We start from the raw sequence: 72,089 nt of genomic DNA on the forward strand, positions 1-72,089 counted from the left end.
CTGACCAAGAAGGGTAAAAGAATAGCAAAGAAACAGCACTAACAAAGTTTAGACCCATAAATTTTGAAGGTCTAGCTACCATATTATTACCCACAAGGGTAAAGGAACAGTACCACTGCTGGATAATTGGAAAGTCCCTGTGTGTCAACCTCTGTGCTTCGTGGCAAGGTAGTCTAGCAAACATGCCCAACCTTTACTCACATTCGAGAAAACACTCCCAATAAGATTGCTTGCTCCAAAATCGAAGAGGCACCGTCCTCCGAATCTCGAGAGCCAGACTCCCAACATGACTACTTTCTTAAAAATCGAAGAGAGGGTAAAGGAACAGTACCATTGCTGGATAATTGGAAAGTCCCTGTGTGTCAACCTCTGTGCTTCGTGGCAAGGTAGACTAGCAAACATGCCCAACCTTTACTCACATTCGAGAAAACACTCCCAACAAGATTGCTTGCTCCAAAATCGAAGAGGCTCCGCCCTCCGAATCTCGAGAGCCAGACTCCCAACATGATTACTTTCTCAAAAATCGAAGAGACACTGCTCCCCGAATCTCGAGAGCCAGACCCCCAGCATGATTGCTTTCTCAAAAATCGATGAGGCATCGTTCTCCGAATCAATCGAAGAGGCGCTCGCTTTCTCAAAAGCTGGGCTGCTCAGAGACCACGAGGGCCGATCTCAGAAATCGAAGAGGCACCTACTTTTCTAGCCTTGTCAGCACCTGTCACACGCACACTCAGCTTTGCAGAAATTATGGGCATTCTGTCGAAGACTTCTGGTGAAGTAGAAAGCACATGAATCTTACTGTTCAATCACCCACTTCCCACACGCAACAATAGCTCATGGGTACCACAAATAACTTTGCCAAAGTTGAGCACGTGAAGCTTGCAGCTCCCACTACATCGCTCTGACCAAGAAAGGTAAAAGAATAGCAAAGAAACAGCACTAACAAAAGTTTAGACACATAAATTTTGAAGGTCTAGCTACCATATTATTACCCACAACTGTAAAGGAACAGTACCACTGCTGGATAATTGGAAAGTCCCTGTGTGTCAACCTCTGTGCTTCGTGGCAAGGTAGACTAGCAAACATGCCCAACCTTTACTCACATTCGAGAAAACACTCCCAATAAGATTGCTTGCTCCAAAATCGAAGAGGCACCGTCCTCCGAATCTCGAGAGCCAGACTCCCAACATGACTACTTTCTCAAAATCGAAGAGAGGGTAAAGGAACAGTACCATTGCTGGATAATTGGAAAGTCCCTGTGTGTCAACCTTTGTGCTTCGTGGCAAGGTAGACTAGCAAACATGCTCAACCTTTACTCACATTCGAGACAACACTCCCAACAAGATTGCTTGCTCCAAAATCGAAGAGGCACCGCCCTCCGAATCTCGAGAGCCAGACTCCCAACATGATTACTTCCTCAAAAATCGAAGAGACACTGCTCTCCGAATCTCGAGAGTCATACCCCCAGCATGATTGCTTTCTCAAAAATCGAAGAGGCATTGTTCTCCGAATCTCGAGAGCCAGATACCACAGACCACTTTTTCAAAGTGCTCTGACAGAGTTAAAACATGTGAAACTGGTAGCTCCCACTACCGTGCTATGACCAAGCAGGGTAAAGGAATAGCATTACTACTTGTTGTTAGGGAGACTCCTATATATGTCGACCTCCATCCCCAACGGACATGCAGACCTGCAAAAATGCTCAACCCTTCATCATATCTGAGAGGGCACTCCCAACGAAGCCTTTCGAAATATTCAGCTTTCTTTCCCCCCGATAATACCTCTGCAAACAAGCTATACTAGAGCAAGAATATCTCATATCATCAGGGTTAAAAGCAAGAGTATCCCATATCATGCTTTTTCCCTGTCTTTTCTTTTGGCCTTGTTTTTACCTGCAAGACAAGGAGAAAGAGAGCAATCAGTCAGCACTTGGAATCAAGCTTCCAGCCAGGAACTGACTTCCTGGAACCCCTTACCTGATTACTTACCTGGCATTGCTCTCGAGTACTCATCTTCAACATCTTATGTTTCCAGGGAAGATTCCGCATCTGCTTGAGGAACAGATAGGGCAAGTGCGAAGGATACAAGGAAGCATGTGGAGACAAGCGTAACAGCACACGTGCCGATACATTCATTACTCTGTCAAAAGCAAAAGTATCCCATATCAGCAGGGTGGAACGTACTCTAGATTTGATGGACTTGTTTTGACCCTCAAATTCTTCAGTCGGCCTTATACTCTGGAGGAAACCAGAAAACCCTCCAGCTCAGTTCAAGAATAAGCCTGTGGAAAGTTACTTCTTCAAAAGCAAAAGTATCTCATATCATCTCTTCTCATTTTTCTTCTCTTTATCCTTCATGCTGCTGCAAGATGGGGAGAAGGTGAACAATCAGTCGGAGCTCTGATTGCTTACCTTGTCTGTCACCTCTTTCAGCAGACCCCCTAGCTCGGCGACTTCGGGGACTCCTACTACATGGTTTGTATCGCGCTTGACCAAGCCTGAAACTACAAGTAAGCTTCAAGTGAAATTGATACATTACCTTGTGCATCTCCACCAGTTAAAGATACCACCCCTGGATGGAGGAAGAGTACTTCCAGAGAAGATGCCACATCTACCTATGAGACAGATAAGGCAAGTCAAGACGACACCACACTCCGATACTTAGAAGTTTCGTGATTACGAGATCATTCTCCCACAATATTTCCTAATGTCATTTGTACTAAATCATTCACTTGTACTCACTAAATGAGAGCTTGAACCTATGTACTTGTGTAAACCCTTCACAATTAATGAGAACTCTTCTATTCCGTGGACGTAGCCAATCTGGGTGAACCACGTACATCTTGTGTTTGCTTTCCTATCTCTATCCATTTATATACTTATCCATACTAATGACCGGCGCAATCTAGCGAAGATCACAAAAAACGATCGTTTTCGCTACCTAGGATCTATCTTGCAAGAGAACGGAGAATTAGATGGAGATCCCAACCATAGAATACGAGCTGGATGGAAATAGTGCATCCGGCGTGTTGTGTGACCGTCGTAGGCCACTGAAGCTCAAGGGAAAATTTTATAGGACGGCAATAAGGCTAGCGATGTTGTATGGCACAGAATGTTGGGTGGTGAAGCATCAACACGTACACAAAATGGGTGTAGCGGAGATGAGGATGCTTCGTGGGATGTGTGGGAACACGAGAAAGGATAAGATTGGGAATGAGGATATCCGAGGTAAAGTAGGAGTAGCCGAAATTGTAGGAAATATGAGAGAAAATCGGCTCCGGTGATTTTGAACATGTGCAAAGAAGGCCGACTGACGCTCCGGTTCGAAGATGTGACTACGGGACAGAGGTTCAGGGCCGAAGGGGTAGAGGAAGACCTAGGACAACTTTGGAAGAGACTCTAAGAAAAGACTTAGAGTACTTGGATCTAACGGAGGACATGACACAAAACCGAGCGCAATGGCGTTCTAGGATTCATATAGCCGACCCCACTTAGTGGGAAAAGGCTTTGTTGTTGTTGTTGTTGTTGTTGTTGGTTGTGGATTTAGGCCATTTGGGCCCTCAGTCAACACATTTGGTCCATTTTCCAAGCCCAAGTCAGTTCCCCCAGGCGACGAGAATTCAAGAGATAATTGCGAGTGATGGGCCTAGTCGTCCCGACCCAGGGCGAAATAGCATACAACTGGTTATTCCAAATATGGTGTACACTGTTGTGAATGAGGTGAACAGCAACAAAAGAGGATCAAAGCGGGAGTTTATGGAGATTGGTCCTTATTCACACAAGAAAACAAAGCAGGCATGAGACATTTTACCTCAGAGGACAAGCGGCTTGGAGAAGGGACAATCCAGTTCCATAACAGATGCGTCACAGGCAGTCCCCTTAAACTTGCAGGAACGACTTGAAGTCACTTCGGAGCAGGAGGACTTTATTCTGATTGTAGGAACGAACGGCGAAGGTTCGCAGGGTGGTGGCGGCTGGCCCTCAACAGCCGCAGAAGTACCATGATACACTTACTTGGAACTGCCGTGGTCTCGGGTCGGACACGGTAGTTCGGGCCCTTTATGGGCTAATCAGAAAACACAGACCCGCTATGATCTTTCTCTCTGAAACCAAAATGAAAGATCATAGAGTTGATGGCGTTCGTAGGCGTTTGGGGTTTTCGAAGGGCTTTCATGTCTCACCAATCGGGAGAGCTGGGGGGTTAAGTATGTGGTGGGACGAATCGGTAGATGTGGAAGTGGGGTTCTCTTCTAAGTACAGTATTGATGCTCGGTTTAAGCTTGTGGACTCTGAGGGTTGGACGCGTGTTACGTGGGTGTATGGTACTTCATATCGGGCTGAGAAGGAAGCTTTCTGGGGGTGGATGCATACCTGGTTTAAACCATCCAACATTCCCTGGCTTTGCGGTGGGGACTTCAATGAGATACTCTGGGATTATGAGAAATCGGGGGGGGCGGATCTGAACTATAATAGGCCGTGGTTTCTGGAGGAGTTCCTTAACTCTTCGGAGTTAATGGATATGGAATTTAAGGGACCTCCGTTTACTTGGAGAGGTATGAGAAATGGGCAGCTCGTGGAGGAGAGATTGGATCGTGTTCTGTCAAACAAGCTGTGGCAGGAGTGTTGGCCAAACTCCTTGGTCATTCACGAACCTGTTATTGGGTCAGATCACTGCCCCCTCATTATTCAGAGTCAGCCTCATGGTCATAAACCGAAGAAAGTGTTTCGATTTGAAGCGTTCTGGGCAAAGGAGGAGAAATGTAAAGAGATTGTGGAAAGTTGTTGGAGGCGCCAGTATTCAGGAGACGGTATTGCGAGATGGCAAAAGAAGATGCACCAATGCAGGTCCCAACTATCCTGCTGGAGTAGAAATGCCTTCAAGTCGAGAGGTATCGAGCTCGATTGTCTCCTAAATCAGTTGGGGGATCTTCAATATAATTGGAATCAAAACTTTGAGCAAATTCAGGAGTTAACAGTGAGCATTGGAAGACTATGGGAGATTGAGGAAAGCTATTGGCTTCAACGATCAAGGGTGAAGTGGCTTCAGGAAGGTGATGCGAATACTGCTTTCTTTCATCAATCCACTTTGCAACGCAGGAGAAGAAATTGTGTAGTCAAACTCCAGGATGGGAGGCAAGGATGGGTGGAAAACCAGGATTCTATTCGCCATACCTTCGAGGATCATTATATCAATCTTTTCACCTCCTCGGGTCTAAGAGATTGGGGACAGTCTCTGCACTGCATCCAACATATGGTGAGTGATCAGATGAATGAGGAGCTGACCAGGCCGGTCGGTGTGGAGGAAATTAAACTAGCTGCCTTCCAAATGGGTGGCCTTAAAGCCCCTGGTCCTAACGGGTTCCAGGGTATTTTCTATCAAACATTCTGGAATACTCTTCTTGATGATGTTAACTGTATTGTGCAGGATTACATGCAGGGGGCCTGCTCCCCAAAACGTCTCAATTCTACTTATATTGTGCTCGTCCCGAAAGTTAAGAATCCTGTTTCTGTGGGGCAATTTCGACCCATCAGCTTATGTAATTACTCCTACAAGATTGTCTCTAAAGTCCTTGCGAATCGTCTCAAACCTATCCTTCCGGATTTGATTTCTCCTATGCAGAGTGCTTTCGTTTCTGGGAGACAAATTCAGGATAACATTGGCATTGCTCATGAGATGTTCCATTTTCTGCATTTGAGGAAAGCGAAATATAAGTTTGAAATGGGGATTAAGCTTGATATGCACAAAGCGTATGATCGAGTTGAATGGGATTTCTTGGAGGCGGTGATGGAAAGGATGGGTTTCTGTTCTCTTTGGAGGAACTTAGTGATGGGGTGTGTAAAAACTGTTGACTTTGCGGTGATTCTTAATGGTCAACCAGGGAGGAAGTTTACTCCATCACGGGGTATCCGTCAGGGTGATCCTTTATCTCCGTACCTATTCATCCTTGTTAGTGATGTTTTCTCCAGACTTCTCCAAATGGCGGTTGACAGGCGGCAACTCATTGGCATCTCTCTGCATGCCGGATGTCCGATTATTTCCCATTTGTTTTTCGCGGATGACACCCTTCTTTTCCTCAAGGCTGATCAACAGAATTGTAGTACTCTGAATAGGCTTATTAGCAACTACTGTTTGGCGTCTGGTTAACAGGTGAATGTTCAGAAATCCTGTATGTTCTTTGGTGCAAATGTTCCCAATAGCCTCTCTGCTGAGCTTTGCACTGTGATGGGAATGCCATCTGCGGAGAACCCCGGACTGTATCTTGGCCTTCCTTCATCCTGGGGCCGTTCAAAAAAACAAAGCCTGGCTTTTGTTAAAGGGAGGATTTTGGAGAAAATTCAAGACTGGAAGCAGAATACGCTCTCACAAGCCGGAAAAGAAGTGATGATTAAGGCTGTGCTTCAAGCCATCCCCGCTTACCCTATGAATTTTTTTAAATTTCCGGCAACTTTATGTTCAGAGATGGATTCTTTAATTGCTGCTTTCTGGTGGGGTCAGAAAGGTGGGGAAAAGAGAATTCATTGGGTCTCCAAGGATTTGTTGGGACTCCCTAAGCAAGCAGGGGGGATGGGCTTTAGAGGTTTTAAGGAATTCAATGATGCTCTACTTGCTAAGCAATGTTGGCGTCTTATTCAGGATCCCGATTCATTGTGGGCAAAAATCCTCAAGGCTAGATATTTCCCTAACGGTTCTTTTCTTGATGCTATTCGTGGGGGAAGGGCGTCCTGGGGCTGGTCCAGTTTACTTGTTGGTCGCGAAGTTCTCTTGCAGGGAGCCCATTGGCAAATAATGAATGGTAGAACGACCCGTGTGTGGATGGACATGTGGATTCCCTCTATCCCTGAGGGACATCCATTGCCGATTTCAGCGGTTCCGGTGTCCAGGAATCTGAGAGTGGGTACTCTCATCAGTGACTCTTCGGGTACTTGGGACCTGGACTTCCTTCAGCCTTTCATTTCTCCTGAGGACTTTTCCGCAATCCTGGATACTTGTATTGGTGACCCATTATTGGAGGATCGGCTTGTTTGGCCGGGTACTAGAAATGGGATTTATACTGTGAAGTCAGGATATCACTGGAAGAAAGCTTGCTCGATGCCCTTTACTGGTCGCGGCACCTCCTCCTCCTACTTAATTCATTCTAAGGTTTGGAAAGCTATATGGAAATTGGCGACTCCTCCTAAGATTCGTAATTTTATGTGGAGGGCGTTACATCGTGCCCTTGCTACCATGGATGTGCTGTTTATCCGTCGCTGCTCCCCTTCCCCACTTTGCCCTATTTGCCATGCTCAAGAGGAATCTGTGGAACACTTGTTCTTTTTGTGCCCGTGGGTTGAGCCCATTTGGTTTGGTGGCAGCTTAAGCTATAGGGTGAACAGGGAAAGCTTTTCTTCTTTGGCTGCTTGGCTGGCTTCTTTCTTCGAGGCCCAGTTGGGGTCTAAGGATGAAATAATGCGGCTCCTGTCCTATGCAGCGTTTACTTGCTGGCATATTTGGAAGGCCAGGTGTGCTCTTATTTTCAATCAAAAGAAACCATCACCTCAGCAGCTCATTTTGGCTATTTCAAACTCTGTTGGATCTTTTTTGGAGGCCTCTTGTGCGCCTATGGGTCTTGTCCGGTCCTCTCCTCCTGTTTCTCCCTCTTTGGATCGTTGGTCCCCTCCGTATGCCCCTTTCTGGAAAGTGAATGTGGATGCCAGTTGGACAATGTTATCAAAAAGGGGGTTTGCTGGAGTGGTTATTCGGGACCATGAGGGCTGCTTTGTGGCGGCTCGGAGGATGGAAATTTTGGCAGCTAATGCTGAAGCGGCGGAGGCTTATGCAATTCTCTGTGGTTGTGAAGTGGCTGTTTCGTTGGGATTGCCTCAGGTAATTTTGGAATCGGATTCGAAGGAGAATATTTCTATTCTGGAGAAGGCGACTTCTTCTGGCAGTTGGGAGGCTTTTCCCATTCGGGCAAAGATTCGTCGGATTGCGGAATCCTTCCAATGTTGCCGCTGGTCTTGGGTTAAGAGATCGGCCAACATGACGGCGCACTGTTTGGCGTCGAGAAGAAATACGGAGATGTGCGGTCTAACCTGGATTAACACTCCTCCATCTTCGTTGGTGCATGTTTTGAACAAAGATGGGCTTCCTTGCCCCCCTTAACATTCCTTTTTGGTTCCCTGCAGTGGAGGAGGCGACGTCTAGCTCTTGGGGCAGCGTCTGTTGGTGTTTGTACCCTCCTCCTCTGCTTTGTGTCTGTTGTTTCCTTTGTTGCTCCTCTGTGTGGGCTTCCTGTTCTCTTTGGCTTTGGCCCTGGTTTTGAATGAAATCAGTTTCTTCAAAAAAAAAAAAAAAAAAAAAAAAAAAAAAGAAGTAGAAAGTTGACGTTACTAGACTAGAGGAACTTGTATCACCAAAAGCAGAAAGACAAGTTATTTCTACTTCAAAATGAAGCTACTTTACTGAAATTTTCATGGTATTTGTAATTCTAATGCACGTATGAAGCTTTCCAATGCTTGCTTTCTCATCATTTAGATCTGGTTTGCATTTTTGAACTTATGGTTACTTTTGATTCTATTTCTCCTATGTATTAGGATTCTTTGGGTCTTCGTTTAATTACCGTTAATAATAGAGGTAACTTGCTGACTAATACTTAGGTTTTGTATTCTACGAATCGTTGCTTCTTCCATGATTTCTTCTGTAGACCAACATATTACTTTTCAAACCATCTCCAACCCTTGGGCTAAAAGCCAAATTTTTTAGCTCGGAAAATTTGGCTTTTAGCCCAGAAACATCTTTTCTGCTTCAACCCTTCTGGCCTAAAATTTTAGCCAGGAATTATTAAAGAATGAACTTAGGTTAATTTTTTTCTTAAATCAAATTTTTTTTTTAAAAATAAATATGTAGACTATTGTAAATTAATTTTATGAACATTTTAATCTAAAAAAATTTAAATTCCGATAAATATTGAAAAATCATTAAATTTTTCACAAAGTGTGGAATAATAAGTACAATAATTATTGAAGACATCTAGATTAAATAGAAACAATAATTAATAAGACATAAATTTAATAAAGTACATAAACCACATAATAAACAACATAAACTTAATACAAACAACAATTAATAAACTTAATTAATAAAACACATAATTCATACACTACATAAACTTAACGATCATATCCACCATCTTCACTTGGTGATAGACTTCGTTGAAATGTTGGGATATAGGGTTTAGAGGATTCATCATCTTGAAACATACTCCTTGAGGTAGACTTTCGCATAATTTCCTTTTGCTTATCACGTAAGAACTTCGTCCTCTCTGGAGTGTATTTACTGAGGTCCTTCATCATGAATTCAATTTCAAACCTATTTTCCTTCATATCCGAGATTTCCTTCATTTGCAAACGCATTTGGGCTGCTTCTTCTTGGCGAGCGCTATGAGTTTCGTGCAATTTTGCAATTCCGGTAGCAAAGTCTCCACTCGTCGAATCTTGGGACTTCCCTTTTCTCTTTGCTTCCTTTTACTTATCTCTTCCTGGGGGCCTTGGTAAAGAAGGAGATGGGGTCATTTCATCGACACCTTCATTTCTCGATGCAGCTTCACGTTGAAATAATCTTCCCCATTGTTGGTCTGCATCAGTTGCCCACCTCGGACAATCCTTGAGGACGTCCCAAGCATGTTGGGACTTAAAAACTTGATTTTTTGGTGTTACTCTTGTCCTGTAAATTTCCATTGCTTTGTCACCCTATGCAAAAAATACATAAAAATAATTAGTTGCAAAATAATATTATGTACATGACAAATAAAATATCAAGAAAAAAACTCACAATTTCTATGGCGCTCCTTCCACTAGGCATGTCAACCATGACTCTCTCCAAGCTTCCCTTTCATAAAGTGCATGCTTTGTTGATAGTCTTCCACCGATCATAAACACCACCACCGTCCCGCCCTCCGCCGTTGCAGTTTTCTTGAAACTTTGCAATGATTTTATTCCACAAAACCTTTTTATTTTGATTTGTGCCAACTACACCATCTTCGCTAACAGAAACCCATGCCAAGCATAAAGCAACATCTTCCTCACAGGTCCAATTACGACCTCTAACATGCTCTCTTGCCATGTTGAACAATTTGGAAATGGAAAGAAATGGTAGAAAGATAAATTGGAAGAATTATACGAGAAAATTGAGTTTTGTGTGGATGTTTGAACAAATACATAGGTATTTATAGAGTTTTTTGGTGAATTTTGAGTTAAATAACTTTTTTTAATTATTTTAGCCGTTGGATTTAAATTTGGGCCGTTAGATCTTTTTTTTTACTGTTAGATTTGATTATATTCAATCTCAACCGTTGGATTCAATGTATTTTAAAATAACATATTTTTTAAAAATGAAATTTGAATCTGGACCGTTGGATTAACCAACGGTCCTTAAATGCTGGTCGTTCGATTTTGAAAAGAGTCGTTGGGCTCGGGTGAGTGGCCGACAAGGCCCTGACGCTGGGCCCCCTTCCTGTCGGGCTTCGGTTGCAACTTGCCCGAGTGGGGCGCGTGCGCGAGTTGGCGGGCCGAGAGTGGCCCAAAACGGGGCGAGTCCACACGTTTGGGGGGGGGGGGATTTGGCCCAACTTTAGCATTCCCCTTTTAGCCCAATATTTTAGCTTGGGTTGGGGGTGTTTGGGGGAATTTTGGGCTAAAAATTTGGTTTTTAGCCCAGGTTTGGAGTTGGCCTCAGGCTTTTTTTTTTTTTTTTTTTTTTTTTTTTTTTTTTTTTTGTGGTGTCCTTTCTCATTTCATTATTGTTTATGCGGTTACTACTTCTAGTCGTCGTCGCGACTTGTGGTGTGATCTTTTGGAAAAGTTCGCTCTCATACTACTATACCCTAGATGACAATTGGTGATTTTAATGCTATCCTTTGAGCTCATATGTGAAGATTTTTATAAGAAGAAATTAGATTCACATTCTTCTTTTTACTACTCCATTGATTAAAATCCTATTTATTTTCAATTTTTTATCAAGGTCCTTGGGATAACATCATTAATTATTTGAATAATAACATATTTTTATTTTTAAATATATTCCTTTAGTGTTAAAAATGTTACAATTATTATATTTATATTTATGGTTAATTTTCTATCATATATTTTTATTTTTAGTTTGTACCTATTTTTAATTTGTACCAAATTTTTTTTTCATTTTTAATTTGTACCCATATATTAGTTTCTTTTTGTGCCCATATTTTTTAAAGTTTTATTTGTGTTTGTACCCATATGTATACTGTCACGTGACATTGTATATTTAATCAATGATAGAAAAATTACATACGGTATATTTATGTTTTATGCCTAAACTTTGTATCATATATTTATATTTTTAGTTTGTACCCACTTTTAATTTGCAACATTTTTTTAAATTTGTAGTATTTTCTTTTTAGTTTTATTTTGTACCCATGTATTAATTTCTTTTAGCGCATATATTTTTTCAAAAATTCATTTGTACTCATATTTTTTAATCTTTTATTTGCAGCCTAATTTATTTATAATGTACCCATTCTTCTTTATTAATGTACCACTTTGTTATATGTGGAATGTACCAATTTTTTTTAACACTAAGGATACATTCTTTTGCCATTTATTATTTCTTATTTTTACATAGTTTTTATCCATTTATTCAATCAAATGTTTGAAATTTTTTATTGTAACCGTTTCTAATAGTATTATAATGAGGTATTTTAAATTTATAGGATTATAAATCTCATAAAATATCAAACAATTAATGTCAAAACTATAACAATATAAACATTAATTGTAATATAATGAGGTGTACAAGGTCAAGGGACTTTGATCAAACTTTGAATACTATTAAGATTTTAGTCAAAGAATGTTAAGGATTAAGGACCGCATCCAAAATATCCCTTTTCATAATACTACTGAGCTATGAGATTTTACTCATATGGACACTTTTGGTTCTTTGTATACTTGCACTAATAATTGGGATGTTCGTGGTCACATATAAATGCGTCTTGAAAATTTTAAGCAGCCACAAAATTGGAAAGCATATTAGGCGGGATTAGGTGAGACTAGATGGAGCTATGCAGGTTTGGACGGGGTTGGAAAGGGCTAGGCTGGCAAATGTTATAACGCCAGAATTTAAATTTTGTTGTTGTTGTAGAGTTGGGGTTACGCGAGAAAGAAGATGACCCGAGCTAGTCCCAACCATCTTTTTAATCCCACAGTTTCCTTTAAAAATTTTCCACTGTTTCATAGCTGCACGCTCTCTTTTGCCATGGTCCCCACCATTTCCATTTTTACTACTTCTATTTCTTTCCTCTCTGAACGCAACATCAATTTTTATTTATTATTATTTTTTGTAATGTTTTATTATTCTTTTTAATTTTAAGACTATACTATAAAATCCATAATATATTCTTATGTACCTAAAACTCTAATATTGCATATGTATATATACCTTTTTCTTTTCTTTAAATAACATATTATTTAATGTTTAAATTTAACTAATTTATATACTATATAATTAATTTACTCAAATCTACCTAGTTTTGCTAGGCGTCCACATAGGTTCCCGTCTAGGCGCTAGGTCCCAACCCACCATTTGACTAGCGCGCTTAGCATCTTTTAGAATCTTACTAGTTATTCTGCTTTGCTAAGAGTTGTCTCAGATCACAATTGTCTTGTTTTTTCGGCCTTTGATGCTATACCTGGGGGACGCCGACCTTTTTTATTTCAGTCCATGTGACCTTTACATTCTGGTTTCACTGATGTGAGGACTAAGGGCTGGCAATCAAGTATTGCTCACGGGTGTCCTATGTTTATTTTGTCGCACAAGCTTAAAATTCTTAAGCGTTGTCTTCAATATTGGAATCCTAATGTATTTTGTCATATCCATAGAAATGTCACTATTGCTACGGAAAAACTTAAATATTGTCTATTCTAATTGAACTCTCAAAAGAGATTTGTAAGGAAGTTGTGGCCAAGATGGTTGTCCTTGATTCTCGAGTTATGGCTTATTAAAGGTGATCGTAACATACTTTTTTCCATGCTTATGCGTGATGTAGGAATTCTTCTTCTAGAATACTACTCTTTTAGATGGTGATAGTGTGTTCTCTTATCTTGTTGCGATTACTGATCATGTGGTAAACTTTTATCGTTCCTTATATAATTCTCCCTTCACTCCGAGTGGAATTGAGGATGTTTATGGTGTTACTATAGTTGGTGAAGATGAAAATTATACTATTTCTTGTTTGACTTCAGTTGATGAAATTAGAAATGCTCTTTTTTTCATGGATCATTTCCCAGACCTAATGGTTTTTCTGGTTCCTTCTATTAGTCATGTTGGGATATCGTTGAATTGGCTAATATTACTTTTGTACAAGATTTCTTTAAGCAGATGGTTATATCTAAATGCTAATTGTAACTTTGTGGGGCTTATCCGTAAATTCGAGGTGCCTGCCACTATCACTTAGTACGACCACTTGTAGTTGCAAACTTTCTGTTCAAGATAAGCTCTTAGCCGAGGTTTAAATTTGCTTTACTCTACTAGGCGGATTACTTCTATCTCAACTTTGCAGGGTTGTTGCCCTCCCACTCATGTGTTAAGCGCTGATGACCTATTTATTTTCTCTTGTGGGAATGTTCGATCCTTTTGGTCTTTGCGGGATTTCTTTGACAAGTATGGTCGTGCTTTTGGACAATTTATTAATGCACATAAGAGCACTTTTTATCTTGGGTTCACCTCTTCTCATCATATGACTTTTGACTCGAGACATTTTGGGCTTCATTTGGGTGTTGCTCCCTTCACGTATCTTAGTGTCCTAATTTTTCATGGTAAGCCAAGGAGAATTCACTTTTAATCTTTGGTTGATAAGACTAAAGCCCGTCTCTTGGGTCGGAAAGAAAAACTTCTTTCTATTGCTGGACGAGTTTAATTAGTGTAGTCAGTTTATTAAAGTTTAGTTTTGCATAATTTCTCAGTATATTAGTGGTTGGCTTGCCTTTTGAAGCATCTCTTTTGCTTTACGAAACTTTATTTGGCCTGGAGATTTGGAGCTCGTTTGGATATACTTTTTAAATAACTGAAAGCGCTTTTGGTGAAAATGTTTTTGGAATCAATCCTTAGTAAAAATACAAGTAAATCTGTGAAAAACACTTAAAGTGCTTACTGGAAAAAGCACACAATTGGTGCTTCTTGCAAAAAGCACTTCAAGTGCTTTTGGAATCCAAAAACATTTTCTCTAAAAGTGCTAACTTGACGGCTTTGCTCAATTTTGGCTAGGGTTACTTGGCAATCTTCTTCTTCGTGAGGTTCTTTTGCCTGCCAAAATTTTCCTCTCGCGCCTTGCAAAACAAGATGTCTATCTGCAATCATCTGTGCAGTGTGGTTTGAAGGTGCTTTACTTGTTCTAAATATCAATAGTCGTTGGATTATTGGAGATGGAAGGCCAATTTGTTTTTAGTTTGATAAATGGGTGAACAAGTTGATTATTAGCCCTTCATTATTGGTAATTTCTTTTACAATTCTTCATCGGGTTTCAAAGGTTTCAAAGGTTATTCAAGCTCAGAGTCGGTCATTATAGATTTTTCAAGCTCATGAAATTTTCCATCATCTTGTACCCTTGACAACGACCGATGACAAATTGATTTGGGAAGCCATTTCTTTTTGGGAGTTTTTCCTTATCTTTTGATTATGATCTAATTTGAACGAGACATAGTGATTGTGCTTGGGCAAAAGTTATTTAGTAGTATTTCATTCTGTCTAGACTATATTTGACTCGGCGTTTTTTTCATGATAAACTTCCTAGTGAGGTTACAATGCAACGACCTGATACTTCCTCGGCATCCATTTGTTGTCTTTGTCATGTTTATGAGGAATGTACTGCTCATCTTTTTTTTCCAGCTGCCAGTTTTCTAAGCAACTTTGCAAGTGGTTAGCGTATTAATTTGGTACATCTTTGCTTGTTTCAAATTCTTTGGCAATTTTTTGGGATGGTTTTGTGCGTAATCGCTTTTCCCTTCAGTTGATCAATCTTTGAGTCTTTGCGAATTTTTTTACTATTTCGGCTATTTAGAAAGCTTGAAATAAGTTTAATTTTAGGTTCATTCAATCTATTTCCATCGTCTTTGCATGTCCATTATTTCAAACCTTGTCCACTGCGCGAGGTTTATTACAAGATACTCTCAAGTTTTAGATACTCGTATCATTTCTTCTTAGGGATTCAACATATTTTTCCCAAGGCCTCTACTATTTTTCCCTTGTTATGTTCTCCTCCTTGGTATCCTTGGATTAAACTTAATACATATGGTTTATCGAAAGAAAATCTTGATCTTGCTGCTTTTGGGGCGTTTTAGAGATTGTCGTGGTCAGTTTCTTGGTGGTTTTTGTCATGGTATTGGTCATCACAATTCTTTCTTTTGCTGCACTTTATACAATTATTATTAGTGTAAAATTTGCTTATCAAAGGGGTTGGCGTGTCTTTGTTGGGAAAGTGACTCTTCTAGTGTTGCTTATATTCTAGGTTTAGATGATTTGATCCTCCTTGACTTCTTCGCACCCGTTTACTTTTTTGGCCCGCATTCGTGAGATGAATTTTTGTTGTTCACACATCCTTCGAGAGGGAAATGTTGTTGCAAATAACTTTGCTAACATAGGCCTATCTTTTCCTAATTTAGTTTGGCATGATTCTCCTAAGTTGGTAATTCATGTTGCTTTGTTTTCTAACTTTGCTGGCATGCCTGGCTTCCGCTTCTCAAATTAATGTGTATCACAACTTCAGGTGACAAATTGCTTAGCTAATTATGGAGTTGATCATCCAGTGATTTATCAACAGTTTCCCTTGGCTCGGTTTGGGATTGTAGTTCGAGGATTTTTTTTTTCTTTCTTCATCCGGTTTCCTTTTTTCGATGATGTATTGTTCTTTTCTTCGCAGGTTTTGGCTTCGTCCCCTAGCTTGTATTTATTATTTTTTTCACTCTTTTTTTTATTTAATAAAATTTCAGAAATAGTGGACAAAGGGTTTTTCTATAGGGGAGTTAACCCTTTCTAATAGCTCTAAGCGGAAAGGAAGTAGCCAAATTTTGTAGTTGATAGCTAATTCCTGAGGTCTTGGTTCTTTTTTTACTATCGTGTGCGGGTTTGGAGAGTAAAGCTACCTTGGTAAACCAATGACCAAGTCTTATGTGTAGCTTGATCATCTAATTCATTATTATCCTTCCCTTAACAAAAAAACTAAAAACTTAATAGGTCATTCAAATTGTCGGCTGAGAGCTAATTTTCATACTAAAAACTTAATAGGTCATTCAAATTGTCTGCTGAGAGCTAATTTTCATATACGAAAGATGGAAGCTACTCCTAAATGATAGTTATACAATGAAATGCCCCTGTGAGGCTTCCCAGCTCCCAGAAGGGATGGATAACCGTGGCTTGCCACCAATTGTCTTTCTTTAAAAACAAAAAGTTACACAAAAATACTGGGGTGTTTTGATATAGGCACCTCAGTTTTGAAATTATTAGATTTAACAGTCATAGCTTTTAGATTTTTGATCAAACATTCTTATCTAATTTTTAATAACAAAAATTACATATATTTGGTTTACCAATCAAATGACAAATTAATATCACCTAAATCCTAAAATCTAGGAGATATATTATCCCATAATTCATTTCAAACGACACTTTTCATTACTCAAATAAAAAATATCATTAAAATTCTAAAAATACAACTAGCATCCTATTAAACATAACGTACCAATTATGGACATGATATATGAATGCATATATGTATTAAACATAACGTACCGATAGCTTGGTACATAATTGGTACATTACATAATCTTAGTTTTGGTACGTATTAATATTTTGGTACATTACAGATTACTAATTTTGATATGTTATATGATTCTTGTTTTAGTATGTACCATGGGTACAATGCGTTAACCTAACTTTGGTACGTACATGGTACGTTATTATGACCCTTAAAAAAGAATCACATAACATATCAAAATTAGTAATCTGTAATGTACCAATATATTAATACGTACAAAAAATAAGATTATATAATGTACCAATTATGTACCAAGTTATTGGTACGTTATGTTTAATACATATGTACATTCATATATCATGTCCATAATTGGTATGTTATGTTTAATAGGATGTTAGTTATATTTTTAGAATTTTAATGATCTTTTTTATTTGAGTAATGAAAAGTGTCGTTTGAAATGAATTATGGGATAATATATCTCCTAGATTTTAAGATTTAGGTGATATTAATTTGTCATTTGATTTGTAAACCAAATATATGTAATTTTTGTTATTAAAAATTAGATAAGAATGTTTAATCAAAAGTCTAAAAGTTATGAATGTTAAAGCTAAGAATTTTAAAACTGAGGCGTCTGTATCAAAACACCCCTCGAATTATTGGTAGTTGTTGTTGTATATACAGTAGTGATATGCATCATACCAAAAAAGGGCAAAAACATATAGATAATTTAGAGAAGTTTCAGCCAATTTCTTCGTAAAAAAGCATATGTGTTATATTCTTTTTCCTTAGGAATATAGATGTTACTAGCAAGAGTGCCCGCGCGGTGCTGCGGGTTTTGAAACTATATAAAACATGTAGAAAGTTGGAAATATAAATTATAAGTCATAGTGCTTATATAAATCTATTTACAACCCTATCTAGCATAAGAAAAAATAAATAGTGTTGAACTTATTTAATCTAATGGGTTTGTTTCTTCACTTTGTTCCTCCTTTCTTCTGGTAGTGTGTTTTCATTTATCTGTTAGAAATTGGAAAAATAGAAGTTAATGTGAACAAATGATAGTTGGATTTGTTGAAGGATCCTCTTGCTAAAGATCAGAACAATAAAAGGACTTACAGAAAGTTAAATAAAATGACTTACGTAGTTGAAAACTGTTGGCAGACCAGGTACTGCATAGACGAAAACATTAGGCATTATTAACTAAGCATGTAAAGTTTATGTCAAATTTTATATTATGTGTGTTTTGAATTATGTATGATAATGATGAGATAACAAAACATATGTGTGGTTTGAGCTATATATGGCCTTAAACCTTAAATACTGAATGAATCCAAGTTTTACAAATTATTCTTATTCAAACCAATCAATTGAATTATGCTTAAACAAGTTTGGTCTACAGTTTTTAAAAAGTGAAAAAAAATTTAAACTGTTTAAAAAGTGAAATATAAACCCTCATTTTGCAGAATTATTAACTTTGAAAAACGAATGCATAAATGGTCAGATGGTGTTTTAGAGAAAAGTTTCTCTATCTTGATAAATGGTCAGGTTTGTTCCTCCATTGATCTATATTATGCCAAAAATGTTTCACTAAATGCGTTTATTTAAAAAGAAAATCAACCGCACCGGGGAAAAACTAAATAAAAAAAAAAGTCACACCATGGTAAACCATAATTTGTAAATTGAGGAAAAAAAATGTGAAATTATAACATGTGACAATAAGATCAGCTAGCAAAACAAAAAAGTTGATTTCAGCTTTTTATGGCATAATGTTAACATATGATAACGATAATAAATATAAAAATTTAGAATGAACATACCAATTGGCGAAATATAGGCGAATCATCAAACTTTCCAAAATGCATGTGTAGAAGGATACAGATATCGCCTTCACCTTCATCTTGAATTTTAGTGAAACATAGTGCCTAACAATTGTGGCATAAATTAATTTTAAATTTTCCATCACTTGTAAATTGTAATTAAATAAAGTGAATGCACAATAATCATATCCCAATCATAGAATTAAGAATTTTCAAATGTCATAATATTTAACAACTACTATGCATAGTTCTTAAAAAAAGAGAGTATAAAACTAACATGTAATTACAGCAGCTATGAGTATAAATTAATGAACATTTCCTTTAAAGACATAGTGCGGTATAAATTCTGTCACATAACATCACTTGGGAATGGGATTTAGTTTAGAGGCTAACCTTCCCATATCAAATCCATTCATACTGATCACCTGATGTTAAGAAAGTTTGACATTAAGAGTATATAATTCCATCAATTTAAGAAAGTTGGAATTCAATCATGTTAAATTCATAATTTTTTAACATGCATTTCCATCATAATAACCACCACATCATCATATTTTCACAACCATTAAATCAAAAGACATATTATAGATTAATTACTCAATTCACCTTAACCATCAAATCCAACAAAAAAATCTTGATGTAACAAAGATAAAATAAAACAGGAAATTTAAAATTTCTAAAGCATATATGTCTCACAGGTCATAATGAAGAACCAATAGGAATCAAGATATTATGTGTATCCACAAAATTATTCCAACTTCAAATCTCATTGGCCTATATTAAGATGATAATCCTAAAAACTCCCCTTGCCATGCTTTTTTGAAAAGTGATGAATTTGGTTTTGCAATGATATGTGGATTCTTGGGATATTTGAAATTAATTGGATCAGGCCTTTTCAGTTATGTTGGTTCGTTTTTGGTTTTCAAAACTTCTCTATATGTATGTATGTACGCATAGTAGAATGCAAAAAGCATAACTATAGTTATTTAAAACCAACTCAATTTTTTGATATGATTACTAAAATTTGAAGCTTGGAAAAGAGAACCAACCTAACTCCAGAGGCATCAAATGTTTCCTTGGGAAATTGACTTACCTAACAGGAAAGTTCTAAGTTAAGGAGGTCTGGAAGGAGTAGATGGGTTACATTTAGAGATGTATAAGACGAACCTTTACAGAGCACCTATTAATCACTTTTAAAATTACAGAGCACATATTAATCACTTCCAAAATGAGAAACACAAAATCTGAAACAGCACCTAAATCATATTAGGGTTGAGAATCTTTAATTTATTAGAATTAGGGATCCATTAATACAACTATGTCACACTCTAGTACTAATTTTTTTATTTGGCTCATCAACCGCAGACAGACTCATTGTATAGAAATATGTCTAAGACATAAATGAAAGGATCATAAACATGTTTGACAATGCTGATAAGCAAAGGGATCTTGCTGCCAAAATATAAAAGGTTGTTTAGACTTTTGCCAGATTGGAATCCTTCCAGAATTAATCTGAACCTCAACATTCGAGAGGTACAAAAGATGCGTCAACTTCAACTAATAAATAATATTGAATTTAAGAGAGAAATAGTATTGAGATTAAGAGAGACAAAGAGAAGAGAGAGAGGGGCAACAAATGAGTCTATTGAATTTGAAGAAATCTGAACTCAAAGTCTCCAACTTGAATACCTTCATCTCTAAATTTCTTCAAAGAAATTAGGACATATGTAAATCAAAATCGAATATAAATTTAAGTTCGAAATCGAACTCAATTGGAATCAGATCGAAAGAAAATCTAATAAACAATAGCGATTTGAGAAATCTAAATTTGAGAAATATAAGCACACACCTGAAGAAGTTATACCCTGTCTGAAAGTTCTTTGTGCAAATAGAAACTTGAAACTGCAAAGCAAAGAAAACCACGGCTTAAGAATGAAACATCACTCAAAATTTATATTAAAAAAACTTAAACATATAAAAAGTTAAAAACTACCTATGGTGAAGAGTGCTAGCCCAATCCTCGATCCCTAAAACCAATCAGTAGATGAAAACCAAAGAAAAAATAACTGCAAACTAAGCAATAAACATAGGAAGCATCAAAACAAAGTAAATTTTGATTCTTTCATTAAAAAAAACAAAACTCTTGACAAATCAAACCTACAAAGAATTGATATTTGGATCCTCAAAACCCTAACTGATAATCAACAATTAGATAGCTAACTGAACAAAGTTGTTACACACATAGCAATTAAAAGAAGAACCTCTACACATGTATTATACTTGATCCCCATCTAAAATCATTAAACCCAGATAGTAAAATAATCAGAATTCGCTAGAAAAATCATAACCATTATCATATATGCGAAAAAGCAATAAAATTGAAATCCAAAATTAAAAAAATCGAAAAACCCTAGCTCGTAAATTCAAATTTTCATCTGGATAACATGCAATTCTAATAAAAATTAAAACTCTCCATCTGGGTTCCTTTGAATTCTACCCAACAATAATGAAATGCGAAATTAGGCATACCTATTAGCTGCTAAACCGCTTAGATTGTGGCTGTCGGTGTTGTCGGAAGGCTAAAGCTTTTCTGGGTTTAGAGGAGAGAAGACCTTTGAGACCAAGGAGATTCATATGAGATTTAAGTTTAAAACGAAAATAAGTTGTGAGATTGGGAGATGAGGCTAGGAGGGAGATGGGGAGAGCAGGAGGCAGGTAGAGAAAAAGTGGGTCGATAGTCTGAAACGGTGGGAAGCATCCAGAGAAAAGGAGGGTCGAGAGACTGAAACGGTGTGGGAAGGAAGAATCCAGAAATGAAGTAAAATACCAAAGACTAAAACAGGGCTAAAGACGGAATCACACTGTATATAATGATCACAGAAACAAAGAAGGGGCAAAAACAGAAGAACACTGGCGAATGAACAATAAAAAGGACACAAAGGGAATTAACCACAAAGTTAGGCGTTTAATATATATATAATTTGATATTATCTGGAAGTCAGGAGATGTAACCCTAAATTAACCAAAGAAAATGGTATTGAAGGTTCAGCCCTATGTGACTCATGCATTTTTGCGTACGAAAATGCATGTGTGGGTCATGTAAATAAGAGAACGAAGACCATATAATAATTTTTCAATTTAAAGTCAAGAGCTCACATTTTATCCTGACAATGTAGATTTTGGATAAACCTTTTTATTTACCAAAAAGGATTTTAAACCTGAATTTCTAGAGTATTCTTACCTATCACCGTAACGACTCTCACCACTGAGCTAAGTCTAATTTCTTAATTAAGTTTGAGTATAATTCGTTTAATATTGTTTTGATTTGCCCTCATGATTGATTAATTTAAGGGAAGAACGAACTAGTCGATTGATAGAGAAATGCTTTATTGTATGTGTATTGGTTTGGACAACAGTAAATCCCAACAATAATACAAGTACAGTAGATAGAGATTGGCGGATTACCATTTACCAAGTACCAAAAAAACGGAGTAGGATTATCTCCTCTCTTTTTTCCCTCACCTTCCCTCTCTTTCTATTTGAATGATCACGGTTAAGCCACGTTAACATCTTATATTAATGTTTTTATAATAAAAAAAATAAAATAGAGAATGTGAGATAAGGGAAGAGAATCCTGCTCCCAAAAAAACAACGAGATCTTTATTTACGGGCCCAGGACTAAAACCTTAATCATTTGTATGAAACCCTATAAACCTAATGCCATGCCTATAACCTAGAAGAGCTCCAAAATACAGGGAACCTCAAACTCAGGGCCGGCCCAGGCCCAGTGCAGGTAGGGCGACCGTCCAGGGTCCAAAAAAATTGGGGGCACCAAAATTATTCGGATGATATATTTAAATATGTTTTTATAAGAGTATAACTTTAAAAAAGGTTGGTTTAATGATAAAGGAATTTAACTAGAAGTGATGGTTTTGTAATTTGAAATTAATGAGAAGGTCTTGGGTTCAAGACACCACATGTGCTTATTTACTTTCCAATTTTTACAATTTTTTTTTTCATAAGAGTATAAATTTATAAAATTTGGTTAAATACTCAAGAAGTTTAATTAAAAGCAATGATTTTGTTGTTTAAAATTAACGAGAGGTCCTAAGTGAGAAATGCTATGTGCGTGTTTATTCTTTTCAATTTTAACTAATTTTTATTTGGTTGTTAATTTATTTTTAGTTACTAACTAGTAGCTATATGGGTTGCTATTTTTAAATATTCGTTCCAATTCAAGTCTAATATTCAACAAACAGTAATGCGTAGACCAAATTTTTAGAACAAATTTACAAATCATATGACGTGTCATCATAAGGTTTAATTTAGTACCCGTTCATTACTTATACATATCAATTAAAGACTCGAAAACATTATTATGTTTTTAGTCCCATATTGACAAGGTTAGTAAATAAGAAAAAAATCTCATGATTTATACAAAAACACTTTAAAAGTTCAGATGGAAAACAAAACTCATTTATCTACTTGTAAGCCAGGAGTTTTTTGGTTTCCTTCTCTTGATACAAAATAAATTAGTCTTTCTGTGTTTCAAAATTATTGAGTTTGAAATATTTTTCTAAATATAATTTTATCGATGTCTTTTATGTGAAAATAAATAATTTTTTTATGTGTAGTTAAGGGATATTTTTTAGCGTCGTCCCGGGCCTCAAAAATCTCTAGACCGGCCCTGCTCAAACTCAAAGAGTTTCCACTTGCACTACCATGTCCACCACAACACATGATGGTCTTCCGCCACTTCACACCCACAAATCCTCTCGTCGAACCACCGCGAACCGTGTATTTGTGGTGGTTCACTTTAGTGCCATCTTAGCCCTGCTCTATCGCCATACACTCTCCCTCCTTCACTCCACAACCCTCACCTCTTTCTTCATCACCCTCACCTTCCTCATCTCGGACACTCTTCTAGCTTTCATGTACACCACTACACAATCTGTTCGCATGAAACCAATTTATCGCACCGAATTCCCTGAAAACCTCAAAAGGGTTGTTCAAGAACCTGATTTTCCAGCTCTGGACGTGTTCATATGCACAGCTGATCCCTATAAGGAGCCACCAATGAACGTGGTGAACACGGCCTTATCGGTCATGGCTTATGATTATCCAACCGAGAAGGTGTCGGTGTATGTTTCAGACGATGGCGGCTCAGCTCTGACTCTCTTTGCTTTCATGGAGGCTGCCAAATTTGCAAGCCACTGGCTACCTTTCTGCAGGAACAACAACATAGTGGGACGCTGCCCGGAAGCTTATTTTGAAACGGATCATTCTCGGTCTCCTGAAGCTGAGAAGATAAAGGTAAAAAAATTCTAGTGATATATATCAATTTTCCGAAACTATTAGCTAAAAGTATGTCCAGCTACATTTCATACATACATACACACACACACATATATATATATATATATGACAATATTCTTTTAAGCTATAATGTTTAATTTTTAATCATCCCTAGACCATATATGGTGTCAGGGAAGATAACTTTGGATGGGACTGTATAAATTTCATTTAGCTACTTATCCAAACATAGCATAGGTAACTATTTGAAGAAGAGTCGAATAACTTTCTCTAAATTAAAGGGAGTGCTTCGAAAGCTATAGAAACCCAACACATTACGTACACACACACACACACACACACACACACACACATATATATATATATATATATATATATATATATATATATTCAGTAGGATAGCGACGAGGGGTGATATATATGTATAAGGTATATAGGGACAAAGACAAAAGAAGGGGTAATATATTTATGTGAGCTATACAGAAAATAAAACACGCATCAACTAATACGGAAGGAACGACTTGTTTGTCACCTTCTTTGTTCCCTATCCTTTTTCATATATAAACAACCAACACTGTTATACACGGGCAATGTAAAGTTCAAGATTACTTAGCCTTTTCTTGTATATTATGGCCACTTACATGTCTTATGTTTTATATTGATTTGTCATTTATATTTTAATTATAAATTCAAGTGAGAAAATAGGACAGGTGAGTACACATTTCAATACTTTTTCTTTTCCGGTTTGTGTAAATGGGTTAACTTTATGAATCGAAATTATCAATCCCACCACATTAAGAGCTAATTAATTAAGTAATTACATGTTCTTCTGAATCATGGCACAAGATTATGTACCAAGGCATGAAAGTGAAGGTAAACAATGTAATAGAGAGAGGCAAAGTCGACCAGGAATATCTAAATGGAGAACGGGAAATTCAAGCTTTTAGCAAATGGATGGATGGATTTGCACGGCAAGATCATCCCGCTGTCATTCAGGTATTTTTCTCGTTCAAGTGATATTGCACTTTATCCTCGTGATTAGAACATGCACTATTGTTGATAATTGCAAGTGTACAATATCGTCCAAGTAATATAGTGATAAGTAAAGTGTCGTTCAAACAAGGATCGGATTAACCTAAATTTACTATTGAGATTGACTTCAAACTAAACTTAAATAAAAGAAGGATTACGTTGACAAATTCAAATATGCAAAGAAACGAAACGAAAGTAAAAATAACAATTGATCGAACACGAAGTAAAAGTGAATGAAGTATAAAAGATTAATATATGGAAGCACTAGCACATCATGTTCCTCATTCTCAATCCCATCTAATCCCATTATTCATATTAACATCAAATTATTCCCATGTTGCTAGCAATTATCTCTTGATTCGTCAATATTTCCTGTTAGAATATACCAACCGTGTTTCTAACTATCTACCCATGTTATGTCTAGCCACAAATATAGATAACTGAAACCCTCTACGCGCAATGGATAATTACACGATACTACGCAAATCATAAACAATATGTCTACTCAATTATGTAATTCATGATAATTGTTATGAGAAGCAATCTATTAAACTCAACCTGTCAGTCACAATTTAGTTCTTCACACAAATAATAGCCAGTTATTTGATAACAACAAAGCACAATAACAATCACTCAACATGGAAAACAACTGAGATTAATATAAAATAACGAGAATTATATGTTCATGATAAGAGTACACCCTAGTCCTAGCAAAAGGACTTAGTTCATGATCAAACTAATGACAAACATGGATGAATTCGATGACATAAAAGAAACCCAAAACTCCAATTTTGTATTCGTGTGCGTGTATGCCCTGAAAATTTGTAACCTTCTCTCCTTGCGGCACACCCCAATTCGGCTCTCAATCCTCCTTTTTATATTTTCCACTAGTCTGCCTTTCTTTAAAATCCTCCACCTCTTCTTTTATTTCTACCTCAGCTTCCTTGGACTATCTTTCATAAGTCCATTCCATTGGGCCAACTAATTAAAGCTTTGACCGGTCCAACTCTCTTATTTTTCCAGCCGAAAATAATACCATGGTCTAACTTGGCAATCATCAAGTTTTCTTGTATTTAGGCGTTTAATCCCATCTCTTGTTTTCGAAACTGTAGTTCCTACAATACATACACAAAGTGCATTAAACTCAACAATTTAATACATGATCATGACTACATAATAGACAAAAAGGGTACAAAATATGTGTAGAATATCATCCTAACAAAACATAAAACAAAAATAAGAAATTGACTAAAACAAGTCTAACTAAGCCCACTTTCCCTGGCGAAACAATTTCACTGAGCATGTGCAACAAGCCTTTAAACCCATAGGTGTCCCTAGTCGGAGGAGTCGTGTCTTCTAAGGGTTTACCAGTTACGCTACCCACAAACGCTTTACTGAAAAGCAAAGGTGTTACAGTTATCACTTCCATCAATTAATGAAAACCAATGCATGCCAATCACACTTCCAAAACTAAAGTTATGCCCTTATAAGTCAATGCATCACGATGGAAAGTATGTAGCCAACATCCCAAGCACTCGGGCTTAAAAACAACCAGACTTGGCGTGTGTAGAAATTCGCCTCGACTCTAAGCCTCACTAGATATCACTCAATTTTCTCACATAACCTAAGCTTTCACTCTTAACAAGCATATGTGATGATTTTATGCAAAAGGAATCAATATATAATCACATATGATCAACATTGAAAAACAGCAATTTCTGAAAATAGATCTCATGAAAGAAATCGAATACTAAGAACATAGGTATCAACCTTCACCAAATAAGCTAGACTTCCTTATAAATCCGTTAGGTCTTTGAAATGGTTGTAATGTAAGGCTAGGCATTTGGGCTAAGAAAGAAAGGATAAGGAAAAACAAGAACTTGAGAAACACCAAGACTTCTTTGTATGTACGTAGAGAGAAAGATACAGAGGAATAAGAAAGAGGGTATCGCGCAGGGAAAAAGGAAGAAGAGGGAAGTGAGGGGAAGAAGGAGGGGGGGGTTAAAATATAGAATTTTGCGCGACATAGTCTTTGTCTCGCGAGGCTAAACAATCATCGTGCAAGTTTTTTAAAATTTCCTAGAAAAAAAAAACGCCTTAATTGAAATTTCAGACACTTGCGCGACAAATAAATATATTTCGTTGTGCAAATACACTTTGTGGGACGAAATATATGTATTCTTCGTGCAATATTCCCGTGTAAATTTAAAATAACTGTTAAATCGTGATTTTTTGTTTATAACCGTCGAAAATTTTTATCCCGTTACTTGATCTCTGAATGTTTGTTTTCTGCGATTTTTGGCATATGCGATCTAGAACCATATACAAACAAGTTTGATAGTTGGATCGTTGGAATTAGTTTCGTACAATACGTATCCCATAAAAAAGATAGATTCACTAACACTTAGGGTTTATTTATACTTTCATTAAGTATAACATAAGATTTTGTGGTATCCATTAGTGTAAATAATTGAAATTGAAGATCGAATTCATTCATTGTATTCATATAGGGTCAAAGAGTGTAGCTGTAAAAAAATCATCAAAATCGGAGTTAAAATAACCGTTAAATCGTGATTTTTCGTTTCTAACCATCAAAAAGTTTTGTACCGTTACTTGATCTCTGAATGTTTGTTTTCTGCAATTTTTGGCTATGCGATCTTGAACCATATACAAACAACTTTGATGGTTGGATCGTTGAAATTAGTTTCGTACAATGCGTATCCCATCAAAAAGATAGATTCACTAACACTTCGAGTTTATTTATACTTTCATTAAGTATAACATATGATTTTGTGGTATCCATTAGTTTAGTATATTTAAATTTATTTATTTTGTACGTATAACACTGAAGAAGTTGAATGGTATGTATATTTAAGCCGATCCAATGGTCACCAATTTTTTAAATTTAATTTAATATATATATATATATATATATATATATATATATATATATATATATATAATTTTTAGGGGTATAAAATTGTTAAATTAATATATATAATTATTATAATAATTTCTTTTAGGGTTATAAAATTATTAAATTAATATTTTGCTTGTCGTGTCGGGTTATCAGGTCATGTTAGGAATTGCCAGGCCTGGCTTGCGTGACCAAAAATTGTTATGTGTCATGCAATTATGTTTTTAAATGGTTTTTTTAAATTTTTTTATTTTGTTTACAATTTATTATAAAATACAAACATACCAAATTTATTTACAAAGTAATTCACATATAAAATAGGAATCATTCATACCATTTTTTCCATGACTCTATATAATGCTTTAACCATTTCATGTGTTTTACAAAAAAAAGTTACAAATATATTGCCTTAATCTTCATCCGAACTATAATAACTTTCACTTTCGTCACTATCATCATTTTCAGTGTCCCATTCCTTATCATCGATAGGTATGTCACCATCGTCGTTTGTGAGCACTGGACCATCGTATCATGGAATATTATCGAGGTCAATTGTTATTGATTGAATCGGTATTTCGATTGAAGATACTCATTCTATCTGAAATGGTTCTTGGATAAGATTAGTATATCGGAGATTTTCTGCACCACTTTCCATCGAAGATTCAAAACGTTGGTCTGCAACATTGTCGATGTCGTCGTCAATACGGTCTTGTTCTAGTATAGCATACACGTTCCTATGATCCATCTTTTGAACAACTTTCCAACCCCTCTTGGCTTTAGGATCATCTAGATACACAATTTGTTTTGCCATGGTTGCTAAGATGTAAGGGTCGTCACCGTACCAAGTTTTGGTAGTGTTCACTGATAGTAATCCATGATCTCTTTTCACACTTCCATGCATATTTGGGTTTGTATCAAACCATCGACACTTAAATAGGATCACTTGGCACCGGTCTTTGTAAAGCAATTGCACGACACTTGTTAGTTTACCATATAATTCAATGTCTGTACTTTCGCCTCCCTCGGGGACATGAACACCACTGTTTTGCGTACACAACTTGTCATCTCGTGCACGCGCTAAGAAATTGACGCCGTTGACATGGCAACCCGAGTACAATTCAACACGAATTGGTTCGAACGCCAAGTTATATAACTCTTCAGTGTACGTGGGGGAATTCGATGTTTTCAGTTGATTCACTTAATATTAGACAACATTTAAATTTTTTAGTTTAAGCAACTTAATGAAGGAAATTTTGTGAAAAACATGTTCATTTAAGCAACATCTATAGCATGCAATTAACAAATTAAAGGCGGAATCATGCTTGTATGCACTTAAAAACAAAACATTAACCATGAAATTCAAAGCCTAGTAGTTGGGTGAACCAAGACTCAACTCAAAACAAAGTGAGTTGAGAAATTATACCTTTGTAGATTCCTCTTTGCATAAGCAAAGGCTAATCACCCAAAGAGAGGGCCTTCATTCCTTGCATCTTAGATCTATGGATTTGGATGGATGAAATGGTTCTCCAAGTTCCCAACATTGAGAACCTCTAAGTCTCTTCACCAAGGTTAGATTGGAGAAGAAATGAGTGACCTTGGAGTAGTAGGATTGCTAGCTAAACCCTCCAAGGAGGCCGGCCACTTTAGAGAGAAATGAGAGCTTATGTTCTCATCCTTTCCCCAAAAGAAAACCCTAAATGAATTTTGGCTATAAAATCATATTTATACCTTAATTCATTGGAGTGGCAAACTTGTGAATAAGTCCAAAACTCACTCCATCTCTAAATGGCCGGCCTTAGGGTATTATTGGGCTAATTGGGCCTTTGTGAATCATTATTCATTAAGTTGTCATACAACTTAAGTCAATGAGCTTGACGTTCGAAGCCCATTGGGCCTTAAGGTCCAAAACTATCCCGAGGTCTTTAACGAATCTCCACCTTACACGGTGTATGATCCATTAGGTTCCTTTTAGCGAAGCAGTGGGTGATTAAAACCATTTCAAATCGATTGTGAATTGAAACTTACTTTCAATTCTCCCTTTAGTGATTATACACGTTTAGGGCTTCCACAAACCATGAGTGACACCTAGCAGTATGTCATGGTTACCCAAGCTAATCAGAAGAGGTGGAGAACCTACTCAGTTTAGGATTACAATGCAATACGGTCTTTCTCTAATACAATACTCTTGATCACATTGTTTAGATTGATAGTTTATTCATGTCTACTATCCAATGTGATTCATTTACTTATATGATTACCTTGAATGTGATTTGGAATGACTTCCTAAATCTCATTCATACTCTGGCCAGAGATTATTAATCATATCATAGAGTATTCTCCCTCAAACAGTTTAAAGGTTAGAGATCCCTTGTTGCACATTCACTTGCCTCCATGGCTAAGTGGCTTAACCCCAACTATGCCGTGGACACCCGCGAATGGAGTGACTTTGACATAATCAAAGATCAAGGACCTAACCACAAGACAACTATGATGCCTCAAATCAAAGGACTACTTTGCATTATCCCAACCATGAGTTCTCATGTGACATGAGTATGAGAACTCTTCGTTGATCGTGTTCAGTGGACTCATTCGCTATTAAGCACCTACATGCTTGTCTTGGTGTCAATCACACCAATGACTCGATACCAGTCACTCTCCATGAGAGAAGACACAGCACGTACTGATCTTAACGGACTGTCAATGCCCAATTGGCAATCCTATGTTCAGGAACGTTTAAGATATGTATATGAAAGAGAATGGTCTCATAACTCTAACTTGTTTAAATTACATTCTCCTAATTACATATTCCTTGGACTTATCATTTAAGCATATAACATTTATATGAGACGGCTTAAAACAATAATCTTTGCCCTTGATATTAAACTAGATTAGTTTAACATGTGAAATGTCCGTAAAGTATCATCACATGATTGGTTTTAGGGCACATTTCCAACAATCTCCCACTTGCACTAGAGCCAATCAGCTTAGTCATTAGTGATGATATCTCTTCTTTAGTCATTTCAAAAATGGCTAAGTAGCAGGCCTAGACAATGGATATCTATATGTTATCCATAGAAGTAACCTTGAGAATAACGACGTCACCATTATACATGATTCTCAATCATGTGGTTCAGTCTCTCATTTGAGTTCGGATCGTGATGAGACCTTTATTCCCTGGCTTGAGCTATCGCCCCATTAGTGTCGTAGTGTCGGTACACTAGAGACACTTTCTGGTTGGAACCGAATAGAGAGTTCATAAATGAACTTTCCCATCCAAACAACATTGTTGTAAGCTTCTATATGGCAATATATTTTGCATTCATAATGGAACACACTAAAGTCATTACTTTTAATGTTTCCATCCAAATATCTCTTTAGTCATAATAAAGAGGTATCTGATTATCTCTTCATTCATAATGAAGAAACATCCAATGATGGATTAGATTCATAATCTAATACATTTACGCTTCCTTTACGTTACTCTAATTCTTCCTCATTCTTTGAGGAATCTATCCTTTAGTATTTCTTAAATACTTAAGAACTCACTTGACAGTTGCCATGGTTCTGATCCTGGGCTTGCATGGATATTGTCTTGTACCGATCTAGGTACAATTCATATCAATGTTTTTCATACAATATGAAATATGTAAATCACCTTTCTGCGTATGCATAAAGGATTCTATTTATGCATTATGTTTCTTTAGGAGTCAAAATGGTACGTTTGAGAAGAGCTACCTCCTAGTCTTACTAGAGTTGTTCTTCTGATTGAAGTTTATCATCATATGAGAAACTTTCTAGCATATTTTGTCTATCATTAGGGATTGATATAATCCAATTATATCTTGAAATCTATTATTGTAGATTTCCATCCCATGTATATAGACTATGTCTCCCATATCCATTCTATCGTTATAGAATGTTTAAAGTCATAACTTTAACGAAGAAGTATTATTTTCATTTCCAAAATTAATATATCATATATATATATATATATATATATATATATATATATATTCAATTTTAGGAATATGATTAACTCCCACTAATCTTTTGTAAACTTAGTAAACAAAAGATTAATTTACATCTTTATGAGAAATCAATTGATTTGATCTTTCTCTCATAAGATGCTTATAACTCCCACTAGCTTGCTAAGATCCATGATTGTTGGATCTCTACAACTTACATGTCTTGTGATTCATAGTTTTAGACATATATTATCAAGACTATCTTAATAATGGTTTCGGAAACCCATATTATGTCCAAACATTGAATCACCATTTAGTTGTAGCTAGCAATCTTCGAATTAATTGAAACTAAGACTACGTCAAAGATGGTTTCTTCAAAGTCAACCATTCTCTTTGATTGTAGTCACCTTAAGCTACCAATTAGCTATAAAGGTTTCATTATTTCGGGTCAAATGGTACTTTACCATTTCCTTGAGTATAAGTCGTATATACACTCAATGTAGTCATAAGGATTTTCATTCTTATTTCTTTCGAATTAAAAGGTGTAACTCTATGACATAGTCATAAAGTTCAAACCATTCAACTGAGATGGTTTATAAATCCTTCTCGACTACCTTGGAGCTTGTGGTGTAGGAACTAGGATGTTATATTTGTTGATTATCATCTTGTCTCTCAAAGAACCCATTCTTTGAGTTCTATCTCTTGTTCATTTGCGCTATATTAGGCAAATCCTAGTGTAGGATTACAATGAACTACCCAACAAACAACATTTGTTAGTTGGTTTATAGAAGTGATATCCAAATGTTAATTTAAGGATACCCACAAGATAATTTTAAACAAATATTGCTTATTAGCACACAACCCCAAATCTTAACATGATTAAGATTTGTCTTTCTTTCCAACTACATCCTATGGAGTCATGAAAATTTTTGAAAATCTTCTAATTGACAATTATATTGTCTTAGAAGTATATATCCTATATATGGGTAATTGATAATATCCAACGAACTAAATCTTATTCAAGTTCGTTCTTCTCTTAATGGAGAAATCCATTATCTTATGATACTTCTTTCCTTGATATCTTTCAAGAAAACTGTTCTAAAGTGTTATCTTTCCTTGGATCAAATCTAAGGAGGCAAATACTTTAGACGTCTTACTCATCAACTTACATTTCTTGAATTCTTTGAAACCTTTTGCAAAGTATTTGGACTTATGTTTATTCAAAATAAACTATAGTCCAACCGAGAGCGATCTTCGGTGAATGTCATACAACATGAGTAGTATTATGTTGTGGACAAGTGCCACTAACATCTAAGTGGATTAACCTCAACAACTTTGTGATTCTTTCTTCTTTCCAAAAGAATAAAGATTCGAACATTTCGCCTCTATACAATTTTAATAAGAAGGTATTGGATCCGGATCTAACGATCCAAAGCATCCATCTATGACCAACTCGTATTTTATGTTTTTGAGGTATCACAACTCAGTTGAGATTAGTCACTACCTTGCAACCTTTTGGGTTTTAAGCATCGTTATATTCTAAATAGTTAACACTACCATATCATCTCTACTATAGAGACAATCAATTAGATTACAATAATCTAATCATTCCTTAATAAAGAACAATGTTTTGTCAAACAAAACATTCATCCATCCCTTATAGTGATGGAATTAAGTTCCTTAAAATTAGAATGTAAAGACAATCTTTGGTTTTTCCAATTTCTTTGGTAGTTCATATGGGGAAGTAAGTACCATCTACTTTCGCAGAGATTTACATTTGATTCACGTTCCAAATGTGAAGTACTTTCTTTTCTCTCATTAATCTTCTACTTTTTATTAGCCACACTTTTACAACGATTGTAAAACATAGTTACTAATACGGAATCAAGCATTCAAGTAGAAGAACCAACTGTTTTGAACTTTTCAAGAACAATTTACAACACCTTCGAAAGGTGTGTTCTTGACACTTGCAAGACATTTCTTGCAAATACCCTTTCCAATGTCCATCCTTTCATAAAGAAAGTTTGTTCCCTTGGAGTTTATTTCGCTTTCTTCATTTGACTTCTCCTTTTGACTACAATAGTCATGGTCCCTAAACTCCCACTATCTCTCTTGAAACTTATTTCAATTGTGTTATACACATCAAATGATTTGGAAAGTGTGTGGTTATTGTTCACTATATAGTTTACAATAAACTTAGTGAACCATTTGGATAGGGACACAAAGGTGAAGTCCTTGCCTAGTTTCCGTTTCTAGAAGTGGTTTAACACTTCAACACTCAATGATTCAAAATCATCATAAGTCCATGTTGATGGACTATTTTTGTCAACCAACCATTATGTTCTAAACATAATTACAAACTTTCAAGAGTTGTTCAAGGCAACTCTCATTTCTTCATACAACAATTTGTAAGTGAAGAATCATGGCACATAAAGTGTCCATGCCCTTGTGCTTTCTTCTCAAGTTCTTTGTTCATTTAACAAAGAAACAAGCACTAGTGTTTGCATTAGCTAAGGGTTGTTCAAAGCAACTCTTATTTCTTCATACAACGATTTGTAAGTGAAGAACTATGACATTAAAAGTGTTGTCCTCTTTATGATAGACTTATCTAACATGTTCTTCCAATGATACATTATCAATAGGAAGAGTGTAAGGATTAGACTACTTATGTACATATACAATCCATTTAAGACAATCTTTGGGATTGTGGTACCAAGTCCGGAAACTAAAGCATTTGGCTTTTCTTTGTCAAGTTTTGGATAGCGTTTGCAAATATATTGGTAAATAAATACATAACGAATATAAATTGATTGATTTTAAGCCATTTGATCCAGGTCTTTAAATCAAATAGCACCACCCACTATTTTTGGCAAATTCCATATCCCTCATCGGAATTCGAGAGTTTTGGAGGAAACTCTTAGTACGGTATGGGAGACTCATCATTACCAAGCCCACTTCAGAATTATATCATTTTGGTTAGCAACAATAATGATGAGAGGATAACTCTTAGCCATTTACAACTTTTGTAATTACCCATCTGTTTTGGCCTCTAGAGAATGATTGCCTCAGAATTATATCATTTTGGCACCATTGCACTTAGTTAAGTCATTCCCACCATGCAAGTTCGGGTAGGGGTTCAAGAACAACCTCACAATGATATAATGTTGGCTATTCTCGTTGCCTACCTTTCACAACATCAAATATGCATATAGACTCCTCCTGAGTGTAAGCACGCACTTTGTACGCCCCCATGATAGGGTGAAGCCGGTGTACGAGTCACAAACCATCGGAGCCTACCACGGTGGAAGGCCACGAAAGAGTGTTCAAAGCACTCTCACGCTTCTCAACTTAATAATGGTTTGGTTGAGGGTTTTTAGGTCTCATCACATATAAATATTCATTTTAATCTTTATTAAAACAATTTTGGCCCTATTACAACTATTGGTCCATTTGATTGAATTTAGTTGTATATAATACTCCCACTATGCTTATAAAATGGTTTTTAAAGCAAGAGTATATGATACTATTAACATAAACTTTACATTCATTTGATGGACTATATAGTTGCCTTAGGGTCTTAGGATGACTATGAACCTTTGTTTAGATTCAACACGAGCCTAGTGTTGAATCTCGGTCTAGGGATGGTGATTGATTTTAGTTACGCGTTTAATCACATTAAGGCGTGTTGTCTTAGGGGCGTTGGACCCTCTACTCCATTTTCATGCATATCAAATAATACAAGAAAGGAGTACTTCAAAGTAAAGATGAGCTTATGCTCTTTACAACATTTGAATAAAACAAATTACTTTAAAGTAAAGAAGAGCTTATGCTCTTTTACAACATTTGATCAAATCAAATTACAACCAAAATCTAATTTACACATTCCCATGGTTCAAACAAATTTGAAACGGCCTTTCACATAGCTCAATTATCGTAGGCTTAGGTTCATAATCACCTTTTAATTAATTAACACTTTAACTAATTAAATTGAATGCAACATTTTCATTTGGTTTTTGTATCCATTGAATTGATTTAAATGGAGCTAAATGAAATGAAAATCCAATTCTCATTTAAAGAGACAAAACCATTTTGTTCTCAACCTAATTTGGGCTAAAATGCAATAACCTCAACTTTTTGGGTTATGTTGCAAAACTTAAACTTTTGAGCTCATTTTGTAAAAAAACAAAAGTCCACTACTTCATGTAATTACAACTAGAACCCAAAAATTTCAACAAATTCAAAAACTTCATTAAAGGAACAAAACAATTTGTCCTTTAATGATTTTGGGCCTTTACGTAAATACGTAAACTTTTGGGTCAAACTACAAATTACACAAAAGTACCAAAACTTTATGTAATTGCATAAAAGCCCCCAAAACACCCCACTTGTAGGGTGGCAGGTTTTGGAGAGAAGGGAGTGATGTGTGTGTTGATTTGTAGTTTTAGACATAAAGTCATGCAAGTGGTGTGTGTGAAAGGGAATTAATCCTTACACACCCACCAATATTTCTTACACCTTTCTAAATAAATATCTAACACAATTAAACATTTGAAAAGCACAAAACAAAAACTTTATGAAATAAATCAAAACTTTGAATCAAAACACCAAACTTTTTGTTCTTGGCAAAAATGTCAAGAACAATGAAGAACACTCATGAAAAACTTATAAAATTTCCATGAACATTTTTCACCCAAAAACATCCCAAAACCATTCAAACTTAAGGGAAATAACATATAACCAAACTAGGGTACATAGGGGTTCCAAAAGTCACTTGAAAACACTTTTAACAAGTCAAGCATGAACCAAAAAATCCATCCTTTGGATTTGGCCGAATTTTCCCAAAAACATGGCACCAAATTTTAGCTCCAATATTCATGCTCATATGAACTACATCTACAACATTTGAGATGGCAAATTTTCCAACAAAATTTACATTCAAAGAAACAAAAATAAAGCTTGTAACATATTACAACATTTAAATCAAAGACTATGAACTACAAAACCCCAAAGGATTCACCAACTACTAGACCTAGGCTCTGATACCACTTGAAGGAAATTTTGTGAAAAACATGTTCATTTAAGCAACATATATAGCATGCAATTAACAAATTAAAGGCGGAATCATGCTTGTATGCACTTAAAAACAAAACATTAACCATGAAATTCAAAGCCTAGTAGTTGGGTGAACCAAGACTCAACTCAAAACAAAGTGAGTTGAGAAATTATACCTTTGTAGATTCCTCTTTGCATAAGCAAAGGCTAATCACCCAAAGAGAGGGCCTTCATTCCTTGCATCTTAGATCTATGGATTTGGATGGATGAAATGGTTCTCCAAGTTCCCAAAATTGAGAACCTCTAAGTCTCTTCACCAAGGTTAGATTGGAGAAGAAATGAGTGACCTTGGAGTAGTAGGATTGCTAGCTAAACCCTCCAAGGAGGCCAGCCACTTTAGAGAGAAAGGAGAGCTTATGTTCTCATCCTTTCCCCAAAAGAAAACCCTAAATGAATTTTGGCTATAAAGTCATATTTATACCTTAATTAATTGGAGTGGCAAACTTGTGAATAAGTCCAAAACTCACTCCATCTCTAAATGGCCGGCCTTAGGGTATTATTGGGCTAATTGGGCCTTTGTGAATCATTATTCATTAAGTTGTCATACAACTTAAGTCAATGGGCTTGACGTTTGAAGCCCATTGGGCCTTAAGGTCCAAAACTATCCCGAGGTCTTTAACGAACTTATTCGTTTGATTAATTAACATATTAATTAATCCTTGCCATAAATAATTAAACCATTTAATTATTCTTACTCATCTCCATTGTTTCTTCAATCTCCACCTTACACGGTGTACGATTCATTAGGTTCCTTTTAGCGAGGCAGTGGGCGATTAAAACCATTTCAAATCGATTGTGAATTGAAACTTACTTTCAATTCTCCCTTTAGTGATTATACACGTTTAGGGCTTCCACAAACCATGAGTAACACCTAGCAGTATGTCATGGTTACCCAAGCTAATCAGAAGAGGTGGAGAACCTATTCAGTTTAGGATTACAATGCAATACGGTCTTTCTCTAATACAATACTCTTGATCACATTGTTTGGATTGATAGTTTATTCATGTCTACTATCCAATGTGATTTGGAATGACTTCCTAAATCTCATTTATACTCTGGCCAGAGATTCTTAATCATATCATTGAGTATTCTCCCTCAAACGGTTTGAAGGTTAGACATCCCTTGTTGCACATTCACTTGCCTCCATGGCTAACTGGCTTAACCCCAACTATGCCGTGGACACCCGCGAATGGAGTGACTTTGACATAATCAAAGATCAAGGACCTAACCACAAGACAACTATGATGCCTCAGGTCAAATGACTACTTTGCATTATCCCAACCATGAGTTCTCATGTGACATGAGTATGAGAACTCTTCGTTGATCGTGTTCAGTGGACTCATTCGCTATTGAGCACCTACATGCTTGTCTTGGTTTCAATCACACCAATGACTTAAGACCAGTCACTCTCCATGAGAGAAGACACAACATGTACTAATATTAACGGACTGTCAATTCCCAATTGGCAATCCTATGATCAGGAACGTTTAGGATATGTATACGAAAGAGAATAGTCTCATAAATCTAACTTGTTTAAATTACATTCTCCTAATTACGTATTCCTTGGACTTATCGTTTAAGCATATAACATTTATATGAGACAGCTTAAAACAATAAGCTTTGCCCTTGATATTAAACTAGATTAGTTTAACATGTGAAATGTCCGTAAAGTATCATCACATGATTGGTTTTAGGGAACATTTCCAACACTTAATTGGTACAATATATATGTCCAATACAAAACACTTCAAACTTACATATTCGACAAACCACTGCGGAAACAATTCATGGTGTTTCTTGGCATACAAATGTGAAGGATGTGCCTGCTTCGTCATATTTTCATGCTCGTGTAGGTATGACAGTGTCTCATCACAATTGTTGAGTACGAACCAATATGCTACCTCCATGCCCTTCTTGGAAAACGACTCGCCATAAATCGGATCTCCGAATGGTCAAGCGATTTAGGCAAAAACTGAACGTTTCTCCTTTCTCACACCCCCATCATTATTGCGAGGAGGATGATTGAAAGTTGTCTCAACATCCTTTAAATACATTCCACAAAATGTAAGCGCCTCATATGCCACCCAAGCTTGTATAATGGATCATTCGAGCTTCACTTTGTTTTGTATACTTTTCTTCAAGTCTCTGAGAAGCCTGCCAAAAGAAAATGATATGATACACATATTACTAATTGTAATATATTAATATTGATTAATAAAAAAATGAGGAATATATACCTTTCTATTGAATACATCCATCAAAAGTTGATTGGTCCAGCAAGCAATGCCTCATTTGGTAAGTGAACCATCACGTGTATCATAGTTGTGAAGAAAGCTAGAGGAAATATCATCTCAAACTTGTATCGAACTTGCACAATGTCATGGCGCAACTGATTAATGTCCGTTTTTTCGCAACGTTCTTGACGTCAATTACGAAGAAAACTGGACAACAACATGATTGGTTTCATTGCATCGACTGGTCCCACAAGAAGTATGCATTATAGAACAACTTGGCAGTCATGAATCTTTAGGCCAGCTAATTTACCCCTGTCAACGTTCACACAACGCGTGATATTTGAAACATACCCATTGGGAAACTTTACAGACGATAAAAACTTTAAAAATTCTTTCTTGTCATTCGGTTTCATTGAAAAAAATGCAAGATCCCTTATGGCTTTATCATTGTCCCTATTCATCCATAAACCCCATCGTATTCCCATTCGTTCCAAATCAAGATGAGCTTTGATCGTGTCTTTTGTCTTGCCCTCAATATCTAGGATTGTGTCGACCAATGTGTCAAATACATTTTCTCAACATGCATAACATCGAGGTTGTGTCTCAATTTTAGTTTGGACCAATACGGGAGCTCAAAAAACATAGACTTGTGCATTCAGTTCATATGTGTAGAAGGTCTTGTCCTACTGACATTGGTCCTGAAAGGAGCAAAATCTAAACGGTTAAGTTGTTCCAAAATATGAGCACCGAACCATTCTCTGGGTCCGAGGCGATGTTTTTTCTCCCCGTGAAACTCTTTATCCTTCTCTCGCCACTCGTGGTCACAAGGCAACCATCTTCGATGACCAAGGTAACAAACTTTTCTGACATGCCAACTAGATGTTACGTTTTCCTTGCATACATGACATGCCATATAACCCCTAGTGCTCCACCTAGAAACCATTGCATATGTGAGGAAATCGTTCACAGTCCACATGACTGCAGCCCGCAAAGTGAACATCATGCCAGTACATTTATTGTATGTGCACACACCGTGTGTCCATAAATCTTTTAGCTCATCCACCAACGGTTGTAATTATACATCGATTGACCTACTAGGATCCTCAGTTATCAATAAAGTCATCATTATGTATTCTTTTTTCATACATTTCAATGGCGGCAAATTATAGGGAAATACGAAAATCGGCCAAGTATTGTGGTGTTGGTTTAAAACCTCAAACGGATTAAATCCGTCAGTGGCAAATCCTAATCTAATGTTACGAGAATCAGCAACAAACTTGGGGAACATTCAATCAAACTCTTTCCATGCCTCCCCATTTGCAGGATGCCGCATCACATGGTCGTCTACTCGTTTTTCCTTATGACATCTCATGTCTGTGGTAGTATGCGTCAACATATACAATCACTGCAACCTAGGTTTCAGGGGCTGATAACGCATAACTTTTTATGGGATCTTAGTCGTTCTATTATGAGATGTCATTTTGAACCTTGACTCATTGCATACAAGGCATTTATCCAATGCTTTATTCTCTTTGTAGAATAAATTACAATTTTTTTTTGCAAGCATGAATTTTTCATAACCCAATCCAGCACCATTCAACACCTTTTGCACCTGTCTATGGTCTTTCAGCAAAAAATTGTCATTCGAAAGCATTTTCTTGAAAGCCCCTAAAAAGTAATCGAAACACTGGTTCGACATATGATACTTTATTGTTCTCTGCATTAGTTCCACAATGACCGTGAGAACGGAAAAGCTCTTGCACCCTGGGTATAACTCTTGGTTGGCATTTTTTAATAGTTTTTCATATTGTTCGAACTTTGCACTGTCCATTGGTGTAGGCACATCATTTTTCCCTTCCTGATTGGTGTTTGTTGATGCAAATGGAAAAGCATCATTTATAATATCCATGACTTGTTCATTAGGATCTATAATAGGTTCAACATTATCCACTCTTGGGGCGTTTGAAGACGAAGCATTGTCTAATTGTTCCCCATGATGGTTCCAAGTATTATATGTTTCAATCACTCCATTCCTTACTAAATGAAATTGAACATCTTCAATTGTCTCCCTTAACGTGTTGTTACACCTCCTACAAGGACACCAGATTCTAGTTGCACCCGGGTTGTGTATACGTGCAAAGTCAATAAAATCCTCGATTCTATCCAAGTATTCGCATGCGCATCTATTCGGGTTCTGTATCCATGTCCTGTCCATAATTCCTAGAACCACAATAACAATACAACAATCACAACAACTTCATACAAAATGATAATGTCACCTTATACCTCTGGTAAAGGCCCTATCCCATTCGGGAATGCATAGTCATGTCATGTAAGTTATGGCTACATCAGATTAGATTTCGACGTGGATGAATTTTGGCAGCATCTTGATACAGTTCTTTAGGTGTACAACCCGAAGAACGTACAGAGATGACACCGAAATCTCCACATTCGAAACCTAATCCTTTAACCATAAACTATGCGTCATAACTGTGCATTCACAAATTGTCCAAATAATGGGACAATTCAAGAATTAATTGGACCGCAGTCATGCTTTTGCATCCATGCGCGAAATCCAACTAATCCTCGAATGGGAAACTAAGTTTTACTAAAAATAAAAAACAAGTAAGAAGTTAATTTCAATTAACTCCGTACATCACAACACATATTTGTACATCACATACAAATTTAACAACATAATATAAATATAATTTCACAACACAATATAAACAATACAAACTAAGTTCAACATAATTTAATTAGCTTTATATGTTTAAAAAATAAAACGAAGAAAATACCTTCTCAATTGTTCTCTACCAATCGCTAATCACACACAATATCCCTATAGACAATGAAATTAACGACAAAAAACGCTTACCAAACACACCGAGATAGCTCGATCAACCAAAAGAAGAAAATGGAGGGAGTATTAGATGATGAAATTGAGAGAAAATGATGAAATTGACGGATGACGGATGACGGATTGAGCAAAATCGAAAGGATAAGTGCAGAGGCACAATTTGCAATTTTTTTTGCAGTTTACCTTTACACATGGCTAAATCCAGATTAAAAAGTTTACTTTTGGACGAACAATTTTGCACGCAAACACCATTGCGCAACGAAAAAAGAAGTATTCGTCACGCAAGTTTACCATTTATTTATTTTATGTCCTTTACTTTACAATTTATTCTTTTCAACACATTGCGTGGCGAATGAATGTATCGTCGCGCAATGCATATTTTTTAATTTTTTTTCTATTTTTGTTATTTGTATATATTGTAAAATTTTATTTTATTATAAATAAAAAACTCAAACCTAATTAAACATTAAATTAATTAACAAAACTAATTTACTATCCCAAATAAAAATTGTAATTAATGCAAATATTAATAATCATCCATATAACATATATTTATTTATTAAATTAAATATAAAGTCCACAATTCCTATTTAAAAAAAAAAAACCACCCTCATCAACTTTAATGTAACCACTGCCGAAAACTCTGCTTGAAAAGCCCATCCACATAAATCCGTTGCTTCTCATCGGTTTTATCAACATTCCAATGAACCTACATTAATGCCACTAACAACAAATTAGAAATTTAAAAAATATTACGTTTTAACAAAAATAATTGTTCATTATTTACCAAACCAACCGATAACTCTCCCAACATGGACTTCTTCAACTACTCAGGAACTTTTTTCCAAGACTCAACTCGACAGAACAATCCCTCCGCACCAAATTCACAATGTCATACTTAAATTCGGCGCACGCCTCATCCAAATTTTTGCCTTCAAAGTACGGCACTTGCTTCCGTCGATACCTCTCTATTTGCACTACAAGTTTTTTTTTGCCAGAACCTTTTCCAGAATTGGCTATCATTTTTGAAAACTAGGGCTTTAAAACTGTGTCTATATAGCACTAGGACACCTTTGCGCAACGAAAATATTCGTCGCACAAATTATAAGTTCGTCACGCAAAATGCGTCATCAATGCACAGTTAATTGGAAAGTTTGAACACATGATGACCGTGCTTTGTGCGACAAATACATGTATTCGTCGCGTAAAGATTCCTTATGCGACGAAGTTATTGTCGCTCAGAATATTGCGCGACGAATAATATATTAAATATTTTTAGAATAAATATTTAAGGTATTAAATAGGTATTATATTTAATACCTTAAATATTTATTCTAAAAATAATTAATACTTTAAATATTTATTCTATAAATAATTAATACCTGAAATATTATTCTATAAATCATTAATGCCTTAAGTATTTAGTCTATATATAATTAATTACTTAATCCATACAATTATTTGTCTAAAGTAAAGACAACAGCTAGAACATAATTTGTCTAAAGTAAAGACAACAGCTAGAAGCTCTTTCTCGATAGTGGCATAATTCAGGTGTGCGTCATTGAGAGTTTGACTAGCATAATAAATCACATGCAGGAGCTTGTCTTTCCGCTGACCCAACACTGCTCCAATAACATAGTCACTTGCATCACACATAATTTCAAAAGGTAAATCCCAATTCGATGCAACTATCACAGGAGCTGTCGTAAGCTTTATTTTCAACACATTGAACGCCTCAAGACATGATGAATCAGATACAAACTTGGCGTCTTTAAGGAGCAAGTTACACAACGATTTTGTAATTTTTGATAAATCCTTAATAAAACGACGATAAAAACTAGCATGACCAAGGAAACTTCGAACTCCTTTGATGGAAGTGGGTGACGGTAACTTCGAAATTGTCTCAATTTTCGCCTTGTCTACCTCGATGCCTTTGACTGAAACTTTATGATCCAAAACAATCCCTTCTTGCACCATAAAGTGACATTTTTCCCAATTTAAAACTAAATTGGTTCCTTCACATCTTTGTAAAACCAAGGACAAATTATCTAGACAAGAATCAAACAATGAGCCAAAAATTGAGAAGTTATCCATGAATACCTCAATACAACATTCCACCATGTCATAAAAAATACTTATCATGCACCTTTGAAAAGTAGTAGGTGCGTTACATAACCCAAATGGCATACGTCTATATGCAAAAGTACCGAAATGGAATGTGAATGTCATCTTTTCTTAGTCTTTTGGTGCAACCAGAATATGATAATAACCATAATACCCATCTAAAAAACAATAATAGGCATATCCAGCAAGTCTATCCAACGTCAAATCAATGAACGGAAAAGGAAAGTGATATTTTCGAGTCTCGTTATTCAATTTCCTATAATCCGTGCATACTTTCCATCTTGTTGTTGTCCTCGTCGGAATTAACTCATTCTTGCCATTCTTCACCACTGTAAGTCCACCTTTTTTTGGTACCAAATGCAAAACACTCACCCATTTACTATCTGAAATTGGATATATTATTCTAGCGTCTAATAACTTCAAAATCTCAGCTCAAACCACCTCCTTCATATTTGGATTTAATCTGCATTGATGCTCCACTGAAGGCTTGTAATTGTCTTCCAATAAGATCCGATGCATACAAACGGACGGACTAATTCTTTTGATGTCAGCAATATTCCACCCAATTGCCATTTATGCCTTCTTAACACTCTCAATAGTTTTTCTTCTTCAACTTCACTCAAATTTGCAGAAATTATAATAGGTAAAGTCTCAGAAGCTCCCACGAAAGCATACTTTAAATGTGATGGCAATGGTTTCAAATTAAACCTAGGTGCAGCTGCTATGATACTTGTCTGCAATTTTGAAGGTGTAGGTCCAAGGTCTTCGAACTCCAACCGTCCACTCTTTGCAACCGATTTAAAAGCATCCAAGTAAAGAGCACATTCCGCTAAAAGTTGATTTTCATCCTCTAAAGTAGCAACATGAACTAGTGCAGCTTCCATAGGATCACTAGGCTTCTCAACTCTGAATTTTTCTGAAACTGCGGTATCAACTAGATCAACATAAAAACAATCTTCTGCTTCTCTTGGAAAACTTTTAGCCTCGAACACTTTGAATGTTACTTTCTCTTCCCCAATTCTCAATGTCAAAACCCCTTGTTCCACATTAATTAAAGTCATTGCTGTGATAAGAAAGGGCCAACCCAAAATCGACAGAGTTTCATAATCTTCTTCCATATCCAACACCAGGAAATCTGCTGGAAAAATTAGCTTGTCAACCTTCACTAACACATCTTCGATAATTCCTTCTGGATATGCAATTGATCTATCCACCATCTGCAAAGAAACAGTAATGGGTTTAATTTCACCTATTCCAATGTTCTTAGCAATAGATAAATGTAATAAATTAATACTAGAACCCAAATCACATAACGTTTTTTCAAATAAATTAGTGCCAATTATGCATGGAATTTTGAAACTCCCTATATCGTTTTCCTTGAGCTGAAGCTTTCTTTGAAGGATTGCACTGCATTCTTCTGTCAACTGAATCTTCTCATTATCACCAAATTTTCTTTTCTTTGAGATGATATCCTTCATGAATTTGGCATAGTTCGGCATCTGCTCCAGAGCATTGGCAAATGGAATATTAATCTCCAATTTCTTAAACATCTCTAAGAATTTTAAATACTTCTCATCTAACTTATTCTTCTTGAGCTGTTGAGGAAAATGAATAGGGGGCACATATGGCTTCACGGTAGGGACAAAAGGCTTAGGGAGTGGCATGGCTGCAATGACTGATTGTGGTAAAGCTTTTGAAATGGTTCCCGATATGGCTAGCGGTTGTACAACATCTGACAGTGGCTGCTCCTCTTGTGCATCGGTTTCTTCCTTTTCCTCCTCATTGGTTTTTCTCAAAATCAGCTGCAATATTCACCTGTTTCCCTATTCGAAGAATTATTTCTTTAGCTTGCTCATGGTTTCTTGGATTAACTTCAGTTTAGCTTGGAAAATCACCTTTTTCTCTAACCGCCAATGAATGAACTAACTGCCCCATTTGAACCTCCAATTTTTTTATCGAATCCACCTGGTTCTGAAGAGTTGTCTCAGTTTTGCTCATAAATTGATTTGTATTGATAGAAAGAGTATTCACGTTACCAACAAGCTGAGCGATGACATCTTCCAAATTATTCTTCCTCTCTTGAGGTTGAAAACCTGATGATGGCTTTTGCACATTCTGATTGTTAACCCATGAGAGATTTGGATGGTTTCTCCATCCTTGATTATAAGTGTTGGAGTACGGATCGTTATCAGGACGTCTATAAGCATTCACCATATTCGCTTGCTCTTGAACAATTTCTGGAAAATCAACACTTGAACTGGTGCTTTCCTATTCATAGAAAGCAAAGTATCCAATTTACTAGCAATTGCATCGACTTGTGCCTTTGAAGCAAAATCCGTAGAATTATTAATCTAAAAAACTCTTGCACGTCTTCCTCTTGCTTCATATTGTTGCATTTTGGGTGCTAGAGTATCAAAAAGTGCTTGACATTCGACTGGCGTCTTGTTCTTAATTGATTCCCCTGCATAGTTGTTCACTGTAGCTTTGCTCGAAACTGTTAATCCCTTATAAAATATCCGCATAAGAACTAGAGTAAGCAAACCATGATGCGGACACTGAATTAACAAACTATTGAATCTATCCCATACCTCAGAAAACGTCTCATTTGCCTGTTAAGTGAACTACATGATATTATTTCTAAGGGTATCGGTCTTTTGAGTCGAAAAGAATTTCTCCAAAAATTTATTTTGAATATCTTTCCAACTTGTCAAGGTTCTAGGCCTTATAGAATTCAACCAAGTCTTCGCTTTGTCTTTCATAGTGTTCGGAAAGACTTTCATCCTGAGATGTTCCTCAATGACTCATTCTACCAATGTCATGTTTGACACCATATTGAAGATATTTCTAATATGTGCCAATGGATCTTCAGTGCTCATGCCATGAGAAGAAGGCATCATATTGAAGTGGATAGTCTTCAATTCATAATTCCTTGTAGCTGCACAAAGAGCTATGCTTGACAATGATTCCGGAATGGTTGGAATATCAAGATCTCCCATCGTCTCTTTCTGAACTAACGCCATCATGCTCTCTTGCTGTGATAATTGCAAGTATACAATATTGCCCATGTAATATAGTGATAAGTAGAGTGTCGTTCAAATAAGGATCGGATTAACCTAAATTTACTATTGTGATTGACTTCAAACTAAACTTAAGGATTACGTTGACAAATTCAAATATGCAAAGAAACGAAACGAAACGAAAGTAAAAATAACAATTAATTGAACATGAAGTAAAAGTGAATGAATTATAAAAGATTAATATATGGAAGCACTAGGACATCAGGTTCCTCATTCTTAATCCCATCTAATCCCGTTATTCATATTACCATCAAATTATTCCCATGTTGCTAGCAATATATCCCTTTATTTGTCAATATTTCCTGTCAAAATATACTAACCATGTTTCTAACTATCTACCCATGTTATGTCTAGCCACAAATATAGATAACTGAAACCCTTTACACTCAATGGATAATTACACGATACTACACAAATCATAACCAGTAAGTCTACTCAATTATGTAATTCATGGTAATTGTTAAGAGAAGCAATCTACTAAACTCAACCTGTCAGTTACAATTTAGTTCTTCACACAAATAATGGCCAGTTATTTGATAACAACAAAGCACAATAACAATCACTCAACATGGAAAACAACTGAGATTAATATAAAATAACGAGAATTATATGTTCATGATAAGAGTACACCTTAGTCCTAGCAAGAGGACTTACTTCATGATCAAACTAATGACAAACATGGACGAATTCGATGACATAAAAGAAACCCAAAACTCCAATTTTGTATTCATTTGGGTGTATGCCCTGAAAATTTGCAACCTTCTCTCATTGCGGCACACCCTGATTCGGCTCTCAATCCTCCCTTGCTTTTTTCTTGCGGCGCTAGGTTCTTCCCCTCCCCCTTTTTATATTTTCCACTAGTCTGCCTTTCTTTAAAATCCCCCACCACTTTTTTTGTTTCTGCCGCAGCTTTCTTGGACTATCTTGCATAAGTCCATTCCATTGGGCCAACTAATTAAAGCTTTGACCGGTCCAACTCTTTTATTTTTTCAACAGAAAATAATACCAAGGTCTAACTTGGCAATCACCAGGTTTTCTTGTATTTAGGCATTTAATCCCATCTCTTGTTCTCAAAACCGTAGTTTCTACAATACATACACAAAGTGCATTAAACTCAACAATTTAATACATGATCATGACTACATAAAAGACAAAAAGGGTACAAAATATGTGTAAAATATCATCCTAACATGCACGATCATAAGATAGCTGTTTTTAACTGAAACTTATCACGCAATTAACAATCTTGCAAGCAACCATTTATGCTGCTAACATAAAAAGTTAGATACAGAAGTGCATAACTTATGATGTCAAATCTAATTTATGTCTCTAGAGAAAAAAGCAGGACATCACCCCACCATACCTAAGGGCTGGTTTGGTATTGCTGTGCTTTGAAAAAGAAACTGTTTTTGTTGTGCTGTGAGAATAAACTCATTTTTGCTGCTTCACGTTTCATTTTTTTTTCACCCAAAACTGTGAAAATAAGTTGTTTTTAAGTGTTTACCAAACACATTTTTTAGCTCAGTTTTTTTTTTGTACTCACTTTTTATAAAATCACCTCAGTACCAAATCAATACTTAATGCCCTTTTAAGCTCAAAACCCTAGCTAGTTTTCTCATTAACCATCTTTTTATTAATTAATTTTCTACATTAATAAACAAATTAAGTACTTTGTTTATCTTTTGGTGTTGTGTTACAAAGCTACGAGTTTTAGCTACCATGACCAATGCTCCAATAGCTTGAACCCTATACTGTGATATGTACTCCAATAATCCCGATATGCCACTTCGCTCTCTATGTTACCTATAAGACCCTAAGCTTCTATCCAAAGTAGGGTATGTCCAATTCCCTCAATGTTTTCAAGGAATCAACAAGACTGACATATATGCAAGTGAGTTCAGGCATCTGTTCATTATTTACCCATGGGGACTCGATGGGCTATTAGGACCAAATTATGTAGGAACCGGATGCTTTTTCTCCCGACGAGCATTCTTCGGAGGGCCGTATTATGTAAATAAGCTAATTAGCGCTACGTATCTTCTAATCAGGGAACCATTGTTCACACTTCAAAAAAATCATCCTACGTTCCTTGTAGTTAGCTCGATCATTCAACAGTGCAACATGACCCTTTAGGAACGTGATTAACAACTCCCATTTTTCTTACAAGTCAATGACATTATGACAGTGTAATTTGAAACCTGATAGATGAAATTGGTTAAATTGTGTAGATGGGAGTAAGATATGGCTTACTAGTGGAATACTACTTCACAGATTATATCCTGCTTTGCGAAGGATAAAATGCCATAATTTGCAATCCAGAGAAGGCTGCATTTTTAGGGGATGCCCCGATCAACCTTTTTGATACGTTGAATCAAAGCAAGAGATGGGCCTTAGGCCTTCTTAAGGTAGCGTTCTCTAAATATAGTCCAGTCACATACGGTGTTCGGTGTGGCTTGTTTGCAGAGGTATTATCGGGAGGAAAAGAAGCTGAGTATTTCGAGAGACTCTGCTGAGAGTGCCCTCTCAGATGTGAGGACAAGTTGAGCATTTTTTTTATTTGCAGGTCTGCCTGGCTGTGGAGGATGGAGGTCAACATATATAGGAGTCTCCCTAACAACAAGTAGTAGTGTTATTCCTTTACCCTACTTGGTCATAACAATGTAGTGGGAGCTGCAAGCTTCACGTGTTTTAACTTTGTCAAAGCACTTTGAAAAAGTGGTATGTGGTATCTGGAAAGCTGATGTTGCGTGTGAAGATTGCAGACAAGCTTTATCCAAGGAAATCTGGCTCTCGAAGTTCGGAGAGCGGTGCCTCTTTGGTTTTCGAACAAGCAATCTTGTCGGGATCTAGCTCTCGAGATTCAGAGAACAGTGCCTCTTCGATTTTTGAGAAAGCAATGATGTTGGGAATCTGACTCTTGAGATTCAGATAGCAGTGCCTCTTCGATTTTTAGAAAGTAATCCTGTTGGGAGTCTAGCTCTCGAGATTCGGAGGGCGGTGCCTCTTCGATTTTTGAGCACGTAATCCTGTTGGGAGTTTGGCTCTCGAGATTCGGAGAGCGGTGCCTCTTCGATTTTTGAGAAAGCAATCCTGTTGGAAATCTGACTCTTGAGATTCGGAGGGCGGTGCCTCTTCGATTTTTGAGCACGTAATCCTGTTGGGAGTCTAGCTCTCGAGATTCGGAAAGCGGTGCCTCTTCGATTTTTGAGCAAGCAATCTTGTTGGGAGTGTTTTCTCGAATGTGAGTAAAGGTTGGGGATTTTTTCCAGTCTGCCTTGCCACGGAGCACAGAGTTTGACACACATTGGGACTTTCTAGTTATCAAGCAGTGGTGCTGTTCCTCTACCCTTGTGGGTAATAGTAGGGTAGCTTTAGAGTTGAAGCTTTTGTTGGGTACCATGAATTGATTTTGTTTCACATTATCTTGATCAAGATAGTGTGAAGCTTTTAAGAATTTGTAGTTGTCCTCCATTGGTGAAGCTTTTGTGGTGAAGCTTTGTTGGGTACCATGAATTGATTTTGCTTCACACTATCTTGATAAAGATAGTGTGAAGCTTTTGAGAATTTGTAGTTGTCCTCTATTGATGAAGCTTTGTTGAATTTCCCAATTTTTTATTTTTTTTTATTTTTTTTATTTTTTTTGGGAAACTAGAAATTTGAAAATGTAGGAGAGACAACATATATAAATTTTGCTTCCACACTGTTGAGCAAGAGATTGTGATGCAAGTCACACCTTGTAGTAGTCGACGGTTTGGATGAACCATATAAATTGAATTTGCTTCGAACAGTCTTGAATTTGCTTCGAAGGTTTGAGAATTGTAGTTGCCCTCCATTAATGAAGCTTTTGTTGGCACCATAAATTGGTTTTGCTTCACACTGTCTTGATCAAGAGTGTGTGAAGCTTTTGAGAATTGTGGTTGAACTCATTTGATGAAGCTTTTGTTGGCACCATAAATTGGTTTTGCTTCACACTATCTTGATCAAGAGTGTGTGAAGCTTTTGAGAATTGTGGTTGCCCTCCATTGATGAAGCTCTTGTTGGCACCATAAATTGGTTTTTCTTCACACTGTCTTGATCAAGAGTGTGTGAAGCTTTTGAGAATTGTGGTTGAACTCCTTTGATGAAGCTCTTGTTGTCACCATAAATTGGTTTTGCTTTACACTATCTTGATCAAGAGTGTGTGAAGCTTTTAAGAATTGTGGTTACCCTCCATTGATGAAACTCTTGTTGGCACTATAAATTGGTTTTGCTTCACACTGTCTTGATCAAAAGTGTGTGAAGCTTTTGAGAATTGTGGTTGCCCTCCATTGATGACGCTCTTGTTGGCACCATAAATTGGTTTTGCTTCACACTGTCTTGATCAAGAGTGTGTGAAGCTTTTGAGAATTGTGGTTGCCCTCCATTGATGAAGCTCTTGTTGGCACCATAAATTGGCTTTGCTTCACACTGTCTTGACCAAGAGTGTGTGAAGCTTTTGAGAATTTTGGTTGAACTCCTTTGATGAAGCACTTGTTGGCACCATAAATTGGTTTTGCTTCACACTGTCTTGATCAAGAGTGTGTGAAGCTTTTGAGAATTGTGGTTGCCCTCCATTGATGAAGCTCTTGTTGGCACCATAAATTGGTTTTGCTTCACACTGTCTTGATCAAGAGTATGTGAAGCTTTTGAGAATTATGGTTGAACTTCTTTGATGAAGCTCTTGTTGGCACCATAAATTGGTTTTGCTTCACACTATCTTGATCAAGAGTGTGTAAAGCTTTCTACGAGTTGTAGTGTTTGCATTGTTACAGAGGGGAAATGTCTGAAGCAGATGCAAGAGGGCTGAATAGCTTGATCTTTGTATGCCATGCACTGAAGTTGTTGTTGGCTTGCAATAAGACTTTGTTGGTGACTATAACTCTTGTTGGGCATAAGTGCTCCCCTAGTTGAGTTGTCAATCTTGAGGGTTTTTGATTATTTGTGAATGCTAGGAGTTCACATGTACAAGTTGTACCACTCGTCTTCTGGTAGGTGGAATGAATGGTGAGTTGCTTTCATCACTTGGTTGGTGGTACGAAGATGAGTTCATTCTTCACCTGGTTGGTGGTATGAGTGGAAAGTTAGCAAATGATATTAGAGTACGGGTTGTACATTTCATCACCTGGTTGGTGGCATGAAGAAGAGTACGGGTTGTACATTTTATTACCTGGTTGGTGGCACGAAGATGAGTTCCTTCTTCACCTGGTTGGTGGCATGAGTGGCAAGTTGCCAAATGATATTAGAGTACGGGTTGTACATTTCATCACCTGGTTGGTGGCATGAAGGAGAGTACGGGTTGTACATTTCATCACCTGGTTGGTGATATGAAGATGAGTTCCTTCTTCACCTGGTTGGTGGTATGAGTGGCAAGTTGCCAAATGATATTAAAGTATGGGTTGTACATTTAATCACCTGGTTGGTGGTATGAAGGAGAGTATGGGTTGTACATTCATCACCTGGTTGGTGGCATGAAGGGGAGTACGGATTGTACATTTCATCACCTGGTTGGTGGCATGAAGATGAGTTCCTTCTTCACCTGGTTGGTGGTATGAATGGCAAGTTACCAAATGATATTAGAGTAAGGGTTGTACATTTCATCACCTGGTTGGTGGCATGAATGAGAGTTCGGGTTATACATTCATTACCTGGTTGGTGGCATGAATGAAAGTACGGGTTATACATTTCATCACCTGGTTGGTGAGAATAAAGGCAAGGTGTCGAGGCACATTGTAGCAAGTGTCGAAGACACAAAGTATATTGAACCCTTTCAAAACACTATTGGCTTATGTATGGATGTGTTGGAATGTATGATGTTTATGTATGAATGTGTTAGAATGTATAATGTTTATATATGAATGTGTTGGAATGTATGATGTTTATGTTGATTGATATGAGTGATGCTTATAAATGTTTTGCTATGCATGAAGGGATCCATGCTTTTGATATGTGAACCATGTTGGTTGTAACACTTAGTATCACATACTTTGTGTCAAAGTATGCATATTAAAACTCTGAGTTGGAGTCTAAGGGTAGGTCAGCGTAGACCAAGTGTTCCAGTGCTAGGAACGCAAAAGACTCAGAAGAAGTTTTCTGAATTCCCTCTTCTTTAAATATTTGCCGAATGGCTTGTGTGACAAAAGATCTCAAGCGGTTGAGAGTCAAAACATTTGTAATGTGTATGCCTTCTTATAATAGCATTTCCTTCAGTACCTAGTCTTCCACTTTGAAAGAGTGAGGCTTGGCCCCATAGTCATAATAGTCGACGGTACGTTCACCCCTGGTTGTCTTGATACGAACTTTTATCCCTCTTGTTGTAATGGGCTTGCTGAGAGTAAAAATCCTTCCTCTTACCAAGAGACAAATACGTTTGGTGACTTAGCGAGTAGCTAAATGAGGCAGGAGATGATGCAATGGGTGTTTGAATGGCCAAGATCTCCTCACTTGGTAGAACTTGACTTCCACTTCCCACTTGTTGATAGGGGTTAACCATATGGGGGTTCCCTTGGTATGTCCTTACTTCGGCAGAGGCATGGTTGTAAGCATGTGCCATCATCTCAGAGTAAGTCTTCCAAATGTTGGCATTGATCATGTACTTGAAGAAACAATCACGTAGGCCTGCCGTGAAGGCCTTGAAGATAGTCTTGTCATCTGCCTCAGCGCAGCGAGAATACTCATGGCTGAAGCGACCGGCATACTCTCATAGTGACTCGTCCGGCTTCTGGCGAATAGTGTACAAGTCATCTGTAGAATGCAAGCGATCGGTCTGGAAGATGTGTTGAGAAACAAACAGTTTCCTTAGTTCCTCAAATGAGTCTACTATCTCAGGTGGAAGACGGCAATACCAGTTTAAAGCTCCGCCAGAGAGGGTGGAGGGGAAGAGAATACATCGCTCTTCGTCGGTGTGCATATGATATGCCATGGTGGACTTAAAGAGGTTAACGTGTTCAATTGGGTTCTCCCTTCTAGTATATAGTTGTAAACCAAGCTTTTGTTTTGTCTTCGTTTGAAGGAGATGTCGAGGATCCTCCTTGTGAGAGGGTCATGCCTGGGTTGGTTCCAGTCAGGTATCTCGGCTTGACGTTCGGCCTTCAACTTGTTTACTTCTTTAAGGAGCTGTAGGACAAGGGGGTCTTGAGTGGAGCCATGTACTAATGAAATTTTCTTTCGTAAGTCTTCATCGCCTCTTGGAAGTAGGAAAGTTTGAGCAAGGGCATGTGGTTTTTTCTTGGACTCGCCGTACTGACTTCTAGGGCAAGTCTATTGGAATACCTCAGAGTCCCATGTACCTTCATGTTCCTCTAGGACCTGTTGTTCCTTCCCTAGATTGGCAGCGGGCCTGGGTCGTGGGAGGGGACTGAGTCTTTCAGAAACCATTGGGTCATTGATCTTCGAGCATATGTGGAGGGGATTATCTCGACGTTGCTTTAGGAAGTCTCGGCAGTCACGATAAACGGCTTTCGATCCTTCCAACCCTTCTGCAAGGAGGTATCTTCTTCCACTTCTCCTACTTCGGGTCGAAGCATCTGGGTTTAAAGAAATCTCATGTTGATCAATGTTTTGATGATTAGCTCGCTCCTCATCAGGGATACCCATGTCAAAGGGAGGTGACCCTCCGTGTTGGGGGGTACCCAGATGATGGTTGATGTCCATAGGGGCAACGAGCTTGCGTGTTTGAGTACACCTAGTTTCGTGGAGCGTCTCAAAGAGCTTCTCATACTGCTCCTGGAAGACCTCATTCTTCATTGTTATCTTGTTGTTCTGAGCTTCTAGCTCATCGACTTTAGCTTGAAGAGCAACCCTTTTTCCTTCTTTCTTTCGTTGCTTCGCATTAGGTGCAAGAGGGGTGTCATTCTGTGTGTTGTGGCTTCCTTCGCTCCCTATGTTGGAGAGGGATGCCTGGTTAAAAGAGAGTGTACAAATGGTGGAAACCAACTTGGCAAAGCTAAAGAGAGTAGGTATAAGTGTCGTTCCCATATACGGCGTCAAATGTTGATGCACAAAATCAGTGGGGACTTTGGTACAGCAAAAAATGTTAAGTTTGTGACCTTCGCTAGATTGCTTTGGTCACTAGTGTGGATAAGTATGTAAATGGATAGGGACAGGGAAGCAAACACAAGATGTACGTGGTTCACCTAGATTGGCTACGTTCACGGAGTAGAGGAGTTCTCATTAATTGTGAAGGGTTTACACAAGTACATAGGTTCAAGCTCTCCTTTAGTGAGTACTAGTGAATGATTTAGTACAAATGACATTAAGAAATATTGTGAGAGAATGAACTCTATTTATAGAAGAGAGTTTCTAGTTTCATTCTGACATTGACACGTGTCGTGTTGTGATTGGCTTTTGATGTTGACACGTGTCGCGCTATGATTAGCTTCTTATGTTGACACGTGTCGCGCTGTGATTGGCCTCCTGGTTGGAGGGAAACTCTTCTAGGTCCTTGACGGTATAACATTAACCGGTGCTCAGTAGTTTCGGGATTGGTCAAGTATGGTACAAACAAACTACATTAAAACTTTAGAATTTCACCAAATGGATGCAAAAAATGGACTCGGGACGTTGGAATTAGCCTTAGGGGGTTTTGAGAAAATTCTGAAAAAGTCAACACAAGTAATATTCCAAGAATATTCTCAGAATATTCTGAGCCCATTTTGGAACTAGGCTGGGTTGGAATATCAACCCAAAGGTTTGGGCCGGTTGGGCTAAAGATTTGGGCCAAAGGTTTTGGATCGGGTTTTGGGCCTAAGGCCTTTTTTTTTCTTCCTTTCTTCTTCTTTGAGCGATTGCCGGAATCTGGAAAAATGATGGCTGAGATAAACCCTAACTCCAAATAACACACACTTTACCAAACCTAGTCATGTTATATACCAAAACAAAGATCAGGGAACAAGGATTCGAATAGTACCATTGGTTTCCTCGGCCGTGGTCTGATTTCACCGAAAAATGGCTCGAAAGTCGTCGCTTTCTCACCGAAAAAACTAGGTTTGTATTCTATGGGTGTTACTTGCAATAATAGTCACCAAATTTCTTGTGTAAGCTCAAAATTAAGTTGGAGATCAGAAATTAAAACAATAGGGACCTTACCGAGTCGAGAATGGGAGGAATCGCTGAATTTTTCTCTAGTGTTCATGTGTAGCTCACACAGAGGGAGAGAAAGCGTGACGAAGTTTTCAATGAAGGGAATGAGAGGTTCAGGTTGATGGTGATGGTTGTTGGTGGCCGTGAAGCTAGTCGGAACAATGAAGGCTTGCCAGTCTCGGTGTTATTATCTGCAGAGGAAGATGGCTGAGGGAATTGAGAAAGAGATATAATGAGGTGGCAGAACAAGAGAGAGTGAGTGAAGAGAGGGAGATCAGGGAATGTAAGGAGAAAAGAGACACATGGTAGCAAGAGAGTGGTCCCAAAAGTTTGAAAAAAAAAAAAAAAAAAGTCTACCACTATCACTCAGTACGACCACTTGCAGTTGCAAACTTTCTGTTCAAGAAAAGCTCTTAGCCGAGGTTTAAATTTGCTTTACTCTACTAGGTGGATTACTTCTATCTCAACTCCACAGGGTTGTTGCCCTCCCACTCATGTGTTATGCGCTGATGACCTATTTATTTTCTCTTGTGGGAGTGTTCGATCTTTTCGGTCTTTGCAGGATTTCCTTGTCAAGTATGGTCATGCTTTTGGACAATTTATTGATGCACATAAGAGCACTTTTTATCTTGGGTTCAGCTCTTCTCATCATATGACTTTTGTCTCGAGACATTTTGGGATTTGTTTAGGTGTTGCTCCCTTCATGTATCTTGGTGTCCTAATTTTTCGTGGTAAGCAAAGGAGAATTTACTTTTAATCTTTGGTTGATAAGGCTAAAGCCCGTTTCTTGGGTTGGAAAGGAAAACTTCTTTCTATGGTTGGATGAGTTCAATTAGTGCAGTCAGTTTATTAAAGTTTAGTTTTGCAAAGTTTCTTAGTATTTTAGTGGTCGGCTTGCCTTTTAAAGCATCTCTCCTCTTTACGATACTTTATTTGGTCTAGAGACTTGGCTTCTCGTAAATTGGTAATTATTAAATGGAATATGGTGTGTGGGCCTAAAATTGAAGGTGGTTTCGTGATTTAACTACTTTGAACTTAATGGTTTTGCTCAATTTTGGATGGGGTTACTTTACAATCTTCTTCCTTGAGAGGTTCTTTTGCCCGCCAAAATTTTCCTCTCACGCCTTACAAAATAAGATATCTATTTGTAGTCATCTGTGTAGCGTGGTTTGAAGGTGCTGTACTTGTTCTAAATATCAATAGTAGTTGGATTATTGGAGATGGAAGACTAGTTTGTCTTTAGTTTGATAAATGGATGAACAAGTTGATTATTAGCTCTTCATTATATCTAGTCATTTTTTTACAATTCTTCCCGAGTTGGTCATTATAGATTTTTCAAGCTCATGAAATTTTTCATCATCTTGTACCCTTGACAACGACTGATGACAAATTGATTTGGGAAGCCATCTCTTTCTGGGAGTTTTTCCTTCTCTTCTGATTTTGATCTAATTAGAATGAGACATAAAGATTGTGCTTGGGCAAAAGTTATTTAGCAGTCTTTCATTCTATCTCGACTATCTATTTTGACTTGGCCTTTTTTTTCATGACAAACTTCCTAGTGATGTTACAATGCAACGACTTGATACTTCTTCGGCATCCATTTGTTGTCTTTGTCATGTTTATGAGGAATGTACTGCTCATCTTTTTTTTTTTTTTTCCAGCTGCCAGTTTTCTAAGCAACTTGGGAAGTGGTTAGCATATTAATTTGGTACATCTTTGCTTGTTTCAAATTCTTTGGCTATTTTTTCGGCATGCTTTTGTGCGTAACCACTTTTCCCATCAGTTGCACAACCTTTGAGTCTTTGCAAGTTTTTTTTACTATTTCGGCTATTTAGAAAGCTTGAAATAAGTTTAATTTTAGGGTCATTCAATATATTTCCATCGTCTTTGCATGTCCCTTATTTCTGACCTCGTCCACAACGGGAGGTTTATTACAAGATACTCTCAAGGTTTAGATACTTGTATCATTTCTTCTTAGGGATTCAATATATTTCTCTCAAGGCCCCTACTATTTTTCCCGTGTTATGGTCTCATCCTTGGTATCCTTGGATTAAACTTAATACATATGGTTTGTCGAAAGAAAATCCTAATCTTGCTGCTTGTGGGGCATTTGAGGGATTGTCATGGCTAGTTTCTTGGTAGTTTTTGTCATGGTATTGGTCATCACAATTCTTTCTTTTGCTGCACTTTATAAAATTATTATTAGTGTAAAATTTGCTTTTCAGAGGGGTTGGCGTGTCTTTGGTTGGAAAGTGACTCTTCTAGTGTTGCTTATATTCTCGGTTTGGATGATTTGGTCCTCCTTGATTTCTTCGCATGCAATAATTTACTTTTTTGGCCCGCATTCGTTATATGATTTTTTGTTGTTCACACATCTTTCAAGAGGGGAATGTTGTTGCAAATAACTTTGCTAACATGGGCCTGTCTTTTCCTAATTTGGTTTGGAATGATTCTCCTAAGTTGGTAATTCATGCTGCTTCGTTTTCAGACTTTGCTGGGTTGCCTGGCTTCCGCTTCTCAAATTAATATGTATCACAACTTCAGGTGACAAATTGCTTAGCTAATTATGGAGTTGACCATCCAGTGATTTATCAACAGTTTCCCTTGGCTCGGTTTGGGATTGTAGTTTGAGAAATTTTTTTCTTTCTTCATCTAGTTTTCCTTTTTTGATGTTGTATTGTTCGTGGATTTTGGCTTCGTTCCCTCGCTTGTATTTATTTTTTTTCGCTTTTTTTTATTTAATAAAATTTCAGAAATAGTGGACATAGGGGTTTTTCTATAGGGGAGTTAACCCTTTCTAATTGCTCTAAGCGAAAGGGAACTAGACTAATTTTGTAGTTGATAGCTAATTCCTAAGGTCTTGGTTCTTTTTTTAATATCGTGTGTGGGTTTGGAGAGTAAAGCTACCCTGGTAAACCAATGACCAAGTCTTATGCGTAGCTTGATCATCTAATTCATTATTATCCTTCCCTTAACAAAAAAAACTAAAAACTTAATAGGTTATTCAAATTGTCGGTAGAGATCTAATTTTCGTAAGATGGAAGCGACTCCAAAATGATAGTTATACAATGAAATATCTCAGTGAGTCTTCGCGGTCCCGGAAGGGTTGGATAACCGTGGTTTGCTACTAGTTGTCCCCCTTAAAAAAATAAAAAAAATAAAAAAAATAAAAAAAGTTATACAAAAATACTCAAATATTCCTCTTTCAAAACAACTCTTCACTTTCCCTCAGATTAGATATTTTATATTTAACTAATCATTTGAAGGTAAAACTACCAAAATACAACGTAGCGTCAAAAAACGACATCACGTCCTCTTGTTTTTGTGTTTGTACCGTGTGCTGAGGATGGCCAATTTTTAAAACGACAGATATGCTCACACTGCTATCACAGTTCAATTTCTATGGCCTTAAATTGAGCAATGTCCTATTGTTCACGCCTCCATCAAATCGGGCTGCCCGCCATTTGTCTCGTTCAATAATTGACAAAAAGTGATTTTGGCACACTAGTTCATCCAGACTTCTCGATTGATTAAAACAAAAGAGTACTAAATATTAGAAATTAAGCGAATGCGTAAAAGAAGAAAGACGATGTGCCGAAATTATTTTTAATAATAATTGAGGGAGGACTGCCAAGTGGGAGCAGGACCAATCTGCCACACACATGTATATATTCAGAGATCATTAGACCTTATCTTATATAGCCACCGTACAAAACAAGAATTAAATTATTTGTTCATGTGGGTCTAAATTTGGTAAACGACGTTTCATGGTCATTTTTGTTTATGTTGTTTCACATGATGCGTCGTTAAATAAGCAAATTGAAAGGTCTAGATGAAACAAAACAAAAAAAACAAGGCAAAGCAAGGAATTCCGATCTTGAATATCAAGTAACCGATTTTTTACGAACGCTCACCGAGTGCCAAAGGCTGTTTTGCCTTTGAATCAGCGGGATACCCCTTCTCTCTTGAAATTTTGATTATAAGATGAAGTGTCAATTTAGTCTCTGAACTATCATCTCAATGAAAATTAGGTCTCTAAATTATTTTTTTCTGTAAAATAAATCCCTAATTTCATTAAAAATTGCTAATTGCATCCCTACTATTATATTTAAAACTATTCTATCTAATTTTTTGTCAACTTAAGTCACTTGATACATTTTAGAATGTAATACTGTCATTTTTCGTCAACTTAGGTTAACTCCATATACCTTTTGAGTGCTACTAGACCCACCCTAGTGTCCTATTTTCCCACCCACATGATAATCTCACCCACCATAAAAAATTTAAAAAGTAAAATGTTATTTCTCCACCCACCATTATTCCCAAAATAACCATAATATATATTTTTTTAAATAACTCTAATATATCTTTAAATAATATTATAATTAAATAAATAAAAATAGAAAAAATGAAAGAAAATGTAAGACCTAAGACCTAGACATTTATCATCTCCTTCACACATATCGCCGCCCTACAGAGACCCCGGACCCCCAAACCACTCTTCTTCCTCCTTTTTTGTCAAAACCGCAGATCTCACACTCAATTCTCTTTTTTCTCCATTGAAGTTTCTCGCCTTCGTCCAGCACACGCTCATTCCTTCCACCAACTTTTCCGTCGCTTCTAACCCAAATCTTTCCCAACCTCTTTCCCCCAAAGATATCACACCCCACCCACCATTATTTATTTATTATTTTAAATTATTTTTTGTCTTTTCAAAATTTTAGTATTGAATTAAATAAGTTATTAACATTTTCATTAAATGGTGGGTGGGGAAATAAGACACCGGGGTGGAAATATCACCACTCTACCTTTTTTTATTAAAAATTACCAATCTATCCTCCAATGTGTATTACACGCAAGCAACGTGACTTAAATTGACGGAAAATTGAATATAGTAGCTTCGAATCTAATATTAGGGATGTAATTGGCAAATTTTTATAATTCACAAACTGATTTTTTTGAAAAAAAAAATTTATGGATCTAATTTTCACTTAGTGATAATTCATAAACTAAATTAACCGTCCACCCTAGTTTATATTAATAACAAATCCAATGATCAATAAATTTTTAATCACTCGGACCACAAATTTAGATATTTATCATACGTTCTTGAATATTGCCCAGAAAGAAAGACATGCTAATTAAATAAAATCAATGAATGCTAACGTCGTGTCCATTTCTGAGAATGGTCCAAATTATGTGAGGTCGATTGATTAAATAGGAACAAATGACTTGGGAGGAGGTTTACCATTTTCCAATGCACAACGGCATCTCATGTATAGATAGATAGAGATATACAGATCTGAAATTTCTTGTTATGAGCTCAAGTTGATAATATTATCTTCAGCTGAAATTTCTAACAGTCAACCAAGTCATGCTTGGCAACCCACGACTAGCATCCATTACATCCCATTATCTCTCTCTCTCTCTTTTCAGCCATGCCACTATAGTAGGAGAGATTTTTTCAGTGTATCAAAAATATGGCTCGATACATTAACCGTCATAATAAATTAAATATTTAAAAATAAATAAAAAATCAACCAATTGTTTGACTGTATTCCCGAGACACTCAATTTTTTTCCTGCGATAGACTAGCTAGTGGACTAAAGTGGAGCTATACATTATATCATTCATCAATCATCAATAATTCGTTTCATTTTCTACAGATACAATTTACAACGATGAAACTGTCGGAACGTTTATAATAATCCGAAGTACTTCGATTTTTTAGTTGCTAGATCTGGATTTTAATATATTCTGCGAAGAATTCAACAAAATTCCAAATATAATATGCCAAGAAGTAGCATTAGCAAATCTCTAAAATTCCAAATATACATGAGTTGTATGTAACTTTTCTTCCTAATCAGTCAGGGATGGAGATAAAAACTTAATTTAGTAGGAGAGACCTTAACCTCCAGACTTGAGAAAAAAAATTCATGACAGTAGAATTTCTTCTATATTTTTATTGTTTTTCTTTTCTTTTCAAATTTTCTTAACCCAACTTGTAGACAATTTTTCATAATGATAGCTTATTATACATATTATTTAAAAATTTCAACTAATTAATTAAAGTACTCAAATATGATAAATTGAAGTTAAGTAAGCATCTTGATGATTTTTTTCCTCTACACAAAATTTCAGTGGAGTAACTAACTTCAGTGGGCCTAAACTGCCTCCATCCTCACGAACCGTCATTAATTTCCATATTTATCTTGCCAGGTCCTTGGTGTGAATTATTGGTATTTGATGTTGTATGTACAGTAGTGATATGCATCATACCAAAAAGGGCCAAAACCCTAGATAATTTAGAGAAGTTTCAGCCAATTTTTTCATTAAAAAAAAAAAAAGAAAGCATATGTGTTATATTCTTTTTCCTTAGGAATATAAATGTTATTTGATATTATCTGGAAGTCAGGAGATGTAACCCTAAATTAACCAAAGAAAATGGTATTGAAGTTTCAGCTCTGTGTGACACATGCATTTTTGCTATGGCTCATGTAATACGAGAACGAAGACCATAATAATTAGTCAATTTAAAGTCAAGAGCTCACATTTTATCCTGACAATGTATAATTGGATAAACCTTTTTATTTGCAAAAATGTTATAACCTTCTAGTTTAAGTGTGATTGTGTAAATCCTAAATTAGATTTAATTCTTGTTATTCTTTCCTATATGGACTTGTATTCCTTGGAGGAGAAGGATTTATTCTCTCTCTTATTACTAAAAATAAAGCACTAGGGGGAATAACACATATTCCTCTACACAACCCTACAAATACATCTCTCTCTGTGTCGCATGCCCCCTTCCCTTGTCAGTTAAATAAAGGCCACAACATGTTATCAACATGCTCCTTCAGCTGTGCTTAGAAATCTAATATGAAAATTATTCATCTTCAATCAGGGGAGTATTATGTTTCAATTATTTTTAATTGATTAAATTTTGATTTTATTGATTCATATACTTTTATTGATTCAATTTAAATTTTTTGTGTTGAACGTAATACAAGCTTTGGAGATGGAATGTAAGATCCCACATCACCCAGGGATGAGGATCCTGTAAGCCTTATATGTATATTCCTATCTCTACCTAGCACGAGGCATTTTGGGAACTCACTGGCTTCGGATTCCATCGGAACTCCAAAGTTAAGCGAGTTCGAGCGAGAGCATTCCCAAGATGGGTGATCCACTGGGAAGTTCTCGTGTGAGTTCCCAAAAACAAAACCGTGAGGGCGTGGTCGAGGCCCAAAGCAGACAATATCGTGCTACGGCGGAGTCGAGCTCGAAATGTGGTGGGAGCCCGGGCGGGGATGTGACAATTTGGTATCATAGCCAATCCCTAGCCTGAAGTGTGCCAACAAAGACGTCGGGCCCCTAAGGAGGGCTGATAGTAAGATCCTACATCGCCCAAGGGTGAGGATCCTATAAGCCTTAAATGTATATTCTCATCTCTATTTAGCATGAGGGTTTTTGGAAACTCACGCTTCCGAGTCCATCGGAACTCTAAAGTTAAGCGAGTTCGGGCGAGAGCATTTCCAGGATGGGTGACCCACTGGAAAGTTCTTGTGTGAGTTCCCAGAAACAAAATCTTGGGGGCGTGATCGGGGCCCAAAATGGACAATATCGTGCTACAATGGAGTTGAGCCCGGGTTGTGGTGAGGGTCCAGGCCAGGATGTGACATGGAAAGCCGAAATTGAAGAAATTTTTTTGCATCAAACAAGTTCATCAATATCATCACGCAATCAGGTTCTTTCAAAACAACAGTTTTTATCTTGATATTTTTGCAGCCCTGATAGCATGAACATTCACCATAATGCATGATCCAACTTTACGTTTTTCAATTTTAGATTTTACATAAATTGTGTATGCATTATATCCATAATTGTTGAATTATGTGAATTTGATTTTGCCATGAATTGCATCCTATATATACTTATGCATGAAATTATTTGTCAATATACATTGAATTATAATATGGAAATAAGGGAAGAAAAATATTCTAGGGGTTCTTTGAACCCAAACCCCGAAGCTCTAAGCCTCTAGAACCGAACCCAAAAACTCTTATGCCTTTCACGACGTCACATACATGGCATGCAGCCATGCCCAACCACTACAGATGCCATCCCCGACGACATGCAGTCATCGCCGACCTTATTTTTGGTCGAGATTCATATGAATTTCCCCGAATTGTGAAAACCCAAATTTGAATCCTAGGTTTTTCTTTGATTTTAGGACATCGAGACCTTCTCCGTCACACCATTTAGGTTCCATGTCAAAAATCACAACTCGTTTCGAGTTCTTTTGACCAGAACACAGCCACCTGAAGCAACATCGCCGACCTTTTTTTGGCTGAACCCAAGTTCAATTGGGCTGACTCTCTCGGCATGTGAAAAGAAAGAAGGGAATTTTTTTTTTTTTTGTGACTGGGCTTGCCTGATACAGCCTAAGACTATGGCTCGATCTAACACATGACACTAGTCCAAGGGCTATGATGTCCATGTGCTCGCGATACATGCGATCCCAGCCTGCAGTTGGTGAACCAATGCACTTGTACTGTGCTGCACCTAATCAGCGCCCATATGGGCCTCTATTTCTTGGACCTGGTTTCTTACACCCCATTTGCTGTTACTGGGCTTGCAGCCCAAATTCTGTTTGGGGCATGATTAGCCCGTGTTTATCGAAGCCCAATTTTTTGGCCTAGATGACGATACAAATTTGTTCAGCCCACCCGTGGGCTTTGGTCCATGTTTTGGACTCCGAGTTTAATTGTTTATTTTTTTTAGACTATTTGGGTTTTATAATTTTTTTCACCCACACTTAAATTTGGCCCGATGTCCAAATAATTATTTCAATTATAACTATAGACCTAAAGTTCTATTTGCATATTTTTGTATATATATTTGTGTTTGTCTACAGGAACATATAAACCTGAAGTTCCTAACTATTTCGAAACCTGAAGTTTCTAAAAACATGCCTTGTTTGAAAACCTGAAGTTTTCCTTAAAAACATCATGAAAACCTGAAGCTTTTTCATGCAAATTTAAACCAATACATGTCTATTAGAACCTGAATGTTCTACTCCTATGTGAATGGATTGATACTCTTCTCCATTACACTAACCACATCTTGTCTATCTATTTTGTGATAGGAACATGTCGAATTTGAACAAGCTCAACTTTACCGCTTTTGAGGTCTCTGGAAGGAACTACCTCAAGTGGGTCCAAGATGTGAAGCTTCACCTCACTGCAAAAAATTTGTGTCCTGCCATTGAAGATGAGACTAACATCCCGGTTGGCAAAGCCGAGAAAGCCACTGCCATGATCTTCATCCGAAAACATATTCATGATGCACTGTAAATCGAGTACCTTACTTAGGAGGATCCACAAGCACTATGGGTCGCTTTGGCTAATTGTTTTTATCACCAAATGGACATCTTCTTACCTGAAGCAAGACATGACTGGTAGTATCTATGCTTCCAAGACTTTAAGTTTGTGAATGAATATAATTATGAAGTTTGTCGAATACGATCACTTCTCAAGTTCTGTAACGAGACCTTGACTGAAGAGGATCTCCTGGAGAAAACCAATTTGACCTTCTTTGCTACTAATATTGTCCTGCAGCAACAATATAGAGCTCATAAGTACGCTAAGTTTTCAAATTTGATCTTTGTTTTATTTCTTGCTGAAAAGCAGAATCAGCTGTTATGAAGAATCATCAAGCTTGACTTATTGGGGCGACTGCCATGCCTGAAGCTCACTATAGCACAAACAAACACCCAAAATGGCAAAATAGGCATGGTAGGGGCAGCTAGAAGCCATCACATCAAGGTCAACAGAGCCAATGCCCATCTAAGGGAGAAAACAAAGCCCAGAAGCGCCATAACCTCGCTCCTAAGGCCCCAAACTTCAAGAATAAGGGAAAAGCAATTGAAACCATGCATGAGGATATGTGCTATCACTGTGGTTCAAAGGACCATTGGTCCCATGTTTGCTTAGCTCCCTAGAAGGTTGTAGCTGAATATCATTCTCGTCATAAGAAGTTTGTCAAACTTTATGCAAGTGGATGAACCAGAGAGTACCAAGATGGAGGTTTCTGATTTTCAAGAGGTTGTCAGCCCTATGGAAGATTAGAATCTTAGACATAAGCTATTTTTCTAGTTGAAATTTAGACATTGGGGTCGAATTCCACCTAGTGGCGAAACCCTCCCTTGTTTTTTGGTTTAATTTTGAACATATTTCTTTTATGTTTGGATTATTTGTTGGTGATTTGTTTTTGGATATTAAGTTTTTAATTAATTACCGTCCTTGAATACTTAAAATTATTTTGAATGCATATTTGTTTTTAGAACTTTTATGAATGTGATCGATTCAAATTAATTTTCATCCTAGGTATGACTAGTGGGGAAGTTAGTTGTTTGGCAAATAGTGCAACCATGCACACCGTTTTGCATCGATGCATCTATTTCACTAACTTCATACCTAAGAATGTACCACTGACAACCTTCTCAGGCACATCCATCCTAATTGAAGGACACGGTAAGACATGTATAATATTGTCCAATGGTACAATTTTGACCATTGATGAGGTACTTTAATTCTCCGCATTCCAGAAAAAAAAAAATTTTGTTTTAAGGACATTAGAGATAATAATTACCACGCTGAAACCTATGTAGAAAACGAAGTTGAATTTCTGTGCATAACTTCCTACGTATATGGCCATAAACGTATTCTAGAGAAGATAAAGCATATCTCGAGTGGTCTGTATACTACGACCATACGCCCTATAGAAAGCCATTATGTGGCCTACCCTACCTCAGGGACCATGCACGAAATTACACTTTGGCATGATCGTTTGGGACACCCTGGACGAACAGCGATGCGCCGTACCTCAAATCATCACACGAGCATCCACTAACCCGAGGTTTACGTTCGATTCAAGGAATTGCATGTTAAACCTACTTCATGATTATTATTAAGCCTTCTTATGACAAGATTCGTTCAAACCCTTCCATTTTTTCTACAAAGGATTCAGGGAACATTTGTGGACCGATTCACCCTCCATACGAACCATTTAAATATTTTATGGTTTTGGTTGATGCTTCCACATATTGGTCACACTTTGCTTGTTGTCCACAAGGAACATTGTGTTCTCCAAACTGTTCTCTTAGGTTATCAAGCTCAAGACTCACCACTCTAATTATTTGACCAAATCTATTCGATTAGATAATTCTGGAGAATTCATATCTAAAACTTTTGATGATTATTACATGTCGGTTGAGGTTGAAGTTGAACATCTAGTACCCCATGTTCACATCTAGAACGGCTAGACAGAGGCATTCATTAAGCGCTTACAAATGATTGCTCGATCATTGGTCATACGTACCAAGCTCCCGATTGCTGCTTGAGGCCATGCAATATTGCACGTAACCATGGTGATTCACCTAAGGCCCGTTGTGACCCAACCATATAACACCCTTAAGTTGGTTATTGGATACAAACCCGACATATCACATATGCGTGTTTTTTGTTGTGCAGTCTATGTGCCAATTTCACTGCACTTATGTACAAAAATAGGGCCTCAGCGAAGGATGAGAATTTATGTCCGATATGATTCTCCTTCGATTATTCATTACTTAGAACCTTTGACAAACGATCTGTTTACCGCTCATTTCACGGATTGTCACTTCTATAAGATAGTATTCTCGTCGTTAAGGGGAGATAAGAAGGTCAACATTCCTGATGAACGACGCGAATTATCGTGGATGACTCTCACTTTGTCTCATTTAGATCCCCGCACTGCTCAATCTAAAACTGAAGTGCAACGCATATTAGATCCTCAGAGCATAGCTTAAAGCATGCCAGATGCTTTCACCGATCTAGCACAAGTGACAAGATCACATATTCAAGCTGCAAATCTGCCATCAAGGATGGATATACCAAATGTACGATGGACTTCCCTCCTAGAGGCCCGGGACGCCAACTTTGGCGATCCACGTACATTAACGGCTAGCCAATCATCTGCCTCTACACACAAGTGTGGTAGACCTCTTGGTTCAAAAGATTTACACCCTCGAAAAAGGAAACCAATGGCACAGGCACAGCCTATCGTGAATCTGACTGTTGCCTACTCAATCCATCCAACTTATGAGGAAATTCTAGATTACGGAAGCGTCATTGAAAAGACGAATCCACCTCTCGAAAATCATGAGATTTCGATCTATTATGCTAGCTTGGATGATGTTTTGTGTAGAAATGAGATGATCGTCGATGATTTATTAACATATGCAGTAGCTATTGAGATTATGTTAAGCGATGACATTGAACCCCATTCCGTTGATGAATGTCGACGTAAAACCGATTAATCAAACTGGAAACAAGCAATCCAAGTCGAACTCAATTCGCTTGCGAAACGTAAGGTGTTTGGACATATAGCTCCTACTTCTCCACATGTGAAGCCCATTGGCTACAAGTGAGTTTTCGTTCAGAAGAGTAATGAGAAGAACGAAATTGTGCATTAGAAAGCTCGTCTTGTTACGCAAGGCTTTTCACAAAGCCCTGGGATTGACTATGACAAAACTTATTCACCCGTTATGGATGTGATTACTTTTCGCTACCTTATCAGTTTGGTAGTTTCTGAAAAACTAAGTACGCAGCTGATGAATGTAGTAATTGCGTATCTCTATGGGGATCTTAATACAGAAATTTATATGAAAGTTCCTAAATAACTTACATTGACTAGATCAAATATCTCTAAGCCCTGGAATACCTCTCAATTCGGCTAAGGCATTCACTCTATGGTTTAAAGCAATCCGGAAGAATATGGTATAACCATCTAAGTGAGTATTTGACTAGTCAAGGATATGTGAACAACGAGCTATACCCTTATGTGTTCATTAAGAAGTCACATTTTGGTTTTGTGATTGTTGCAATATATGTCGATCACATAAATCTCATCGGAACTCTTGAAGGGCTTGAGAGAACTGTCACACACCTGAAGTCAGAATTTGAGATGAAAGATTTAGAAAGACTCGATACTGTCTTAGTCTCGAGATAGAGCACCGTTCAGATGGAATCTTAGTACATCAAACGAACTACACCCAGAAGTTGTTGTGCCGCTTTAATGAGGATAAAGTAAAGCCTTCGAGTACTCTTATGGTCGTTCAATCGCTAGATGCAAAATGAGATCCCTTCCATCCGAATGAGGATGTTGAAGAGATTTTGGAGCCTGAATTTCCTTATCTAAGTGCGATAGGCGATTTATTGTACTTAGCTCAATGCACTATACCCGACATTTCCTTCGCTGTTAATCTTTTGGCAAGATACAGTAATGCACCAACAGGCAGACATTGGACTGGTGTTAAAGACATTTTCCGCTACCTTAAGGGTACTACAGATTTGGGCTTGTTCTATCATTACAGATCCTCAAGTGATGCCGCATCCCTTTATCTCAAGTCGATTCTCACCTTGTTGGTTATGCCAACACATGATACTTATCTAATCTGCATAAGCCGTGCTCTCAAACGGGTTATGTCTTTACCGTTGAGGCACCGCAATTTCTTGGAGGTCAACCAAACAGACCTTAGTTGCCACTTCGTCTAACCATGTTGATTCTCGCCTTACATGAAGCAACTCAGGAATGCTTTTGCCTGAGAGCAATTATGGGCCATATTCGAAGCTCCTGCGATCTTTACCCCGTCGTTGATGTCCCGACAACGATTTATGAAGGCAACACAACATGCATCGAATAGCTCAAGAAGGGTTATATCAAATGAGACAACACTAAGCATATTAGGCCAAAGTTCTTCTTCTCACATGAACAACAAGAGCATCAGAAGATTGAAGTCATGCAAATCCGTTCACAAGACAATTTGGCCAACCTCTTCACCAAATCACTATCGAAGGCGATGTTTTAGAAGCTTGTTTAAGGAATTGGTATGCTTAAAATTTTTTAGTTGTAACATTGCTAGTTCTCTTTGAAACTATGTCAAACTCAAGGGGAGTATCCTGAAGTATACTTGCTTGATCTTAATGTACTCTTTTCCCTACGATTAGGAGCATTTTTCCCACTGGGGTTTTGCTACCTAACGAGGTTTTAACGAGGCACTCACCTTGGGTTGATCATATCCCTGATGATGTCCCGTAGACGTTTCATTTGACTTTGCATTCCTCACGCATTTTTCCTTAGACTATGGATTTTATCCCTACACGGGTTTTTACCATAGCCATATGGTTTTTTGTGAGACTTACTTCCTTATGCAAGTTCCTACCTTATTGAGAATAGCATGTTCTCATAATCAGTGCTAATGAGTCAATTTTCTCAACCTCTACATGATGCTGAATCTACTTGAGTATTTACACACTCAATGGGGAGTGTTGTAAACTTCTAGTTTAAGTATGATTGTGTAAATCCTATATTAGATTTGATTCTAGTTATTCTTTCCTATATGGACTTGTATCCTTAGGGGAGAATGATTTCTTCTCTCTGTTATTATTATAAATAAAGGCACTGCGTAGGGGGAAGAACACACATTCCTCTACACAACCCTACTCTGTGCCACTGGCCACCTTCCCCTATCAGTTAAATATAGGCCACAACAAAAAAAGGATTTTAAACCTGAATTTCTAAAGTATTCTTACCTATCACTGTAACGACTCTCACCATTGAGCTAACCCTAATTTCTTAATTAAGTTTGAGTATAATTCATTTAATATTGTTTTGATTCGCCCTCATGATTATTAATTGAAGGGAAGAACGAACTAGTCGGTTGATAGACAAATGCTTTATCTATATCTATTTATAGGTTTGGACAACAATAAGTCCCAACAGTAATACAAGTATGCAGTAGATAGAGATTGGCAGATTACCATTTACCAAGTACCAAAAAAACAACAAAATCTTTATTAATTACGTGCCCAAGACTAAAAACCTTAATCATTTATAGGAAACCCTATAAATTTAATGCCATGCCTACCTAAGAGTTCCAAAATACAGGGAAAGCTCAAACTCAAAGAGTTTCCACTTGTACCACCATGCCCACCACCACCCATGATGGGCTCCCACCACTTCACACCCACAAGCCCTCTCGTCGAACCACCGCAAACCGTGTATTCGTGGTGGTTCACTTTAGTGCCATCTTAGCCCTGCTCTATCGCCATACACTCTCCCTCCTCCACTCCACAACCCTTACCTCTTTCTTCATCACCCTCACCTTCCTCATCTCCGACACTCTTCTTGCTTTCATGTACACCACTATACAATCTTTGCGCATGAAACCAATTTATCGCACTGAATTCCCCGAAAACCTGAAAAGGGTTGTCGAAGAACCTGATTTTCCTGCTTTGGACGTGTTCATATGCACAGCTGATCCCTACAAGGAGCCACCAATGAACGTGGTGAACACAGCCTTATCGGTCATGGCTTATGACTATCCAACCGAGAAGGTATCAGTGTATGTTTCAGACGATGGCGGCTCAGCTCTGACTCTCTTTGCTTTCATGGAGGCTGCCAAATTTGCAAGCCACTGGCTACCTTTCTGCAGGAACAACAACATAGTGGAACGCTGCCCGGAAGCTTATTTTGAAACGGATCATTCTCGGTTTCCTGAAGCCGAGAAGATAAAGGTAAAAAAATTCTAGTGATATATATCAATTTTCCGAAACTATTAGCTAAATGTATGTTCAGCTACATTTCATACATACATACATACATACATACATACATACATATATATATATGGCAATATTCTTTTAAGTTATAATGTTTAATTTTTAATCATCCCTAGACCATATA

The 72,089-nt window shown here is 37.1% G+C and overlaps 2 protein-coding genes and 1 non-coding gene across 3 annotated transcripts in view; all 3 read left to right on the forward strand.

The window, feature by feature from the left end:
• Nucleotides 1-23,290: 23,290 nt before the first annotated feature.
• LOC108174717 (cellulose synthase-like protein G3) lies at nt 23,291-24,931 on the forward strand. The gene is made up of 2 exons (XM_017336018.3): nt 23,291-23,886; nt 24,733-24,931. The coding sequence occupies exons 1-2, from the start codon at nt 23,296-23,298 to the stop codon at nt 24,901-24,903; spliced, it is 762 nt and encodes a 253-aa protein (XP_017191507.3). The 5' UTR covers nt 23,291-23,295; the 3' UTR covers nt 24,904-24,931.
• Nucleotides 24,932-46,668: 21,737 nt separating this feature from the next.
• LOC114824668 (small nucleolar RNA R71) lies at nt 46,669-46,775 on the forward strand. Its single transcript, XR_003772941.2, has one exon. It is a non-coding gene; the product is annotated as a small nucleolar RNA R71 (small nucleolar RNA).
• Nucleotides 46,776-71,079: 24,304 nt separating this feature from the next.
• Nucleotides 71,080-72,089, forward strand: part of LOC103404658 (cellulose synthase-like protein G3) — a 4,629-nt gene continuing 3,619 nt past the window's right edge. The window contains exon 1 of the mRNA XM_008343593.4: nt 71,080-71,920. Coding sequence (XP_008341815.3) covers nt 71,330-71,920 — 591 coding nt within the window. The 5' untranslated portion in view covers nt 71,080-71,329. The remainder of the gene's footprint in view (nt 71,921-72,089) is intronic.

Source organism: Malus domestica, chromosome 14 (assembly GCF_042453785.1).
Source record: "Malus domestica chromosome 14, GDT2T_hap1".
NCBI classification, from domain to species: domain Eukaryota; kingdom Viridiplantae; phylum Streptophyta; class Magnoliopsida; order Rosales; family Rosaceae; genus Malus; species Malus domestica.

Excerpts from the sequence above, each read along its gene's own strand:
- LOC108174717 (XM_017336018.3), top strand. The coding sequence starts at position 23,296 with ATGTCCACCACAACACATGATGGTCTTCCGCCACTTCACACCCACAAA. Across the intron at positions 23,887-24,732 it reads CTGAAGCTGAGAAGATAAAG|ATTATGTACCAAGGCATGAA; the intron begins GTAAAAAAATTC and ends TCATGGCACAAG.